The sequence below is a fragment of the Myotis brandtii genome, unplaced genomic scaffold, assembly GCF_000412655.1.
Source record: "Myotis brandtii unplaced genomic scaffold, ASM41265v1 scaffold187, whole genome shotgun sequence".
In the NCBI taxonomy this organism is placed as follows: Eukaryota; Metazoa; Chordata; class Mammalia; order Chiroptera; family Vespertilionidae; genus Myotis; species Myotis brandtii.
This window is the reverse complement of record NW_005356944.1, coordinates 1,903,728-1,970,839: the sequence shown is the minus strand read 5'-3', so window position 1 is coordinate 1,970,839 and position 67,112 is coordinate 1,903,728. Positions and strand designations below refer to the sequence as shown.

Here is a 67,112-nt window from a genome sequence, read left to right as displayed (position 1 = left end):
GCGGGAGCGCGGGGCTCGGGAGACGGTGAGCCTCGGCCACCCGGTACCGCGGCCCGAGGACGGCGAGAGGAACGGAGGCACAGGGGCCCGATCCACAGCGAGAACGGCATCTGTTGGCGTTTATCGAGGGCGCTGCCGCTTTCTAGTCGCGGCGTCAGACGCTTCGGTGCCTTAGAGGGTGAAGCCCCTCGGCGCTCGCGAGGACCCGACGGAGCGGGCACTGCTGTCCCCGCATCTCAGCGCTGACCCCCAACCCGACCCCTTCGGAGCTGTTCCTTTCCCTGCGGATTCACTGCACCTTAGGGCTGCTTCGTGGGCTTGGGGAGAAAAGGGTGGCCAAGGGCAGCCGGGCATCTGCCAAACCGAAGACTCGTGGCCTGTGTGTGGACACAGCAGATGCCGTTGACCGGATGAACAGGACCAGGCGATGACGTCATCCGGGGCTCAGCTGAAATATCGCCTCTTCGGAGAGCCCTTCCCTGACTCCCTGCCCGCTCCCCACACGTGGAGCAGCCCTGCAGTCCACCCCGTGCACCCATGTCCTTCTCTCTCCAGCATGTATCCCTCCCGACATTTTTCCTGTCGGTGTCCTGTCTCCTCCCCAGAATGCAGCCCTGCCGTCGTGTTCACTCCCAGAACAGCCCCCGGCCAGCCACACGGCAGCTCGGCAGCTCGTTAAGTGTCGGTGTTTAAAAAGGGCAGAAGGGCGCACCTGTTGGCCAGACCCAGGTTTTGGTCTGGTGCTCTGCAGCCCTGGATTGGTGGCCACCCTGGCCCTGCCCTCGGTCGATGTCATTCATGGGTGCCAGCAGCATAACCACCGGACAAAACCTGTGGAGCAAGGCCTGGTGTCAGTACCAGGGATCTGGGTGTTCCTCCGGTCAGGGGGGCTCAGACTCAGATTCCACGAGCTTCGTATGAGAATTTCCTTGGCATCATCTCTGACAGAGACCTGGCCCGGTGCCCCCAGCTTAAGTATGCTACGTCCTGTGGCAGGGAGCTCACCGCCTTCTGCTGTGAGGCTTCCCTAAAGGTTAAAAAGGTTTCCCTTAGACAGCCGTCACAGTGCCTTCCTGCAGCGCTCCCCCACCACACCGCAGCTTTCTTCTGGGAGAGCCACCTGCTCTCTTTTGCCAATGAAGATGTTTGGAGACAGCGATGTTCTCCTCACCCATTCCTGCCCCTTCTCATCCTGAATTCTCTTTTCAGAGTGTAGTTTAGCGTTTCTGTCCAGACACTGCTTACAATGTGGTGCTCTGTCCAGGGCCCAGGGATCCAGCAGGGAGTGAACTGCACAGATCACAGAAGGATGGTCCCCTCTTTTTCTTTTCTTTTATATATATGTATATATTGATTCCAGAGAGGGAGAGAGAGAAACATCAATGATGAGAGAGAATCATTGACCAGCTGCCTCCTGCAGGCCCCCTACTAAGGATCAAGCCCGCAAACCCGAGCATGTGCCTTGACTGGAACTGGACCCGGGACTCTTCAGTCCACAGGCCGACACTCTATCCACTGAGCCAAACCGGTTAGGGCAGGCTGGTCCCCTCTTAATGAACCTGTCCACTGTGAAGCTACGAGTCAGGCTGACCTTGACAACCACCACACCATGTCTGCAGAGGGTAAGCTTGTCAGCTAAAACCCTAGATTGTGTGTGTCCCAGCTCTATCCAGTTTCTTCTCCCCAGTCCTGTGCTTCTGCCAATGATTTTTCCCCCAGTGATTTTGTTGTTGTTAATCCTCACCCGAGGATGCTCTTTTCATTGATTTTTTTTTTAATAGAGTGGAAGGGACAGGAAGACAGAGAGAAACATCAGTGTGAGAGAGACACATCAATAGGTTGTCTCCCACATGTGTCCCGACCGGGGACCAGGGATTGAGCCTGCAACTAATGTAGGTGCCCTTGACCAGAATTGAACCCGAGATCCTTTTGTCTGAGGCAAACACTCTAACCACTAAACAACACAGGTCAGGGCCTCAGTTATTTTTAAAGCTAGTAATTAATATAGTCATATAATGAAAAACTCAAAAGGCAGACACAAGTTACGATGAAATTAAGTTCTCTTTTTTTAATCCTCACCTGAGGGTATTTTTTCCATTGATTTTCAGAGAGAGTGGAAGAGAGAGGGAAAGACAGAGAGAAACACATCAATTAGTTGCCTCTTGCACTCACCCTGACCAGGGCGCCGGGCCAGGGAGGAGCCTGCAACCTAGGTACGTGCTCTTCAAAAGGCAGACACAAGTTACGATGAAATTAAGTTCTCTTTTTTTAATCCTCACCTGAGGGTATTTTTTCCATTGATTTTCAGAGAGAGTGGAAGAGAGAGGGAAAGACAGAGAGAAACACATCAATTAGTTGCCTCTTGCACTCACCCTGACCAGGGCGCCGGGCCAGGGAGGAGCCTGCAACCTAGGTACGTGCCCTTGACCTTGACCGGAATCAAACCCAGGACCCTTCAGGCTGCAGGCCGACACTCTATCCACTGAGCCAAACCGGCTAGAGCTGAAGTTCTTTATTTTGACCACTGTCCTCAGCCATGCAGCTCGTCTGCCCAGAAGCACCTGCTGTTACCAGTTTGTGCATCCATCAATTGTGTGTGCAGAATTGTGTTTATCCTTGTCAGTTTCCTTTGGTCAGTTCCTTCAGCGCTCTGAAGACAGGAGTCTTTCGCATTTGGGGTCTGCGGTCTTTCAGCCCTCACACTGGCCCCTCTCCCAGAGGCGCTCTGGCCGCAGTGTGATAAGCCTGCCTCTGTTACGGAGGCCCCACAAGCCATGGCTGCACTCCCAGCTTGCCTACAAGTTCACAGGGAGGAAACGGAATCCGGAACCCAGGGCATCTTTGGTTCAGAATCTCGTGAAGAAACTGATAGAAGGCTCTCCTTCTAGAGATGGGGATTTGGTGGTGCCAGGCCCTATTTTAAAACCTCAGTGGTACACAGTGATGTGTACCCAAGGTCAAAAGCCTCTGCTTCATTTTATAAGGAAACAGGCCCAGAGAGGGGAAAGCAGCTGCATGAGGTGAGAGAGTGTGATGTTCCCGGGAAGCTCAGTGATCACTGTCCTTCCCTAATCTAGAGTCCAGGTCATTTTGTACCAGCGTGTGAGAGACAACACTGACCGCACGGAGTAGAGGTCCAGAGAACCGAGGTCAAGGTGCTTATTCACAGCTGCACACAGCCTCAGGCAGTTTCACCCAGAGGCACTGCGCCTGCGTGCCACACGCACACCTCCACGTTTGTGGGTTTCTAGGCACTCAAGGTGTCAACTACACATGGCCGAGTACAAACACATACCCACAACCCCTGCTTTTTTCCCTTGTGGGTTCTCTCTAATAAAGAAGCACTTTTTCTTTAATCATCTTTTCCAGGTGGATGGAAAGAGCATTTTCTTTTTTTAAATATATTTTTATTGATTTCAGAGAGGGAAGGAGAGGGACAGAGAGATAGAAACATCAATGATGAGAGAGAACCATTGATCGGAACCCGCAACCTGGGCATGTGCCCTTGACGAGGATCGAACCTGAGACTCTTCAGTCTGCAGGCCAACACTCTATCCACTGAGCCAAACCAGCTAGGGCTGGAAATGACGTTTGCTGGGCTCTTGTTCTGGCCTTTCCGCTAATTCCCTGCAGGCTTTGCGGTTTCTCTGAGATTCTCTCTGAGATTCTCTCTGGGCACCGGGCCCTGCTCCTCCCTGCCTGCTGGGTGGAGGGAAGGCTGGGCCAGCCCTGCCGCTTCTCAGCCTCTTATCTAGCTTTCAGTGCTTGACCTTGCATGTGTCCACGCCTTTTCAACCCTCTGAGGATTATACTGTGAATCTCGCACAGGAAGGGACTGTAACTTCATCTGCTCTGTTCTGCACACCCCTTCCTGCCTCTCCCCCCTCCCCGCCAGGCTGGTCCCCTGCCAGGCTGCTGATAGGTGCTCCGTTAGGGAGAGGAAAGGAAGGAGCCTATAGTCAGGGGTGATTCAGCTCCTTATGCCATTTTCCACAGAGCTCATCGGCTCACCCCACCAGTCCCAAGCCTGGGGAAGTCGTTCTTGCTACTTTTAATATTGTTTCCTCCCTGAAAATCCCTCCCTCTGCTTCCCCAGGGGAAGCCTTGGATTCTCAGAAGCACACACTTCACTGAAGTCTGCTTTCTTAAATGATCCTTTTCTTCATGCCTTTATTTTATTTTTTTTTAATCCTCACCCGAGGATATTTTTTGAAGAGAGGAGGAGGAGGAGAGAGAGAAACATTGACACATCAATTGGTTGCCTCCTGCACATGCCCTGACAGGGGCTGGGGATGAACCTGCAACTGAGGTATGTCCCCTTGGCAGGAATCGAACCCTAGCCCCTTCCGTCCATGAGCTGACGCTCTAACCGCTGAGCAAAACTGGCCAGGCCACTCCTTTTTTTGAAGTGGCTGGGGTCATCCCCACCCTGAAACATCCGGAAGGTCACTCATAAATGATCAAGACTGGAGTCTCCTTAAAGTTCATGTGTCCCCACGGATTGCACATCTCACTGCTTCCTGAGGGGGCAGTGCCATTGTGAACACCTCTGGTTGTCAGTTTTTCTGCTATTGAGTCTGCTCAGAGCTCCCCTGAGAGGCTCCTGGCTCCTGTCCTGGCAGCCACATGGCAAAGCTGCACCTCTCCTCCCAGCTGGACTAGAAGGGTCCCGCCTTCTCAGTGGGGTCAGATGAGCTAAGTTCAAAGCCATGTTTCTCCACTTGCCGGCTGTGCAGATTTACCCATATTATTACTTTATCTGTTTCCTCATCTGTAGAATGAGGTTCTTAATACCCTATCTACCTTGTTGGGTCCTCAAGAGAACAGTGGCTCAGTGGTTGAGCATCAACCTATGGACCAGGAAGTCACAGTTCAATTCCCAGTCGGGGCACATGCCCAAGTTGCAGGTCCGATCCCCAGTGTGGGGCATGCAGGAGGCAGCTGATCGATGATTCTGCCATCACTGATGTTTCTGTGTCTCTCCCTCTCCCTTCCTCTCTGAAGTCATAGAAATATATTTTAAAAAATAAAATTAAAAAAAGAATGGAATAAGTAGCAGAGTTCAGATACTAATTTTATGCTTTGTACCTATCAGACACTATTCCTCATAGTTATTATCACCATCTGTTCAAGCTCACTACTGAACAGATCCGGTGCTAGTGAGTGGACAGTGGGGGGAAAAAATATGAAATGGAAGGCAATCTCTGTGTACGGTGGTGTTGGAGAGAAAACACATTCAGAACGAAAGTGAGCAGCAGAGAGAAAACAAGTCTGAATATAACAAGTTTGGTGCTGGATGTAGGTGCCCTACATGGTCAAGATGGCGGGAGCTCAGCCTGGCGGGGGGCGATCTCACCTCTGCCCAAGGTCGGCTCTCCCACATGCCAAGGAAGCCCAGCTCTCCATCCAGCCCCGATCACTCCCCTGAGCTCCATCCAGACCTAGATATTCAACTCGTTGGATGCCCACCTGTGAATAGCACATCACCTCACCCCAAACCTCTCACCTCCCAGGATGTCCCACCATCTGCCCATTTGCCCGCGGCAGATGGTCAGTCCCCATCCTCGGCTCTTTCTCCTGTGATTCTATTTCTTAACCAGCCTGTTGATTCCACCTCTTAAATAAGGCTCAAGTCTCCATTTTCCCACCTCTTCTACCCTGCCTTATCCTATGTCTTGGCCACATCTTTTCTGAATTGCTGTCACTCCCTTCCAATGCTTCTGGTCTCCAGTCTCATTTCCTTCCACTGTTGTAGCAGGTGATCTTTCTAAAGTCCATCGCCTTACCTTTCTGCCTAAAACCCTTCTTGGCCCTGCACTGGTCTCAGGGTAAAGTGCACAGTCTATGCCATGCACAGAGCAGTAATGATCACAGCTACAAGGCTCCTCAGTGCCCTGGCTGCTTCCTGTCCCTCTGCCCTCTCACTATCCCCATTGCTTTTCAGCCACACTAACTACCTGTGGGTCTCAGAATGGGCCAGACTCTCTTATCTCTGGTTGTTGCAAATTTTATACCCAGAACATCCATCGTGTTGGGCATCTTTTTTTATTTTATTTTTTTTATATATATTTTTATTGCTTAAATTATTACAAAGAGTATTACTTGTTTCTCCTTTTTTCCCCCCACCCTTGACAATCCCCTGGCCTTCTAGCTTCAGATACCCCACCGCTAGTTGGCGCAGCGAACGTCACAGTGAACGCCACAACATCAGCCCAGCATCACGTGTCTCACTTATTCATTTTTTTTTTTTTATTGCTTAAAGTATTACAAAGAGTATTACATATGTCTCCTTTTTTTTTTCCCCGCCCTTGACAATCCCCTGGCCTCCCCTACCCCCCAGTGTCTTATGTCCATTGGTTATGCTTATATGCATGCATACAAGTCCTTCGGTTGATCTCTTACCCCCTTCCCTCCTGCCCCCCAACCCTCCCCGGCCTTCCCGCTGCAGTTTGACAATCTGTTTGAGGCAGCTCTGCCTCTGTATCTATTATTGTTCAAAAGTTTGTAATGGTCTCTATTATCCATGAATGTGTGAGATCATGTGGTATTTTTCCTTCATTGACTGGCTTATTTCACTTAGCATAATGCTCTCCAGTTCCATCCATGCTGTTGCAAATGGTAAGAGTTCCTTCTTTTTTACAGCAGCATAGTATTCCATCGTGTAGATGTTGTTGGGCATCTTTTGCTCAGTTGTCATTTCCTTTGAGACATCTTCCCGGACACCCCCTCCCAGGCTGCATTAGATGCCCCCCCCCCCCCCCGTGGGCTGCCGTGCAACCTGCTGGCTGTGTGGCAATTGTCTATTTGTCTGTCTCCCCTGCTAGCCTCGGAGTTCTCATAAAGGTAAGGACCCAACCCTGTGTCCATCCTGGTACCATCACACCTAGGACAGGAGTGGCCCACAGTAGGACTTCATACACATAGGACACAGGGATGGGTGGGAAGTTGGGATCTGAGTTGAGTCTTGAGAGGTGGTCTGGAATCTGATAAGCCGTGTTAGAAACCTGGCTCCCTCTCCCCCAGTCTGTGTGCCTTGGACAAGTGATAGAACCCCGACTCATTCTTTTAACTAGCCGAGTGTTTGCCAGATCCAGAGTGATGGGTGCTGGAGACGCAGCAGGAGTCAGCCCAGTCCCTCCCCGCCTGGAACCCTCGTTCTAATGTGCTACAAAGACATTATGGCAGGTGACAGCTTTGGGCTGGGTGGTCGGGAAAGCCTTTCTGAGGAGGTGATGAGTAGGTGAAGGGGGTAAGTGTGGGGCAGTGAGAGCACGTTAAGGCCCGTGTGCAGGGAGTGGGGATCTGATTATTGAAATGTCAGCGTTGGCTGAAGGATGAAACGTGCAACCCAGGGACATGCCCCTGGCCAGGAATTGAGCCCGTGCACGCTGCTGACACTCTACCACTGAGCCATACCACTGAGCCATACCAGCCAGGGCTGATTAACAAAAGGCTCTTGTGTGTAGAACAGACTCCTGGAAGAGCAGCTGGAAGCCAAGATAATGCGGAGCCTTTGCAGTTTCCGGACAAGAGGAAACAGCCACAGTGAAAGCAGTGAGGACCCGCTGGGTTCTGGATCTGCCTTAAGGGAAGGCCGATAGGATCTGCTTGGGGACTGGCTGTTGGGTTTGTGAACAAGAGGAGTCAAGGACAATTCCAAAGTTTCTGGCCTCAGCAACTGAAGAACGGAGGGAGAAGCCTGTGCAGAGGAAGCCTTTCACACCGCAGGGCTGGGAGGCCAGAGGTGGGAGCCCCGAGTTGTCCAGGGTTTCGAGGCCACTGGACAGAGCACCCTAAGGGAGGCCGAGAGAGCAGCTGGCAAGTGGGAGGAGAGCAGTGCTGGCCGTAGGTCAAGGAGAAAGTGATTCTAGCAGGGAGTGTGCACGTGGAATGCTACTGATGGGCCACACAAGAAAACAGACCCTTGGATTTGGCAGCCCAGGCCATCGGTGACCTTGGTAAGAGGACTTTTAGAAAACAGCCAGAAGGAGTGGGGGGTGGGGAGGTGGGGAGGGGAGTGTGGAGAAAGGGAGAGCGAACAAACTCTAGGGGAGCAGACATGGTGTGACAAACTGAAGGGTATCAAGAATCAGGGATGTAGTTCTGGCTAGTGTGGCTCAGTTGGAGCGTACACCAAAAAGGTTTTGGGTTTGGTTCCCGGTCAGGGTACATACCCAAGTTGTGGGTTCGATCCCTAGTCAGGGTGCATATGGGAGGCAACCAATCAATGTTTCTCTCACATCGATGTTTCTCTCTCTCTCCTTCTCCCTTCCTCTCTCTAAAATCAATGAAAACAAGCCCTAGCCAGGTAGCTCAGTTGGTTAGAACATCGTCCCAATATGCCCAGGTTGTGGGTTCAATCCCTGGCCAGGGCACATACAAGAAGCAACCTAATGGATGCATAAATAAGTGGAACAACAAAACCATGTTTCTCTCCAGGCAGAGTTTCCCTAGAATGAACAAATAAAAATAAAAAATCAAATCAAATCAGTAAAAACATATCCTCAGGTAAAGATTAAAAAAAAAAAAGAAGAATCAGGGAAGTGGTTGCTGCCGTGTAAAGACACAAAACATGGTCATCTGTGACCGGAGAGAGCTATCACCAGAACCCAACCTGCTGGCACCCTGATCTCAGACTTCCAGCCTTCTGAACTGTAAGAAATAAATACTTGTTTTTATAAGAAAAAAGAAAAAAAATCAGAGAAGTTGTTTGTAACACAGGAGCTATTACTGTGTGTTTGTGAAAGAGCCACAGAGAATGGGAAGGGCTGGTGCATGAGTGAAGCCCTGGAGGTGGGAGGGGCCATGGGTGGGAGCAGAGGAGGTTGATGGTCACAGGCAGAGGCGGAGGCCCTGGAGTAGATGTAGGTAGGCTGCAGAAGTTCATGCCTCCTCCTTCCTCTCATCTCCCCATCACCCTCTTCTCAGTTCTGTGCTGGAACCTGAGAGGGTGAGGAGCTGGGACCCCAGTCCGCCTGCCCCACACCCCGCCAGCGTGGGACTCCCACAGGGCTCCCAGGTGCCCACCACCTCCGCCATCCGCTGCCTGCTCCCAGGAAGGCCTCCGGTAGGCCTGTTCACGCTGCCTGAGGAACACTCATGTTCTCTCGTCACCTCAGACACATCTGGGGTGTTCCTCTCACCGACCAGGTTGTACACCTTGTTTGACAACTAATGTGCAGGTTGCATTCTGGGACACTTCATAGACCTCACTTGATTGTCCCCCTGGGGAGGCAGGACTAGTTCCATTTTCTTTCCTTCTCTTAAAATATATTTTTATTGATTTCAGAGAGGAAGGGAGAGGGAAAGAGAAACACTTATTGGCTGCCTCCTGCACACCTGCCACTGGGGATGGAGCCTACAACCTGGGCATGTGCCCTGACCGGGAATCGAACCGTGACATCCTGGTTCATAGGTCGATGCTGAACCACTGAGCCATGCCAGTCGGGCCTAGTTCCATTTTCTAGGCTGAGTTTGCATAGGGCCAAACCCCTATTATGTCATCTGGCCACAGGAGCTTGGGGAGCCAGTGACAGCCTGCCCCACTTGGCCGCCCACCCCTCTGTGGTTGTGCTGCAGGGTGTGGATGCCAAGCCCCCCATCTGGACACTTGTTCACAAGAGGAGGCTTGGTGTGCAGGCCTGTCCTGGGAGCAGGGGGTAGGGCTGTCTGCCATGCTAAGGTTAAGGGCGGCAGGAGGGCCTCAGTGATGGACCCCAGCCTCACCCCTCCACCTGCAGAGGCAGAGCCCTTTGGCCTCAGACTTCACCAATAGCCAGAAACTAGGAGTCAGCCTGGTAGGGGAAGAAGCCAAGTGCCAATCTTCAATTAGAAGAGAACCCGCAACATGTTGCTATCTTGGGAGGTGGGTTTGGGAATGCTGAATCCCAGGGAAAAAGGGGACTTCAGTGGGAATGGTGTTATTTCTGTTTCTGATTTCTGCTCGCCCCCTACTGACAAGACACCTTCCTGCCTGTTTTACAATGAAGAACATGGGATTTGCTTCTTTCCAAAGCCAGTTCCTGGTTGATTTTGAGCCAAGTTGGCTGAACTGTGCAGAGGGGTGGGGGTTGGACAGACTCTGTCTCACAGCGAGAGGCAAATAAGTCCAAGGCTTGCTAGTTGGTAAGAAATCAATTTATTGAATGAAAAAGGCAGCATCCACTCAGTCCCTCCCACTCCACCCTCTCGGGGCAGGACAGTGGCACAGCCCAGGAGATGCTCTGGGTAGCGGGGCTGAGCCGTGGGTCAGGGCTGGAGGAGTCTGAGGGTGGTATGGAGAATGAGAAAGACAGTTTTCAAAAGGAAGTTATGTGCAAACTTCTGGAAGGGGTGAGGGCAACAGTAAAGTCTGGAGGTGCTGGTGGGGGATGGAGGGACTCAGTGTGCCTCAGCCTCTTTGGAGAAGGCTGATGGTCGAGGCTGAGGGGCTCAGACCCTGAGTCCCCGGTGAGGGAAGGAATGGAGCCTGCTGGAGGGACCCCGGGCTGGGAGGCTGGGGTCTCAGCCCAAACCAGAGGCCCAGGAGCGAGGCAGGAAGTACAGGACCAGAGAAAGGGAGACAAATGGACATGAGTGGGAACAGGGGTGAAGGGGCTGGGGGCCACAGACAGTACACTGTGGGGGTCTGTCTCCCAGCTCTGCAGAGTCCAGCGTTTCAGGAAGAGGCAGAGCTGTGCTGGGTGAAGGGGCGGGAGCAGAGGGAGAGTCATCAACAAGGGAAGCCACGGGGCAGGGACCAGAGCCCAGGTGCGTCACATGCACTACCGAGACCGGCCGTGCAGAGGACCAAAGAAATGCTCAGGACACAGGCCACAGCTACAGGGGACTTGGGGGTGGTGAGGCAATGTGTGTGGGCAGACCAGGAAGGCCACTCCGTCGTAGAAATACACAGCATCGCCACAGAAATGCTGTCCGGGGGTGAGGGAAGGGTGGGAGCTGCCCGTGACTGGAGGGGAGGGATCCCGGCGGCTCAGGCTGACAGCTGGGCTGTAGAAAACAGGGGGACTGGACTCCCTGCTCAGGATTCCAGGTAGCCTATTTCCAGGAAGGGGACCAGTGCCACTGGGGAAAAGAGGTTAGAAGTCAGGCGAAGGCAGGCCAGGAGGACTCAATTCCAGGGACTGGCACCAGAAAGCAAAATCAACATGCCTCGGGCCAGCGGGAGGAAGGAAGAGGTGGAAAAAAGGAGGGAGGGCTCTGCCCAGGATGAGCCTGAGCAGTGGGATGGGGGCAGCATCCCCAGTGGTAGTGTCCTTCAGGACTAGGCAAGGGAGATGCAGGCCCCAGGGCCAGGAAAGGGGGTGCTGGACCTGGGCCTGCTGCCCCCCCTGCCCGCAGGCAGTGAGGCAGTGCCAGGAAACAGTGCCCTTAGGTGGTCTTGCTGCCACTGAACAGTCCCACTGGAAAGTGCTTGACATGGGTGGGCCACTGGGCCGCCAGCTGGAAGAACTTGATGTCACTCCACTCGACTCCGTCGATGGACACTGGGGTGACAGGAGAAGGGAGGTGTGACCAGGACCACTAAGCCATCTTCCTAGGGTCCCTGGGGGGGAGGGCAGCACCTCCCTGCCCCACAGTCCCTTGTCCCCCTGTCCCGGCTGCACCCACCTCTCAGCATGGTCTGCTGCTGCTTGGCAGAGCAAATGAGGCGACTGATGCCTTCGATGACCTGGCTCTTAGAATCTACCTCCTTTTCTCGAGGTTTCTTGCTCAGGAAGATGGTGGGAACTGGAAAGCAAGCAGGAACCCATCTGTCACAGCCCCTGGTAAAGCAGCCAATCCTCTCCTCCCCCACTACTTCCCTTTCTTCTGTGGGAAGGGGAAGTGATTTGCAAAAAGCCAATCCTTCGTCCCAGGTTCCCAGGATCTTGGAGTTCCTGCCCTGTCCCAGCACGGGCCTCTCCCACACCCCAGGCTACAACATCGTCATGTGTAATGAGGAACTGGGCCCAGATGGCCTCTGAAGTCCCTTCCAGCTCCACATCCTAGGCAGCCTGGGGGGAGCTCGCAGGCCGTGCAGGGCTGGGCTTTCTACCAGTTCTGCCTGTGTTTGTACCAGCTCTGCCTGGGCTGTGGGCCTTGTTCCATTCCTGCTTGAGGAGTGGCAAGAACCGGAGGGCACTGCTGGGCCAACAGGCCTCCCGCCTCAGGCCAGTCTCAGGGGCGCAGATGCAGGTTTTGGCACAGCCCCTACCTACCGCCCCCTCAGGGATCTCTGTGGAACAGAGGTATGAACAGGCCCAGCTGCTTTGGGGTGCTGGAGGGAGGGTCCAGCAGATGAAGGAAGCCTGTCCTGACAGCTGGGGAGGTGGGGTGCTAGGAGGGCCCTAGAGTCACCTGGGCCACTGCAGGTACACAGCCAGACCTGCAGGTTTACAACCAAAACTGACAGCAGTGAGTGCTGCCCAGCACTGGCCTGGTTGTGTGGATTCCTGCCTGAGTTTCCCAGAGTGCAGGACCCAGGGCCACTCCAACTCTTCCTCTGGTGCCTTAAGCCACCCCTCTTATCTGGAATGGGCTGTATTCTCCTTAAGTCTCCCCCCGGCCCAGGACATGTTTTTATTTATTTTAGAGAGGGAGGGGAAGGGAGAGAGAGAAAGAAACATCAATGTGAGAGAGAACCCAGGGATCGAACCCACAACCCTTTGGTGTATGGGATGATGTTCCAACCAACTGGGCCACTTGGCCAGGGCTCCCCTTTACTTTAAGGCTTGAGCGGCCTCCAGGGTGTGGTGTGAATGTGCTGCTCCAAGGGGTCACGTGATCTTGGGGCTGTGGCATGGAGGTGTCCTCCTCTGTCACCCCGTCTATCCCTGAGGGCAGTGGCCGAAAGGCTCCCTTCCTATGGCAGCACTAGCTGCCTTGGTCCCAGAGGCGTTGATGCTCAGTAGACAGGGACCAATGACTCACTGGGGACCATTCCTTCGTTACACAGGAATGGTCTTGTCCCACAAGGTGAGGCAGGACCCCTGGGGACCACATGATACTCGCACTGCTTCACCCTCATCCAAGGTCTCTCAGAAGCAGATTCCGGTCCAGACCCTGAGCGAGGAGACGAGTAGGTCTGGTGGCCCTGATCGTCCCTGGCCTCAGATGTCACTTGCCTTTCTTGTTCTTCTCTTTGGTGACCACGGTCATGGCCATGGTGCTGGAGAGCTGGGCCTCCCCACCATGGGGCAGGCGAGAAACCTGCACTGAGCGGAAGACACTCTTGAGGGTGTTCTTGGAGCTGGCATCTCTCTTGTCACCTTCCCTCCTCCGCTCGCCGGGGTGGCCGAGCCAGTAGTCCACCTGGAGGCCAATCACGTCCCCATATGGGCTGCTGGGGCTCCTGGAGAAGGGAGCAATAATGGAGAGTAGGTTCTGCCCTCAATTCCCAACTACATGGCCAGGTGGGGGTGGGGGGCTGAGTGGGGACCGCCAGGCTGTGGGAGGGGTGAGAGGTGGCTGACCAAGTGGCTCCAGGGTCCCTCTAGTCTCACAGAAGTGGCTCATGAGGGAGTGAGAGGCTGATCTGAGGAGAAAGCCAGGAGAGGGCGAAGACTGGGATCACTGTGAGGGAAGCAATGAGGGAGGAGGAAACAGAAGATGCTTTATGGAGGAAAAAGGTGTGTGCATACACACACATGTGTGCACACACACCAAGCAAAACCGGCCAGAGGTCAGAGGTTAGGTGGGGCAGAGGTGGCAGCACGGCTGTAGCAGCCCTGGGAAGCGGATGGAGGCTGACCTGCAGCTCTCTTGCTCCTGGCACTTCTAGCACAGGGATAATTTTAGCTCCAAGGAGAAAAAGAGCTGATGTTTTCTTGAAAGGAGGCGTCAGACACAATAGGAACATAGGCTACAAAGTCATCTGACATTTCTCTTTCTGCCTGGTTTCAGCAGTCCTCGGAAGTATAAGCTTAAACTGGCAGGGGCTGATCCCAGGCCCCCCAGGAAGCCTGGAACCCGGATCACTGGGACCACATGTGGGATTTCCCCCTTTTCCTGCTCTGGCCCTTCACGGAGGGAAATGAAAAGGGGGAGAGGGTGGAGAACGGGGTTAGGCAGGCTTCTCGCCATCTAAGAGCACTTCAGACTCCTCAGGGGCCACTGTCACTGGTGGTTCTGGAAAAGCCGCTGGCCAGGCCTACCCTCTCTGTTGCTACAAGGACCATCATCAGAGGGAAGAGAAAGAGGCGGAGGCTGCAGGAAGGGAAACGGAGGGAGGAGCAGCAGGAGCACCTTTCTGTTCCTGACCCAGGCCAGCTCCTCTCCCACCTCAGAGCCTGTCCCCTTGCTCCCCCGACAGAGCGCCTGCTCCTCTGCCCCGAGGCTCAGCGGGACAGCTGCCTGCAGAAGCCTCCCTGACCATGGGCTCTAAATTTTGGATCCTAAAGAAATTCCTTCTCCTTCCTAACCAACCCCCCTCACCCAACATACTTCCCACGGCACCCCCTGCAATCCATGCAGTTTGAATTTCTGTGTTGCTTTGACCTTGCCGGGGCCCAGGAGCCTGAGCTCCAGGACAGGGGACTGCCTGTCTCAGTCACAGCGACAGCTCCATTGCGCTGATGGACAGACTGTAAACATGAAAGACAGCAGCACCTCCCCTGTGCCAGGCACACACTGTGACCCGACTACTTCACTTCTCTCACAGGTCGGAAATGAAGCTTAGCAACTTGTCCAAGGCACAAAGATTCTTTGCTTGACCCAACTTCAGTCAGGCTCCCGAATCTTCTCTAGATCCACCTGTGCACTTCCTTATAAAATCCAGTTTTAGCAAAAACCTTGCTAAGTCACCTAGCAAGAACCTCCACCATCCATATCTGATCAGGTTCCACGCCCCCGCCCCCCACCCCAGGAGATGTCAGATGCCTTGACTTGTCTTCATCAAGAGTCCTATGAGGTCAGTTTAGCCAGAATCTCCCACCCCTGATGCTTCCTCTAGTAACTTTCCACTCACTGACCCCCACCGCTTCTTGGATACAAATCCGCACTTGTTTATGCTGTATTTGAGATGAGCCCCATCTCTCTCCCCATCATAGTGATTCCTATCCCTATCAAGACAGCCCCCTTTGAATAAAGTCATAAAGGCTCCCTTACGGTGCTGTAAGTGTCACTGACTATAACACGGAACCACAGCTCAAACCCAGGTGAGTCTGACTCTCAAGCTCACTCTTTCCACCACGCTGGGCAGAATCAAGACAAGACGTGCGCGCAGCGCTTTACAGGCTACAAAGGGCCCCTCAGTCAACCCTGCAACTGCGAGGCAGACGGAGCTGTGTGATGAGTTGCCCAGCCAGTGACCTAAGACTCTGAATTCTAATTAGTGTTCTCACCACCATACTACCCTCTAAACTCAGTGTGCTGCTGCTGTGCCACAATGCCGCAGGATAGGGAAGTCCTGGACCCTGAGGGAGGGACATGCAGGAAAGACAGGTACAGGTGAGAGCCTTACCCCACAACGGCGAGGGCACTGCTCATGGACGGGGAGGAAGGAGGGGTGGCCGTGGCATCTCGACTCAGGCCTGAGCTGGAGGGCGGGGATGTGGAGGGCACAGTAAGGCTGACCACAGGTGCGTCGTCCCCTTCGCCTGTTGGGTGACAAACACAGTTGGCCAGAGGAAGCCACTCCTGACCAGTTGGTGGCAGTGGTTGAGGTAGCCCTCTGTCTCAGTGGCAGCCTGCTCTCCTTTGGGCCTTAGATACCTGCCCTCCATCCCCTGCCACCGCTTCACTGGGGAGTGAGGGTACCAGCGCTCCTGCTCAAACTCTACACCCAAAGTCTTCACCTCTGGCCTGCTGGCCTCACTCCGTAGAAGCAGAGGGGTCCCAGCTCACCTGTAGCAGGAGAGTCTTCCACCAGCCCCACCTTCACCACCTGGGAGAAAAGGAGACACCAAAGCTGCACCCAACTAGAAGCAGATGGTTGAGAACAACAGCCATTACTATACACTATTTCCATGGCCGGCAAACCGCGGCTCGCGAGCCACATGCGGCTCTTTGGCCCCTTGAGTGTGGCTCTTCCACAAAATACGACGTGCGGGTGCGCACGTACAGTGCGATTGAAACTTCGTGGCCCATGTGCAGAAGTCAGTATTTTGTAGAAGAGCCACACTCAAGGGGCCAAAGAGCCGCATGTGGCTTGCGAGCCATGGTTTGCCGAGCCGCAGTTTGCCGACCACTGCACTATTTGATTGTGGGCTTTTAAAATCTTTGCAAATCCAGAGCAGCCCAGAACTGTGAGATGTGAAAATACCAGTTCCAAAAAACGAGGTGGGGCCCCAGGAGACCTCACGCTCTTCACTAGGGATAAGGGCCAGCAGGAACCATTTCCATGTCCTGATCTCCTTTTGTCTAAGAAAGATCACAAGGGTGGGAGGACATCTTCTCAAATCAGAGAGAGAAATGAAGAGCCACCCTGAGAAAGCGGGGAGACAGTGTGGCAGGGGAGGAGCTCTCTGCACCTGCCTGTTGCAGCAAGCCAAGGGAAGACGCAGCCATGTGACACCTGCTCCCTCCTTTTCAGACTTCCTGGAGTCTGGAGGAATACTAGTGTGTGTGTGTGTGTGTGGGGGGGCGCCCAGCTTCAACCCCCGGGAGGCAGTGGGGTCCACTCCAGCTTCCCAAATAATTTTAGATGGCGCATAGTGAATTCTGGGAAGGATAGAGGGCGCCCTCCAGTGGCCAGAAAAGAGCATAGCTAGAGACAGACCATTTGTCACAGCTGTGATATCAAGTCCTATGTACTGGCAGGCGGGGGGCCTACCACCTGGCAGAGGCTCAGCAGAACTGGGAGGCCACAGAAGGTGGACCCTGAGGACTGGCGTGAAGTGGAGATCATGCCCAGATGGTCCCCTTGAGGCTGGCTGCTTAGAACATAATGCTGCCATTCTTAGAATTTTCTATGCATTTAGACCCAGTAAGTAACACATCGATACTCAGAGCTTCCTGGATATGACTCCTTTTGCTTCCCTGGCATTGAAAGATGCTGTCACCAACTTTGTTTGTTTGAATTTTAGATTTTTTTATATCCCTCTCTTGGCTGTGAGGCCAGAGTGGGCAGCGATCCGCAGCTCCATGATGATGTGAGTCATACCGTCACCCAGGCTACAGGCCACGGTCTGGGGCCTCCAACACGATTATTGGAGCAGCTCCAGTGGCAAATGGGGACTGACTGGACCAGCCAAAAGGGAGGCTGTGTAAGGTATGAGAAAGGGCCAGTGAATATGCCTAGGGTCAGCCATCTCCCATGACCCCTCAAGACATCTAGAATCTGGGCCGAGCAGAGAAGAGGGACAGTGGGAGCTGGCCCTCACCTGCCCCTTCGCCCAGAAGCTAGGAGAGTCCTCAAGGAGACTATGCAAAAAGATACGAGCTGATCTGGAAGGGAAATGTGAACATCCCGTACATGGAAACCTGAGTTTCAGCCATGCTTCTGTGGTATGGCCTGGCCCCGGCAGATCAGCTCTATCCCCTCGGGGCTCCCTCTCTTGGTAAGTCTCTGTCTTGTGGCCCAGTCACACCAAATGAACCAAAGATCAGTACCACTGACACCAAAGAAGTCCATGACGTGTTCCGTGTGTTTTCAAAATCCACTGGTATAGAGATTCTCCCTGACTACACAGGAGGGGACAGAAGAGACCCTTATTCTCAGTGGTCTATCTGACCCTAAAGATGGAAACAAGCTACTTCTTAGACTTCTCTTCAGAATATCATTTCTCATTCCTTGTATGGGGCTGTCCTGTGCACTGTGGGATGTCAGCAGCATCCTGGTCTCTACCCACTAAATGCCAGTAGCACCCCCACTCCCAGCTGTGAGAACCTAAAATGTCTCAGACATTGCCAGATGTCTGGGGGAGAACCGCCCCCAGATGAGAACCACTGTCTAGATGAGTCTGCTGTGTGCGTGTGCGCACATGTGCATGCGTGTGGCGAGGACAGGCAGGTGGGGGGAATGGGTGGGGCAGAGAGGAGAGACAGTCAGTACTCACGCCAATGAAGGGGATAAACTTCTGATACGAGTCTTCATCAGGGCTGTTGGGAGAGACAAGAGAGCTCCACAGTTACTGCGTGGAGAGCTTTTCACGTCTTATGGCAGCGTTCAGGGATCCAGACACTACTACATGACATCTTCCCATCAGGTTCCAGGATGGCCCGAGGAGCCACAAAATGGAGGCAAAAGACCCGATTCTGCACACTAGACCCCCTGCTCCCACTTCTGAGTGTCAGTCCCTGGGATGGGCTTCTCTGTACTGAGGACGCCCAGATGGGTGTGGAGGCCCAGGGCAAGGGAGCACGGGCCTGAATGGGAGGCAGCAAAAACACTGACTCTCTCTATCTTTCACATTTTCCTGGGTTCCTACACCGGGAAATGGTAGGAAGGAAAATGTGAAAAAGCAAAGAAGATTCAAGATTGACCTAAGCCACCCCAGCTGTAAGAAATGCCCCAAAGAGAAACTTACAACTTATGCCTGCAGGTCAGCATGGCTTCAGCCACAGGAAGCTGGTGTGTCACACCCGCGCCATTGATGTACTGCATCACTCGCCCCACTACGTCCAGTTGCTCTGCAGAAAAGCCAGGAGATAACACCGATGGAGTTTAGTAGGCAGACCCGACAACCCGCTTAGAGAGACCCACGGGAAGACCTGGGAGTGGAGGTAGAAAAAGGGTTCCAAAGACCTGATGTTTTGTTTTGTTTTTAAATCTATATATATAAAAGGCTACAATGCAAAGTGTCCCCTTGGGAATTCAACCGGGAGACTGTGAATTAGATAGCTCGCTATGACGTGTGCTGACCACCAGGGGGCGGTGCAGAATGAAGGAAGGCCCCAATCGGCCCTGATCACCCACCAGGCCTAGGGACCCTACAGGTGCAAGATTTTGTGCACTGGGCCTCTAGTTAAATATATTTTAATTGATTTCAGAGAGGAAGAGAGAGGGAGAGGTAAAACATCAATGATGAAAGAGAATCATTGATCAGCTGCCTCCTGTACGCCCTCTACTGGGGATCGAGCCTGCAACCCAGGCATGTGCCCTTGACCAGAATCAAACCCAGGACACTTCAGTCCATAGGCTGACACTCTATCTGCTGAGCCAAACCGGCCAGGGCTGATGGTTCTGACTAAATGCACAATAGACCAAAGCACTGTCCTTTCTCTTCCAACCCGTCTTGCTCTTTCCTAGGCTAACCACGCTCCAGCCTCCATCTTTGCTCATACCAACCTCGTAACCCAAAGAATCCCCTCTTCTCTAGTAATCTGTGCCCATCACTTCCTTCAAGGTCTGAGGAAGCATTTGCCATCTCAGCCTCGCAGACCTCCATCTCGCTCCAATCCCTGCCACCTTACTCTGCATTTCAGGATAATATGGCTGGTGTGTTATTCATGTATCAACAGATAGCTCAGGAGCTATTTTCTGCTTATATCTCATCTGTACAATTAGCATGCTCCCCCTCCCCCCCAGTACCCCATGGCCCTCCTTATTTTTAGATGTACAGGAGCAGAACAAATGGCAGAGACTAAAATCATCCAGGGTGGAAGGGCTGCACTTAACAGGCCTCCTCTTAATATAACTAAAAAGACAAACCTGAAGCGAGTGAGTTAGAGCCACAGGGGTAGTAAAGCATACTCTCCAGCCTCCGTCAGCCAAGACCGGCCCTCTCTGAACCAGGCGGCATTCCGTCTCAATTCCTTACAGGGGGTTGTTACCTGACACTGGGGGCTCCGAGCGACTGAACAAGTCTCTCCAGCCAGAATCAAGAAAGGTGCTGCTATATCTACTGTCGACTGAGCCCAAGTATTTGGCCACAGGGTGAGAACCTGGTAGGTGGAGAGAAGGTGAGCTGATTAGCGGACAGGATGTCGGCATGGCCTTTGGTCCCCGATTGTCCCTCCCTTGACCCAACCCACCACCCTGCTTCATGAGTGGGATCTGGCCTCTTTACCGAGGGGAATGATGAGAAAGCGCATGTAGCCAAGCCAATCGGAGGTCTTGTTGGCCAATGACTTGACGAAGAACCGGAGGATGGAGCTCAGGTAGGTCTGGCTGCCCAGTGCTGCCACCTTCACCGGCCGCGGCATGGAGGAGTTGCAGTTGCAGCTGGGGAGCAAGGGGACAGTCACCACCACTTTCCGGAGGTTTGCAGCAGCCTGCTCAGAGGAAGGCTCCAAGCTCAGACTTGACTGATCTCAACAACCCACAGGGGAGAAACAAACCAACAAACAAAATAGTACAGAGAGAGGCAATAAACCAGTGCTTTTGAAATTAGGGAGACGTCCCGGATCAGAGAGGACGGGCCACAGTGGGCGTGACCCCAGATGTTGGATGCCCGAAGTCTCCTTCCCCCGGCAGGGACCCTGAGCTCCTGGGAGGTCCTAGGAGGGAAAGCTCTGACTCTGAATGCCAAGCAGCTCGGCACAGTTAGGGGTTGGAGTAAAGGCTCTCTGTAAAACCCTGGGTTCTCTCTTCCTGGCTTCTTCATCCTGGGCTTAAGAGGATGAGGCAGGTCAAGTGTGGCAGGCATCCAGGATGGGAGACAGGGAGGGCAGGAGAATGACATTTCCCTCTGGGGCCAGTAGGGACATCAGAGCACCACGCCTGCCACTGCCTGACCATGCACCAATGTGGACTCTCGGTCTGACAAGGCCAGGAGGTACTGTCACTACTTGGGAGTCGGGGTGGGAGGATGAGGTCAGAGGAACCCCAAAAGGCAGGAGAGGAGCCATGCCCTTACTAGCGCTGGATACGGGTGAGCAGGGCAGACAGTACAGCCTGGACCTCCACGGTGGAGCAGGTGCACACGACAGGCTTCCGCTGGTCCTGGAGCAGCTCCGCCACATACTGGGGTGGAGGAAAGGCGCAGAGACACTGGTAAGGCCACAGGGCAGAGACTCTGCTCCCCCACAGGCGCCAAGCTGCAGGGTCCTGTCCTCTGTCCTTCAGACCACTGAGGAAGAGGGATTTGGGCATTGGGGTCTAACTGGGTGGGCAGTGGTGAGTGGGAGCAGGCAGGGTTGGGGGGTGTCACTTTGCCCCTTCTGAACCACCTTCACGGACTATGGCCAACCACTGGATTTTACAACACTTTGCACTCCTCAAGGTACCTTCCTTCGCGATGCTCTCTGACACACACAACCCCCCTGGAAGAAGGTAGGACAGGTGATATTGTTGCCTTTTTTACAGATGAGGAAGCTGAGGTACCGAAAGTTAGTACTTAAGGTCCCATAGGCTGGAAAAGGACAGAAATAGGACTAGAACCCAGAGCCTGGGCTTGGTTCAAGGTAGGAGGGGCCTGAGGTATGGGGTTATTTTCCTATTCTTCCAAGCCCTGCCTCTCATACACGCCCCTGGGTGTCTCTTGCTCTCCAGAACCTTCCCTCCCGAGCCCTGTGGTCTTCAGTGCTGTACCTGGCCCTGCCAATCAGTGGTGTTCACAAGGATGACATTTTCTGGGAGGGCTGCGTCTGACACCAGGATCTGGTTCAGTTGGTCATATACCACCTTTCTTGGAATCTGCAGAGACAAAAGTGTCTGTGAGGCAGTCCCCAGGGAGCTTGAGAGTGGCGCTGGGTGGGCTAGTGAGAATTCGTGGAGCAGGGGTATTTGGAGACACTAGGACTTTATGGAGGAGACACAGTATCACACTGGCCAGACCAAAAAGGAGAGGAGGACAAAGAATAAGCAGAGTCCTCAGAGAACACTCGCATCCACAGGCACAGACCACAGCAGCCTCCTGTCAGGGAGGGCAGACCGCGAGATGCAGCAGGCATCCCACCACGGGAGCAGGACAGGCAGTGGAAGGACCAGGAGAGGAGGGGCGATGGGGAGCAGGTGCTCAACAGAAGCGAAATGAGGGCACTGGGGAGAGGATTAATGAGTGGCAGTGAGTGCTGTGCGGGGAGCCCTGCTGCCACAGGAACGAGGCATCTCAGGACCAGTGATTAACCAGAAAGACAACACGGCGCCCCAGGCGCTGGGCTATTCTGGTCTCTGGTTCATTTCCAGCTAGGTAAAACGCCAAATGCAGGAAGCCTCACTGACATAACTTTCAATATTTATCAGGTAAATAAGCAGGCTTGCTGCTAACTCCAGAACAGGAGCTGCGTGAGGGGTCAGTTTAGAGCAAGTCCTTCCCAACCCCTGGAACCACTGGCCTTCCAAAGGAAAACATGGTCCCCAAGGCCCAGTTCCTGTGTGCTTCCCAGTTTCGCTTAGGCCTTTCAATCAAAATGCTTTACTCCCGTTGATTTGGCAGCTTGAAATTAGAATAAAGGGCCCACAACAGGACTGAAGGTATCGGAGTTCAGGCTGGTGATGTCCAGTGAGATTCTGATGGCTGCCATCTTCTAGAATGAGTCACCGCACAAGCTAACGTCTGACAGAGGCAGAGGAGGCCAAACAAACCAGAGGGGTGGGACTGCCACCTGGGCCGAAGGCAGGCTGGGTCAATGCTGACTCTTCTTGCCCCATCCCCTGCTCCCTGAAAACAGCCTGGAAGCCAATTCCACACTAGCAGTAATACAAGTGTGCTGGACTTCTCTAGTTAGGTCTGTTTTCAAGACTTTTATTTAGAACATTTCTAAGTAGTCCTCCTTTCCTCTCAGCTAACTGCCCAGGAAGACGACAAAACAGAAACCATGGCCCAGCGGTGCTCGGGGGTACCTGCGTGCTGTGGCCCAGGTCAGGGGACCGCTCGCTGTCGGAGCTGTTGGTCCTCTCACTCAGGGGCTTGGAGAGCTGCCGCTCCTTCAGGGGTGTGCTCCTCTTCTGCCGGGGAGTGTGCCCCCCTTCCACTTTGCTGCCAGACATGTGACAAGGAGGAGGTGAGACAGCCCCTTTGACCCCAAGCCAATGCCAGCCCACTCTTCCCGGGCCCCGAGCCTCTGCTAAGTGTGGTCGCAGCCTTGTACCATCTGTTTGGCCTCCTTTATTCTGCACCCTCCGACCCCCCGTTTTCAGAGTTTCTTCCCCTCATGAGTACCTGGGCGAGGCAGAGCCTTGGAGATCCGTTTTGCTGGACTTCATGGGAGTTTTGACTTTCTCTGGCACAATCAGACTTGTACTCCCATCTCCAAACATGTCCTGGTCAGTGATCTCCTGCCATGAAGGAAAGGAAGCAGCGAGGGTTACTGCTCACTAGGAGCCTCTCGGGGTCCTGCCAGGGCCCATCACCACCATGAGGAGAGTTAGTCATTCCCTCTTTTTCTAAAGCCCCCACCTCAGCCGGTGAGAACACTGTGGCTGTATGACTGAGTGCACCCACTGTGCTGGACAGCCTTGCTATGCAGTCTGTCCCCTATAGTTATGAACTATTTGTCAACACGCAAACCTGAACTGAGGTTCTAGCTTCTCTAGGTGGGAAGGAGAGAGTTTTACTCAGGAAGTAACATTATTAAATTTCATTTTTAAATGACCACTGTGCAGTATGGGCCAAAGTGGACAAGAGTGAAAGCTGGGTTATTCAAATTACTGGTGAATACAAAGTGCATGTTGTATAGTAAGTTTTAAATTAATCCTGAATCAAGCCTAATGTTTCACACACCAGGATCCTGAATGCAGTTTTAGTTACAAAAGGAAGCGTAGCCTAAAACAATTCCTTCTTGGCCTCCACTAAACTACCAGGTCTAACTGTGAGGCTGATGCAAAGCACCCCCCAGATGGTATTTGGTAAAGTGCTCTGCTCCCTCCCACCAGGTCCAGCCTCCATCCCCCCCTGGATGAACTGCAGCTTATCCTGCGAGGCCCAGCTCAGATGTCCTCCCCTAGCCGGAGTCACTCTGTCCCTCAGCCTCTACATGGGGTATGCACGGGTTGGCTTTCCTCCTGCAGGGCTGCATCTCGAAGGCAGAGACGTATTCTCATATTTGCATCTTCAGTGCTAAGCACAGATGCCCAGTATATGTGTGTGGAATTCAATGTTTAATTGAATTGTGTACCCCAGCCAGTTCATTCCATTTCATTAGGGCTTGGTCTGCTCTCCTGGGCAGCTTTAGCATCTCTTAGAGCAAGGAGTTGACCAGAATTCCTTGGAGATTTAATGGCGTGGCTGCCTAGCCATACATAGTAAGAGCAACAGGGGAGGAAGATATTTTTTTTTTTTTAGGGGAAGATACTGGTCATCATCTCTCAGAAATAAATGAGGGCGACAGTGAGAAATTATCCAAATTAGCATTTGCTCAGCTATAATTAAAGGGCAAAATGGGGATATTTCTGGTTCACTAATTGGTGAAATAACCTGGTCTCCTGGTTACATTCCATGGGTAAGGATTTCAGGAGGAAGAAAACACAGGACATTCACAAGTCCACAGATTTAGGTAAAATTCCCATGGTGTTCCTAAGGGTCTTTTTGCCTTTGTTTCTAAAGATACAAAAACTATTTTAAACAGCTGAAATGGGAGGCTGAACCATACATACCAGGGTGTCTGTTTCAGTCAAGCTGTCATCTTGATTTTTAATCCAAGCAGATTTGACTTTTTCTAGAGCAGCCAATTCCATCTGTAAAAAAATATGATGATTAGTCATCACCAATCCAAATGATCACCACCAACTTGTTTCCTAGGTACCTTAGAAACGTAAACATTTCACTTAATCTAAAGATCTAATGCAACCTTTGGGATTTTCATCTTATAACCATCTTATGAAGAGGTTATTTTGGTGAGAACTAAGCCAGAGGTCATTTTTGTATCACTAAATCAACACAGTGAGACATGGAAGCCAGAGTTTCTGACTCTCACAAGATGTCACCAAGGAAGAGAAGCTCGAAGTTAGGGGGCTTTGCTGTGGGGCCCATAAAGTCTTTCCCTGGACTCAGTAAAGCCCCTCGCCCAGGAGGAACATATGGGGCCCCTTCTGCTTGTCCGAAATTGCGAGAAGAAAGGAGGATCTTATAGTTCAGGTCCTTGATTTTGAGAGTGAAGACATCCATAGTAGCCAAATGTTTTTGCTTGGTGTTAAACATCTAGAAAACCCTCAAACAGAACATACCAAACAAAGACAACCAATGGTAAGCCTTTTAGGTGTGAACTAATTATCCCTTTGTTCCCAACTCTTAGCATTTCTCATAAATACTAAAAATTTATTTTGCCAATACAGATACGCAGCAGGATTTTCATATTTGCTAGTATTGCTTCTGGTTATGCATGTACCAATGTCAACGTCATGAGCAGTTAAGAGTTATGGGACACAGAAAAGGTATTTAAAAAACAAAAAACAAAAACAACTGTTATAAGAGTTATTTGAGGCAAACTGACGACAATGCCGGGAGCAAGATCTCAAATGCTCCAGAAAAAAGGTATTGGCCTCAGTGAATCTCCAATTCTTGTGGGGAAGCAGGAAGTCAGAAAAGATCAAGGATATCCTACTTCCTCCTGATCACCTCAAGTCCTTCCTCTGAGTAAATTAGAATATTGATAAATATCAGATTAATAGGCTCAAGGGGTCATTTGCCAAACTAATGAACAAGGATCACAGAAGTAGGCCCCTGTGCCCTGGCTGGAAGGCTCGCTTGGTTGGAGCATCGTCCTGTACACCAAAAAGGTTGTGGGTTCGATTTCTAGTCAGGACACATACCTACATTGTGGGTTTGATCCCGTCGGGGTGGGTATGGGAGGAAACCTATTGATGTTTCTCTCTCACATCAATGTTTCTCTCTTTCCCTTTCTATCTAAAAGAAAAAAAAATCAATAAAAACATCCTCAGGTGAGAATTAAAAAATAAGAAGAAGGCACCTGAGTCATACTCTGAACCAGGGTTTCTCCATCTGGGTACTGCTGACATTGGGGCAGGTCTTCCCTGAGGTTGGGCTGTCCTGGGTGCTGCAGGCTGTTTAGCAGCACCTTTGGCCCCTGCCCACTAGACCCCAGTAGCAGCCCCTTATCCCCACCCTGCCTCCTGTTGTGACAACCAAAAATGTCTGCAGTCATTGCCAAATGTCCCTTGGGAGATAAAAGTCATCCCTGGTTGAGAACCACTGCACTAAGCCATCTGCAAGACTAACCCAACATACTTTAAACAGACCCTGTGACCCCAGATTTTGAGATGGTTTGGTTCAGAGCCATACACAATCAGCTGCCTCCAGATTGCACAGCTAGGTCATTTACACACTATGTAATAACCAATGTTAACAGAGTAGAATCATGGCAAAGTTCTGGTCAGACTTAAGAATGAAGAGGATTTCACTCAATTTTGGGTCTCAGTGTGACAAATGATGGGTGATAACACCATTCTGCTGGAAGGTTTTTTTTGTTTAATATATTTTTTAAAAATTGATTTCAGAGAGGAAGGGAGAGGGAGAGAGAGATGAAAACAACAATGATGAGAGAGAATCATTGATCAGTTGTCTCCTGTACGCCCCCACCAGGGATCGAGCACACAACCCGGGCATGTGCCCCTGACCAGAATCAAACCCAGGACCCTTCAGTCCGCAGGCTGATGCTCTATCCATTGAGCCAAACCAGACAGGGCTGCTGGAAGGTTTTAAAGTAGCATGTCCTGCAGCCACAGCATGTTTCCACAGCAAAGCTGGCATACCCGACAACATCTTTACCTTGGTTTTGGGTTGGAGGGCACCTGTCAGCTATTTACTGACTCTCCTGGATGTCCCTGGCAACCCACTAGGAGCAAACTCCAACTCTCTGAGTTTCTATTCCTGCTCCTATAAATACTAAGGGCTTTTCTCTCCGCAGGACCCTGGGACCCTGGCAGTGCAGGAGCCGTGTCTGTCTGATTGTGTGGCACTGGAGGCAGATGCTAGTAGTCTGAAGCACTGTGCCCGTGGGGCGATGCTGGCTGCTGCAGAGGTGCACAGGCTCCTGTGTGTGGGTGGGAGGTGTACGGGGGAGGTTTTGGCTATCACTGTGAGGAAGTACTAGTCTCCACCACCACCATGTACAGTGCATGGAAGCAGCAGTCTTTAGCAGCAGGCAGTCCTGGCTGGAGGGCTACATCTCCTGGCTGCCCCGGCGGCAGCACTGGCAGGGCCTATTGTCATCAGCTTGCACAGCAAATGTCGCTGCTGTGTGTGCAAGTCTTGGGAAAAATCAACAACTGTAATAATTTGTATTAGCAGAAATTCCTTCTGGTTCTAGTGATAAATGAAATCCCCTAAAATTTGGGGAACAAAAAGAAAGATTAAGAAAAATAAATAAATGGCAATGATAGGATATCAGGGAGCAAGGACAAAAGGGGCAGCATGTGCAGTCCTGCCTACGGACCACAAGCTCAGTATTTTTTCCTAATACACTTACAAGTTCTCCGTGTAAGAGCACAGCCTCGCTCTGTCCTTCCTTCCCAAAGCGCCTTTCATACAAAAGAATTCCAAAGTTCCACACCCACATCAAAACATATGGGGCTCTTCAGAATAGAAACATCACAGAGAATCATCAAAGGGAGTTTGAAATCTAGCCAAGAAAACCAGAATTTGAAGGACTCACTAAGAAGACATCTAGCTTCTATTAGTTGCAGTATATCAATCCGTCCATCAACCGGACACCACGCTAGAGGTTCTACCTGCATCCTCTCACTGTATCTTCACACTGCCTTGTAAGGCAGGCGCTTTATAGAGCTACACCACTGAGGAACGAAGGTGTGGCAACTGCCCGAGTAGTCAGGGGACTGGTGAAGTCAAGATTCAAACTCAGTCTGACTCCAGAGCACATGCTCTAAACCCAGCCCTATCCTGCCCCAAATAAACGTTTTGCCTAAACAGGGACCTTTAGGCCATTATATTGTAAACACTGCTACTCAATTGACTTTTGAGCAACCTAGACTCCTATGTCAGCACCTTTTCCTTAAGAATAAGGCACCCGTGGCTCAGAGCACTAAGGAGATTTTTCTAAATGTTGTAAGCCATATAACAAGACTAAAGGAAAGCCTATACACAAATCCCAACAACCCAGAAACACTGTCATTAGTGAAAAGAGTTCTCTTACTGACTTAATACCAACGGTCCTTAGCATTTACTGAGCGGTCACCCTTTAGGTGCTATGTAGTGCTCCAGGCACTGCCTCAGTTAATCATTTAATTGCATTTCGTTACAGCAGAGCCCCATTCTGCATTCCTAGGACACTGAAAGGTCTTCCCTCGGCAGGTCCCAGGTTTCTCTCTCGAAGAGTCATCCCTTATATTTATATTTAAGATGGAATCTGGCTCTAGTGGCCAAGATCTGTCCACGTGGACAGTGACGGTTCAGGAGAGCCATCCAGCAGCCCCGGGAGAAAGAGCAGCCACCTCCTGAACATAAACAGTAAAGTGAGACCGCCTCAGCTCCAGATCACATGAGCCTGGGCTGGAGAGTTGCTGAGGGCATAGCGTCTGCAAGTGGCAGGCCCGAAGTTTCTCTGTGGCGGGATTCTCAGTGATTCCCGGGGCTGGCTGCTTTTCCTTCCCGTTTCCTCACTAACGCCACCTGGTGTCACCATTCTAGGGCCAGACTGCCTGCTGTGCCTGTACCAGGAAGAGGGATTAGGTGGAAGACAGCCCCACCTGGAGGCAGCAGGCAGTAAGGCAGCACACCAGCTGCCCCACTAGCTAGCTTTTCAGGGGGTGGGGCACCGCACATGCTTCATATTATTTCCCCACAATTAATAACTATTTGCAGGATGAATTTTGTGTTCCTTCTCTTAAAGCAGCAAGAATAGGAAGACTTAGAAGATTCAGTTTCTTTGACCTAAGACAAGACATTGGGCTTTCTAAAATCATGCACAACGTCTTCTTGCCTTTAGTTGTAAACAAGGGGAGAAGAGCTTCCCAGGACCTGAGATAGATACAGCACCAACCTGGGTCCCTGCCTCTGATCCTCTACTGGGAGAACCTTCCCAAGCAGGAACAGAGCACAGTCCAGGGTGATGCTGGGCTCCTGGGGTGGGTGCTACAGCAGCCAGCACCTTTCTCCTCTTGTCATCAGGCAAAAAGGGAACCTGCCCACTAAATTTTAAATTATTTGAAAGCACTGCCCCCTTTATAAATAAACCTACATATGTTCCGTGTCTCCTGAATAGACCTGTGGGCTTCCGGCCCACTTTGCCTGTTCTTTCTCCAGCCTGGAATGCCGAATCAATTACCATTTGCCGGACGCCATGCTCCCAGCTACCATGCAACAGACAATGAGGGAGAGGTTTTGAGGCATTGTGTGCTCTGGGAGGGAAGGCTCCAACTGAGGGTGGGATCAGACCAAAAAGAACACCCAACCGGCTCCAGCAATGCCCTCAGACAGCTAAGCTCCCAGCGAGGACTGAGATGACAACCGAGGTTGAAACAAAGAGGAGATGCTCTTCTGAGGTCACAAAATGAGCCAAGAGCAGAGGGCCCAGAGTGTTAAGCCCAACACTCCCCAGGTCCCTCTCCCCTTCCCCATAGCCATTGGTCTTGCTCACAGGGCTGGTAGTGTCTTTGCTGAGGCTGCCCTTGCTGTTGAGGCTGCCAATCTCCGTCTGTGAGCTGGACTGCGACATCCCCTCAAAGAAGGGCCTGTGGTGAGGAAGCACAGCCAGGTCAGTGGCCAGCAGGGCCCAGAACAGCTGCTCCTGGGGAGCTGGGTGGAGTTGGTGCTCAAGAAAGATCAATGACCTGGCTTCAAGGACACCTGGTGAGGAAGGACACAGCAGAGGCTGGACAAGTAGGGACCTGGACTGAAGGACTTTTGTCCGTTAGAAGCAAACACAATGATCTTTATCCAGATAGCTGGAGGTTCAACAAGAATGAAGAACCGAGATTGCCTGGTAATGGGGGGAAGTGAGGGAGGATCTAGGAAGGAGAGGCATGGGGAGACAATTTGCTAGAGGAAGTGGGGCCTCACTTAAGCTTGGGCTTTGGAGTGCTAAGGATGCTCTCGGTCTCCTCCATTTCAGGGCCACTGTCGCTGGGGTTGTACATCTCCAGACTATCATACAGTTCATCCAAGTCCTCCTCCACCTCACGAATCTGCTCCCGGGATACGTGTTCCAGCCCAAAGCCCACCTGCAGGGAAAAAAGGTCTTTAGTTTAGGGTAACCCCTATATACAATTATGGTGGACGTGCAACTCCTTCCTCCTGGACAGGTACCGCTGGCCTCCCTAGCTGGTCCCTATTAAGGGACAGGCCATAGCTCCACCCTCATCGGGGTAGTCTTGATGTCCTTGCTGTGATCCAACCCTGACAGCAGGGTGTGGGGAGGCCACCTTCCCCCTTCAATGCCTCCAACACTCCGCACTGTGAACCTGGTGTCAGGAAAAGTGGCAGTGCTGGCATCTCTCTCCCAAGGAACGGGCACAAGAAAACCCAGAAGCCATCACCCAGTGACACCTGGTACCAGGCCGGCCAGAGCCCAGGGAGAGACTGTTCCCCTTTCAATGGCCAATTCTTGGTTACTCAAGGTTTGAGCATTGAGGACACCCCTGCCTCACAGCTATTGCTCACGATGTCCCCCTTGGAATGGGCGGGAAAGGGAACCTACAACAACAACTGGATTCATTGGCTGATCCCCTGTACCAGAGGCTGGGTATTAAGCAATGGCTGGGTGTAACCCTGCCGCCCCATCTCCAAATACCAAGAAGCCTTTGGCGCTACATGTGAAGTATTTCTTTTTCCAAGTAGCTTAAAGCCCTTCTTTAGCTACCTTCTGGCTTGGGGGTCCTGGAATCTTGACTCCCAGTGGCAATGAAGAGTGCACCCCAGGAATGACAGTGCAACTCAGGGAGATTTACTCACCATCAACCTTGAGAGTAAGGGGTCGTACCTCATCTGAAACTTTAAACCGCTTCAAGAGGGCCACAAACTTCTGTTTGATGTTAGGTTGCTGTAGGGACAAATGGCACAACAGTTCTTAAACAACACCCACTTGCAATCAAGTCAACAGAGGGATCAAGAGCCCATTTTGTGAGAAACTGTGGGAGGACACTAAGGTGGGAAGAGACAGCTTCTACCCTCTGGCACTTCAAACCTATGACTAATTCCAGGGCACAGCACTGGTCCCTAGTGCTGTGGGCACAGGTGCAAGGAGGTCTCAGGGTCCCCAGGGCCCTGCACCACACTTGCGCTGGTAACATCACATGTGCACCTGCACTCATTACTTTCTCTTGTCCTTCAGATCCATGGTGCCGACCACCTGCACGTACACAGGCATCTCAAATTCAGCATTTCCAAAACAGGAACTCACTGTCTTCTCCTTATATTCCCTACCCTGGTTACTGATGTCACCATTCATCCAACTGCCCGACTCTAAACCTGGAGTCTCTCCCCTCTCCTTTCTGCCCCCAGCCCTGTGTTCCTTAACTGCTACCCTCTCTCCATCTGCAACACACTGCTTTCCTCCAGGCCTTTCTCCTTGCCTCCCTGGGATCATTGCATCAGCCTTCAGCAGGCACCTGCCCGTGTCCAGCCACTTTCCAGTCTGTCCGCTCCAAAATCCAGTGACCATTCCAAATGCAGATCTAATCATGTTACTCTCCGACCTGGAGGTCTTAGTGGGCCCGTACTGCCTAGGGGACAGAGATTAAGTGTCAAACCAATGTCTGCCCTGAGGGCTAGTTCTGTCTGTCTCTAGCCTCATGTCACCCCTCAACCCCTCAACCCCATATTCAAGTGGAAACTAACTGCTTACAGTTCTGTGAAGAGCTGGGCCTCTCTACTGGTATCTTCTGCCTTGACTGAACACCCAAATCCACTTGGCAAAGTTCTATTTATCCTGAGAAACCCACATCTCAGCTTCTCCTCCCTGGAGCCCTCCTGCTCAGAGTTGGTCACATTTGCCTCTGGCCACCTCTATCCCTTACACAAAGCTCTATCCTCTGGCACCCATCCCACTGAGCAGGTTAGGTGTGTTTGTGTCACTAGACACTGTGAGCTCCTTGATGGCATGGACTGGCCCTCCTTATCTCTCTGTCCTCAACTCTGGGCACAATGCCTACCCTGTGGCCATAAGTACTTCCTGCCTGAATGACAGTCTCACTATTAGGGGATGGAAAAGACCAACTTGCAAATAAGACTGAGCTACGCCTTCAAGAAAGGGCAGGGCTTCCAAAGGAGGAAAGGTCATTCACAGCAGAGAGAAAACCTGAGTTCACAGTGACAGAGTATAAGACACCTCAAGAGAACAGCAGGTCGATTCGTGTCTAGAACAAAATGTTCTTGGAAGGGAGAGAATCAAGCATGTGCACAAAAGGAGACAGAAACTAAAGAACAATTACCACGCCTCTGGAAATCTGACTGAAGTGCCTGCAGCTAATAACAAAGGCCTGTGGGGGAGTGGATGGTGTTAAGAGGAGCACTGAACCCTGGCCCTGTAGCAGGGAAGCTATGGCGACCACAGGAAGAGGTGGTTTCTAAAGCTCCAGGGGGCACCCTGTGGGAAGAAAATAGGGCTTCTGTGGTTACAGAGCAGGAAAAGGGGAAGCCTAGCAGAAGGAACTACATCAGAGAGCCACCCTCTAGCCTCGCCCACTCTCAGAGGACAGTGGCTCTGGTGACGTGCCCCCCGCTACTTTGGAGAGTCAATCAAGGACCAGCCATGAGGACTATGAAACCGGTTCACTCTCTCTAGTCATTATTCCGCAGGGGAGCCAAGGCCACAGTCTTGAGGCCTCACATGGAAGTGGTACCTCAGGAGGATTGGAGATGACAGTGTCGTTCTGGGTGGAATGCCAGGCTCAGATACAACAACCCATCTGGAAGGTCTGGCCCACATTTATGTCACCCCTGAAGGTGATGGGAATCTCTGCTCCTGGGATCCCTAGACTAGGTCTGCACTAAAGAGAATCAGGAAGCCTCTGGGGAAAAATGAAACTGAAATTCTCTTCTAACAAGCTCCTAACACTTTTGCCGCTCCCACCTTTTCGCACAGAACTCCATCATCAAAGTTAATCTAGAAATTCAGATATTAAGTGTTTCAGGACTCTAATTTCACCAAAAATAGTGACTCCTGAGGAAATCTTATGCAGGAGAATATAATTTGTCTCTAAGGTTATGGACCCATTAAGGTAGGAACTGTATCTAATGCAATTAAACCTTTTCAAGTCCACAGTTCTAAGTACTAGCCAATTAGTTCTGGGTAAATCCAACAAATGACTAAAAACGGTGATACTCCTAGAGAGGACTGGCTTTCTCCATGAAGTGGACAGTACATAATGTGAACCAGCCATCCCCTGGGAGGGGAGGTGGGGTGTCTGCGATGTTCTGCTCCTGGAGGAAGCATTACCTGTTCCAAAATTTCAAACAACAGTTCTCAACCTTTTTTCTATCCTAAGACAACTGTTACAACCATGATTCTTACTTAGGTGGTGGAGGAGGCAGTGCACAGGGGTATATCAGAACCTTGAGGGGGTGGTCATGTTCAGGCTTTAAAACCTTGAGTAGACCCTCTCAGCCCCCCGCCATCAATTGAAAATCTCAGCTCAAACATTCCCCAGACCTTGGAGGCTCACCCTTGTGATGGCAGAGGTTGAGGTGAGTTTCCTCCGGGTCTTCTTTACTTTCCGTAGATCCTCATCTTCATAGAACAGGTCCTAGGTTGGGAGAGGATAAAATGAGGTTGGGAAACCCCAGGAAGTCTGGCCTTGCTTCTCAGACACTGCCTGTGAGGGGCTGTGGAAAGTTACCTGCCCGTGCAGTGGGTCATCACTGCCTTCCTGTTCTGAAGAGAAACTCTCTTCCTCTTCCTCAGAATAATTGTCAATATCAGGAGAACGATCTGGAAACAGACACCTCAGTAAGAAAACCTCGCAATGGGAAGGTCTGGCCCACGAGACTGGCGGAATCATGGCTCTCCGAGGATGGAAATATGGCAGGGGTGGAGGAGGGCCACAGCCATGGTAGGCCACATTATATTTTCAGGGATCTCTAAACTTCTCCTTCCTAGGGACATTTTAGGCGCTATCTCATTCAACTTCCCCACATGGAGATCAGGTGATGGGCTCCTTCTTGATCCACAGGGTCTCCAGACACTGCAAACATCTTACCAGACAGCTTGGATTTGATTCCTTCATGGTCAATGGGCTGGCTGGACAGGGAGTAGATCTTTATTTCTGCCACAGGCACCGAGACGTCCTTCACGTTGCTGTGCAGGCCCAGCACCAGTGCGCCTTCGTTAGGGTGCTGCATCACCTGAGGTCACAGCGGCAATGGAAACGCCTGACTGCGGAGGGGTCCGCAGAGGTGTCCATTTCCATAAACCCAAGTGGATATGCAAGCCAACGGGAATGGCATTCTGCTAATACATTTCCTTTCTCACTATCTTCCAATGCATGGCTACTTTCCTATTCCTGTCAAGGGCTTATTTTAAAACGGTCTCTGGAAGTGCCAACCACCAGTCAGACCATGTGCTTAAAGATAAAAATCAGGGCCTGAGATTGAAAATGGCTGCCAAAGTCTAGGACAACATTCTAGCTTAGGTTCTTCACAGAGAAACTAGTTCTCCAGGTTGGGTGGGGCCAGCCTGCAGGTGGTGGTCACCTCACAATGAGGAAAAGGACCTACAGTACAGGAGAAAACGAAAGGGCATGACACAGCTGGGAATGCGGCATCCAGATCCCTGCACTGCCCCCAGTCCCTCGTATTGATACCAAACCTGAAGAGGACAGAAAGATGGGCGGGACTATCCCACATGTTCTATTTATTATGGCCACATTTTCCCCTATTTAATGCACTAAAGTACAGAAATAAGTTTGAGAACTGATTTGTGGCCCCCTTCTGCTTCCCCTCCGCCAGAGCTGAGAGGATCTGCCTGGCATGGAGGGGAACTGCACAAGTGAGCAAGCACACCAAGGGTCATAGGAGCCTGTTTCTCACTGCTGGAGAGGTAATCAGAAATATGAAAAGGCTAGAATAAGGCCTATGGTGCTGGATTGGAATTGATTGGAATGTAGGCTTATGATCAGATAGGTAGATGTAGATGGGATACATATGTGCATATGCATATATGTACATACATTTCCTGCCTCTGTTTAGAAGCGGTGATACCCCAGCTGGGAAAATGAGCACTCCTAGTACCCACATCTTGGTTTCTAAATGCCATATTCCACTAAAAGGAACCAGGCTCTTCAGAGGATCAGTTCATTCCAAGGCTGCTTCAGGAAAAGTACAAGATGAGCTTAATACTTTATATCAGAAAGTAAAGAAGTATGTGAAGAATAAAAAAGGATAGCCTGGCCGGCGTGGCTCAGTGGTTGAGCATTGACCTATGAACCAGGAGGTCACAGTTTGATTCCCAGTTGAGGCACATGCCCGGGTTGCTGGCTTGATCCCCAGTGTGGAGTGTGTAGGAAGTAGCTGATCGATGATTCTCATCATTGATGCTTCTATCTCTCTCTCCCTTCCTCTCTGAAATCAATACAAATATATATTTAAAAAAAAAGGATATAGGAGCTAGCCAGAAGGGGCTCCCACTGGCCAAATTTGAAATAATTTGAGCATCAAAGTAAATAATGATAGTAGCAGATTAGACTTCACCATAAAGCAGGAACCCATGTCCATTACTGATTCAAATAAATGAATCAATCAATAAAATGGGGAAGGAAGGAAAGCTCCATCTTATAACAGAAAGCCAACTAATAATACAGAAGGAATGGTGGGGTTAGAAATTCACTCTCTGCAACTTTCAATGCAGTAACTGATTCAGGCAAGAATCACAGATGCTCAAACCAGTTGGTGAAAAAGATTGATCCATAGTCTCAAAATATTTCCCTATAAAATATTTTCTAAATTGGTAAATACGGAATACTTACTAGCTTTATATTGGAAATCTTGGCAGACACCATTTTAATCAAGCAATAAAAGTTAACATCACCAGTAATGGGACAAATCACTAGAAGAACACAGCATTAATTCTATGGTAATACTGACAAAAAATACATAATCTGAACCTAATCTTCAGAAAGCATCAGACAAATCCAAATGAGGAGCATGAAATGCCCTTAAAAAATGTTAAGGGCATGAAAGACATGGCCTGTTGTAGTTGAAGGAGACTAAAGAGACATGACAACCAAATGCAACACATAATCCTAGGTTTAATCCTGGGCCTAGAAAGGATGTTACTGAAGCATCGGAATGGGGACTGTGAGTTAGATGATAACCTTGTATCAGTGACATTGTCCTGATCTTCATGAAGGTGTGGTGTTCACATAACTTAGGACATTAACATAGAGCAATATTAATGTGCAATGGGGCATCATGTCTGCAACTTACTCGCAATGGTTCAGAAAAGAAAATATGCATAAATATATACATAGAGGAAAATAAGGCAAATGTGGTAATATGTTAACACTGGAGAATCTGGGTAAAGGGTATATGAGAATTCCTTTTATATTCTTACAACTTTTCTGTAAGTTTGAAATTTTTTTAAGTTAAAGAAAGAACTTGATGTGTAGGAGAAAGTACTTGAAAAAAGAGGTATAGCCTGCATTTCCAATATAAGAATTAACTTATCAAATGAAACACCCGCCAGCAGGCTGGGAAAATCACTTGCTGGGCTTTCATGGCTGGGCCTGGTGTGTCTCTCAGACAATGGTTTAAAGGCCGACCGTCTGGAGACTGTGTTCCTCTCACCTCTGCCATGTTGATGAGTCCCACGGCCAGGGTCTTATAGCCCAAGATAGTCCGGTTCTTGTAACGCTTTCTCCTTTGCAGCATGATCTGCAGTTTGTTGGCATCTCGCTTCAGGAAGTGAGGATACTGCCAAGTACAAAATAGAGTCAAGCATGATTAATGAGCAACTGGGTCCTTGGTGGGATCGGTCCTGCTAGAGGGCACACATCTTTCTGTGCTTCCCCATCTCCTGTCTGTTCACAGGGGAGTGATGGGGTGAAGGAAGTGTCATTGAATTGTTGCTGGGGGTCTGATTCTGCTTGGTGTCTGGCTTCCACTCTGCAGCTCTGCAGTCCAAAAGAACAAAAATAGACCAAAGAGAAGACCACTTGATGAAAAAGGGGTCAATTCATTAAGAAGACTTACTCCCACATGTTTATATACCTAATAACAGAGCTTCAAAATGCATGACCATGCAAAACCTGTGCCTCACTTAGGGCCTTCACAGTTTGTACTTACAGTTCCTTCTGCCCCCCGTCATCCTGTGACTGGCGGTTTCCTAATATCCAGCTCTCAGCTCAAATACTTCCTCCTCCTCCTCCTCCCACCACCCAATCCTTCTCTAGCCCATTACCCAGTTTCCTCTCCTTCACTGTCCTCTCCTCATTGGAAATTATCTTGTTCTCTGGTGACTATCTTGCCTGTCTTTTTCACTGCCGAGTCTCCACTGTCTACAGCAGTGCCTGGCAGAGAGCACATATTCAGTAAACTGCCTCTTTCCTTGCCATATGCTCAGGTGTTTTCTCCATGCATTCAATTTGGCCTACTGGGATTATGATGAAAGACAGACATAAGGAGGAGAAGGGAATGGATGGAGATTACAAGATGAGGGCAAAATGGTCGTGTGCTGTGGATCACTAAGAGGTGATGGGGCAGAGCGTGGTAGGACAGGTGAGCTCACAGCCTTATCTAAGCAAAGGAAAGAGAAGAATGAGACACGGTGTATTTTTCAGCAGCCCATCTGGGTTTTGGCATCTTTATTGTGCGTGGCTGGCTAAGTGACTGCTTTGGCCCTCCAGGCTAGCCATGGGAGCTCTGGGTGACTTTAATCCATTCCTGCTACGGCTAGTTCACTGGGTGACTTTCATTCATGAGGCTATGTCTGCTCTTGGATAAAACGGTTTCCTGATTAGAGGGCTGTCTAGGGACTAGGACTGGACATGGCATATTTAGTGAGCAGATTCTCACCTGAAGGGAGAAGGTTAACTGGAGTTCTGTTTCCACCAGTCCACTGGATGGAAGGATGATCTCATTGGAGCGAAGAATCCTTTTTGAACCCTGAAACCAAGAAAAAACTAAGTCAAAGCCATGTCACTAAAAATCGGACTAAAAGAAACACTATGTTTGCAAACAACTTTAAAAAACTCTACACTCTTATCAGTCTTTGTTGTATTAGAATTAAGGCACCACCACCATAAGGTATACTGTATGTTGTTACTGTACTGTATGTTTACAAAGGGTTTTCACATTAAAATGGTTTGTTATTGCATTTGAGTTTTCCCAATACTCTGGAGGAAGAGGCGAGCAGGTACCAGTCTCCCAGGGTGTGGAGTGACCTCTCCACGCTCACCTTAGCCTGCCTCTTCCTCTCTAATTGACACTTCAGCAGCACTGTCCTGTCTGTGTGGTTTTTTTCTCTTCTCAGATGCTCTTTCAGGCTTCTGTACACAGCAAATCAACTTGTCTTTCAGGTTTCAGCCCACCTATATTTTTTTTTCCAGGAAACTTTCCTTTTAGCCCTCCCTCCCCCTCCAACTTCAACTGTATTAGACACTGCAGTGTTTTTAGCTCTAAAAAAATAATATAGTTACGCAGGAGGATCTGAGGAATGCCAGTAAATTTCTATAAACGATTTTTTAAAGTTGAGGTCTGATCTGAACACAGTGAAGTGCCCAGACTGATGAGTGGACAGATGCACACACTGTGTAACCTACATCCGTATCAAGATGTAGAACACTTCTATTGCTCTGGAAAATCCCTCTGAACCTTCCCAATCTTGCACCCCTCCCAGAGGCAGGTACTGCTCTGATTTCCTTCACAAAAGATTAGCTTGGTCTGTTCTAAAATTTCACAGAAATGCAACCATCAGTATACACTATTCTGCAAGGGCTTCTTCTGCCCAACATAATGCATTTGAGGTCAATACAGGTTGTTGCGTGTACCATTCATTCCTTTTTATAACTAAGTAGAATTCTGTTCTAGGAACATGGGTACCACACTGTTTCCGATTCTCCTGCTGCCGAATATTCACATTTGGGTTGTTTCTAGTTTGGGGTATTACGGCTAAAGCTACTGTTCTTGTACAAGTCTGTGGGGACGTGTTTTGCTTTTTCTTGGGCAAACGTTTAAGAGAGGAATTGCTGGGTCTCAGGGAGATGCATGTTTAACTTTATGAGAAACCGCCAGACTGAGTTCCACTCCAGCAGCCCCACAGCTTCATTAGCACTCGGTAAAGTTGATTCATGGATTCTAATGGATGCGCTCAGTGGAATATCACGGGTTGGAATTTGCATTTCCCTGGCAAGTAACAATATTGAGAACGTTTTCATTAGTTTATTGCTCATTTGTAAATTTCCACTTATGAAGTACGTATTTCATCAAATGTCTTTGCCCAGGTTGCTTATCTTGTCATTAAGTTGTAAGTTTTTAAACTTATACATGACATTGTCAGATATACGTACTGTAAATATTTTGCCTATTCATTTTCTTAATAATAATTTGATGAATTATTTAATTCTGATCTAGTCAACTTTATTTATTTTTTTCTCTTATGCTCAATGCATTCTGGGTCCCAGCTGAGAAATCTTTGCCTACTCCAAGGTTGTGAAGTTATTCTGCTGTATCGGAGCAGATATTCTGCTATTTTTTCCTTTAGAAATTAAAATTTTTATTTTTTACTTTTAGGTTTCTTATCCATTGCTAATTTTTAAAAATAAAATGCATTTTACAATATTTTGTAATTAGAATAGCATTATACCAATTAAAATAATAAAGGAAACTGCTTTATCTGTTAAACAATGCTTTTTGTAGAAACCTCTATTACAAACAAGAATCTTGACAAAGTTTTCACCTGAGTTTATTTAGGCTTTTAAGAAATCTCTGTAAAATGAATCTCAGAAATGCTGAGATAAGCCAAAATGTGGTTTACATATATTTCTGCCAGGGGTAGAAGACATCTGGCATGATCTGGAGGTATTTCTAGTTGTTAGAACTGGTGTGTGTGCGCCTGAAGACCCTGCTTCCTGGTAGCCCTCTCAGATGGTGGCTGCTCTTCTCCCACAACCCACCTACCACTGGGCATGGAGGTGGCGCAGGTATCCTCTTGCTCATCACCAGCTACAGAACGTTCTCCCTTCCACCTCCCTAAAAACTCCCCCTTTGAACTGATGTCATAAGACTATATTATCCTCTATTCCTTGCTGTTGCTGTCACCTAGAACTGCCAGTCATTCCTGCTCATGTCGTGATTGTGGCTCCTCACTCACTGTTTCTCTCCCCAACACTACTCCAGTCATAACTCTATGATTTCAATATACATATGATCTTTCCAACAGCCTGACCTCTAAATCCCAAGTTCTTCTCTTCCAATGATCTTGTCCTCAAACTTGTCCTAGTCACTCACTATCTCACTCACTCACTCACTCACATGATCATATTATAAGCAATATTTAATCTCAGTTTTATGCATCCCACTCACTCTCTATTGGCACTTCCTATCTTTTCAGCTCATTCTCTCTAGTTTGTCAACAATGATAATCCTTCAAACTCACCAAAGCCTACAATCCATTGATCCTCCCATCCGTTCATTCCCCGTCATGTCCCTGTTGTTCCTGCTTTCCTCGTTACCCAGCTTCCATGCCATCATCAATCTTTATAGGCATGTCCTTGCCCATGCCCTTAACTCCTTTGCCTGCTATTGTTCTGAGTACTCATTTGGTAAATTACAACCCTGTTTAATTCCAACTGCACCAGCTGAACATGCCTGGAGAGAATCCTATAATCAGGCTAACTGTTCTGACTTTAAATTTATGACCCCGAATCTTCATGCTGCCCTGCAATCACACTGCATTCTCCCAAGTCCTTCCATTTTCTAAGCCAATAACCTTGATTCCTGAGAAAACTGAAAACCAGGAAAAGCGCTCCCACAGCTCCCGCCACACCCACCCACTTCCTGACCACCTTTGTACTCACACCCTCCTCCCTCCTGGGACACAGATGAACCCCTGCTCCTGTCCTGTCAATCGTCCTCCTTGGATCTCATCCCTTCTCACCTACTCAGACTGTTCTAGCCATTCTTTCCTCGCCTACATAATCAACTTTCTTCTCTATTCTGAATCATTTCCCTTAACAATAACATGCCACTATTTCTTTTTTTTTTAAGTCCTCTCTTGTCCCCACATGCCCTGCTGACTACCACCCCTACCTCACTTTCCTTTTATAGCAAACTCAAGAGTTGTCTATTTTTGCTGTCTTGAAGGCTTCTCCCATTTCCTCTTGAATGCATCCCAGTCAGCCTTCTTATACCACCATTCCACCGAAAACTGCCACTGACAAGGTCTCGGCTAACCTCCACTGGAGGAACTGACGCTCTGTTCTCACCTTCCTGAACCTATCTGCAGCTTTGACAGAGCCCATCACCCTCTGCGTCAGCAACACTTCCTTCACTTGGCTTCCAGAACGCCACTCGCCTGGATTTCCTCTTACCCTCTTGCTGCTCTTTCTTGGTTTCAGGTCCTTCTTCCCCATGACTTTTTAATATTGGGGTGCCTGGCACCTCAATCCTTAGACCTGTCCTCTCCTTTATATGCACTCCACTCCCGATGATCTAACTTATGGTCTCAAATACGTCGATGACTCTCCAAATGACTTCTCTCCCCCACATCTCTTTCCTGAACTCTAAACTCATACATTCGACTCTCTTTTCGATATCTCCTCCTGGATGTTTAATAGGCATCTCAAACATAATATGATAACCTGAAATTTGGACTTTCCCTCCAAACCGGTTGCACCACAGTCTTCCCCATCTTACCTAGTGGCATTTTCACCCTACCAGTTGCTTACTCAAAAATTCTGCCACCTCTTCAGAATCACTGTTGTAGCCTATTAACTGGTCCTCCTGGCTCCTCTTTCAGTCTACTCTCCACACAGCAGCCAGAGTGGTCTTATCACTTTTCTGTTCAAGCGAATCGGTTCAAGCAAAACCCTCCAATTCACACAGAATGAAAGCCAGAGTCCTTGCAATAATCTGCACACACCCTCTTCCCCTCCCTGTTCAACCTCATCTCCTACAGCTCTCACTTCTCCCCACCCTCACTGGCCTCCCCCTCCTTCTTCTTGATTCTGCCAGACATGCCAAACACAAGCAGCCCAGACACACTCCTGCCTTAGAGTCCTGTCATGGCGTTTGCCTCTGCTTGGAATGCTCTTCCTCCAGATATCTGCATGGCTCCCTTCCTCACGTCCTTCAAAGTCTTCTCAATGAGGCCTACCTTGACCAACACATATAAACTATAATTTGTAACCCCCCACTCTCACTCTGCATGCTCCATCCTCTTTCTCTTATATGATTTACTTATTTCCCCAACAGAACATATCACCTTCCAATAGCAGCAGTCCGCATTATCATCACTATCCAAATATGTGCTATAAACATTTCTATCCTAAATGCATTATCTGGATTGCAAACCTGTTAAAGTGAATTGCATATGCAGGTAACAGGACGTAGGGTACAGTGCAGTCATGGCTCTGGTACTTTTATTTTTTTTTATTTTTAAAATATATTTTATTGATTTTTTTACAGCAAGGAAGAGAGAGGGATAGAGAGTTAGAAACATCTATCAGCTGCCTCCTGCACACCCCACACTGGGGATATGCCCGCAACCAAGGTACATGCCCTTGACTGGAATCGAACCCGGGACCCTTCAGTCCACAGGCCGACGCTCTATCCACTGAGCCAAACTGGTCAGGTCGGCTCTGGCACTTTTAAAGCGTGATGCATTTTTGCTTCCATCTTTCCCACCCTCTCCAAAGACTAAGCCCTTCATGGGTCCCAATACTCGCTTCTTCCAGGTGCCTGGGATACCAAATTGGGTCCAATTTAAAAATTATCTTTAGTATCTTTATGTCTCATTTAAAATCTATATAATAGTATACCTTCATTTGCAGTATAGAAGCAAAACAATTTATATCTGATACTATAGGACCATTACTTACAGCACATAAAAATACCCATTAATGAGTATTAATATATTAAAAATTAAGTCACTGGTGTTTTATTTTTATTTAATTTTTTAAAAATTTTATTGATTTTGGAGAGACAGACAGAGAAACATTAATTTGTTGTTCCACGTATTTATGCATTCACTGGTTGATTCTTGTATGTGTCCTGCCTAGGGATTGAACCCACAATCTTGGCATAAGGGGATGACACTCTAACCAACTGAGTTACCCGACCAGGGCATCACTGGTGTTTTAAATTCTTCTTTTTTAAATAAAACTATTCTCAGTGGATTGTCATACAGATATTTAAGAGTGCTGTAGTGGGGAAAAAAAAAAGTGCTCTAGTGGTATTTCAGGAAATAGGCTGAGGTTTTATTTTGTTTTAAAATATTTTATTGATTTTCCACAGAGAGAAAGGGAGAGGGATAGAGAGTTTGAAACATCGACGAGAGAGAAACATCGATTAGCTGCCTTCTGCACACTCCCTACTGGGGATGTGCCCGCAACCAAGATACATGTCCTTGACCGGAATCGAACCTGGGACCCTTGAGTCCGCAGGCCGACACTCTATCCACTGAGCCAAACCGGTCAGGGCTAGGCTGAGGTTTTAGATGTCTGAAAATGCATTGCTATTTTTCCCATTTAAATAATGGAAGATAGACTTCTACCATCCAAATGTTTTTAAGAATGGATTAAAGTTCAAGGAAAGCCTGGATATAAGTTTTTTATTTATTATGTTTATTGTCTCTTTCTTTCTACTACAATAATTTTAAACTCTTCAGTCTCAGTATCTTTTTAAACTCTTAAAAATTAGAGGACCCATCAGCAGATGAATGGATTAGAAAACTGTGGTACATCTACACAATGGAATACTATGCTGCTGTAAAAAAGAAGGAATTCTTACCATTTGCAACAGCATGGATGGAACTGGAGAGCATTATGCTAAGTGAAATAAGCCAGTCAATGAAGGAAAAATACCACATGATCTCACTCATTCATGGATAATAAAGACCATTACAAACTTTTGAACAATAATAGATACAGAGGCAGAGCTGCCTCAAACTGATTGTCAAACTGCAGTGGGAAGGCCAGAGAGGGTTGGGGGGCAGAAGGGAGGGGAGTAAGAGATCAACCGATAACCAATGGACACAAGACACTGGGGGGTATGGGAGGCTGGGGGAATGTCAAGGGGGGGGAAAAGGAGACATATGTAATACTCTTTGTAATACTTTAAGCAATAAAACAAAATTAAAAAAAATTATTGAGGATCCAAAAAACTTTTGTTTATGCAGGTATTTCTATCCATATTTACCACATTAGGAATTAAAACTGAGATATTTAAAAATATATATCAATTCATTTAAAATAACTATAAAAAGCCTACTATATGTTTACATAAAAATATTTTTATGAAAAATATCTTTTCCAAAACAAAAATAATTTATAAGATGGCATACAACTATACTGGGATATAATCCAAATGACACCCAATTCACCAATTTAAAGTATACAATTCAATGGCTTTTAGTGTATTTAGAGTTGTGCATAACACAATCAATTTTAGAACATTTATCACCCCCAAAAGAAACCCTATATTCTTTAGCTGTTTCTCTACCAACTTAATCACCCCTGGTCCCTACCCCGAGGCAACCAGTCATTTACTTTCTGACACTGGATTTGCCTGTTCTGGACATTTCACATAAATGGAACCATATAATATGTGGTCTTTTGTGACTGGCTTCTTCCATTTAGCAGAATGTTTTCAAGGTTCATTAACACAGCCTGCTGTTCAGTCGTCTCTCACTAACCCCCATGCTGGCCTGGTCGCCCCATACAGCCTGCTTGTTCAGTCGTTTGGTCGTCTCTCACTAAGCTCCCTGCCGGCCTGGTCGTAGGCAGCCATCTTGTGAGGGTGTGAGGGTTAATTTGCATATTACCATTTTATTATATAGGAGGATTAGTAAAAAATATTCTGTTATTTCCTTTGAAGTGACAGTTCAAGAAAATATCTTCTGAATACCCAAGTCTGAATAACCAGTTTGTCTGTAAGCCCTTCTCTCAAAGTGAAAATGGTTCCATGAAAAAGCAGTGACTTTAACTCATTGCACAAGCACTTGTCCCCGAGATGACAGCATTCTTCGCTATGAAGCAGAAGTGCTTCATGCATATTACCCATTTTATCACACAGAATATTAGAAAGGCACAGAGTGCAGGGTTGAGATATAGTAAATTAGCCATTTTTACTATTTCTTCAAGGACATTCTTAAGCAAAACTGGCCCTTTCTCGCTTCCTTTGAGTGTGATGGTAAACAATGCAATAACTACTGGTACAACCTGGGGCAACTGCCTTGCTGTGCACTGAGGACCTGCTGCTTTACCCACCATTGCCCACTTCAATGCAAATGTCACCACAAGTGGAAAGAGCAAATAAGGCCACAGTATTATCATGAAGATCACTTCAACCTTGTGTCTCTCCTGAAAGGGGTTTAGGGAGCCCAGAGTCTGCAGACCTCATTTTGAAAACTGCTACTCTACCAGACGCAAAGGTCCTTCAGGCAGGGATTTTGGTCTGTTTTGTTCACTGCTGTATCTAGCCCCTGTGCCTCGAACAATGCTTGGCATATAATAGATGCTTAATAAATATGTATTAAATTATAACATCTGTAATTACTTTCGACTGCTTAGAAATAAAGCAATAAAATTCAGAATATTTGCAGTTTTTTGGTATAATTTAAAATTTTATAGAATGTTAAATATTTAACCAGGAAATAAATTATTTCTTTTGGCAAAGGCATTTAACTGCAGGACAGTAAGAGCAGCAGGGAACTTTCAAAACCATACCAACAGTGTCTGCGCTAGAAAGCAACAGCTTTTAGCAAAGGAAACAAGCCCTGCCCATTCCCCCCAAAGTGGGACACTGCCTGTGACCTAGAAACGGGTGCAAAACCAGGAAAGGAGGGAAAGATACTGAAAGTTCCCACCTGCACGGACTTGCCCCACACTTTCTTTTCCGCCCCTCGTGTCTGTGTATGTTTCACAGAATTTGGAAGAATTATGCACAAAAATGAACAGGGAGTAAGAGTATAAGGTGGGACACAAAGGAATTCATAACAAGTAATTTAAATGTTTTAACTTTTGAGATCTAAATGAAGAGACTTTTATCTCAGAAACAAAGCAAAGGTTCACATACTGTGAGTGCTATAGATGTGGATGTTAATGAAGCCAATGGTAGTACAAAAATTGCTGCGTGATAGTTGGTCTGGCTAATAAAATATTCCGGTTAGTAGGGAGTTACTATATAGTTCACCATTTTTTAATGACTAAGAATTAAATAAATTAATTAAATAAAGACACCACTCTTAAGCTGAAGAATTCAATAACTATTTAATGACTCCAGAGGCATTTGAGAATCTCGGTAAACTCTAGGGAGTCGTCATTAGAGAAGACTTATCAGTTAAGAAGGTCTGGTAATGGTGTTTAGTGACCACGTAAATTACCAGCTCTTTAGTTTCTAGTCCCACTTCTGCCACTCAGTAATTAGCTGGCAACAGATAAATTCCTTAACTTCTTTGTAGTTCACTTTTCCCTTTTTCCCGGAAATTCAGAAATGCTTAGAATATGAAGGTATGTGAAATATTTTGGGTCCTTTGAAGATACTGAGTCAAGAATAGGGAGTTAAATATGAAGATTATCCAGAATATAAAATATCCCAGTAAAATTTTAATCTCTAATTCTGAAATAATAACCTATAAATTTCTCCTACCCTATAGAAAACCTCCAAAGAAAACTCTAACCCTCGTATCTGCTTGGCCTATAAATCCTGGGATAAAGGCCGAAACTGATACAAGCCACCCTAGCAGTTTCTGAATGGTTTACCAAGTATGTACTTTAGCATCTGCATCACTTGGCCTTCACAGTAACTTTGTTAGATAGGCAGGGCAGAAAGAGCCGCTTTTATTCTCCAGATGAAGAAATTAAGGTTTAGAAAAATTTAGTGCTTTAACTAAGAGTCAGCACTGGGATTCGGGGAGGTCTCACAAGCTCAATTGTCTTTCCACGTTGCACTTACTTTTCTGAGCGAAGGGAGAGAGGTGGTCCCCATCAGCATTTCTGAAGCCCTAACAGTGGGCAAAAGTTATCCAGCTTCTTCAAACCCTGAACAAACAATCCTGGCTCAACTCACCTGTAGCTTCACAGCAATGACCACTGAGTTAAGATCTTTGTCCATTTCTTTGAGCATGACCAGCTTCTTCAGGGTCAAGCTGAATAGCCTAGACAAGTTTAGAGAAAGAAGATCCAGTCAGATGTAAGGAACTTATGAGAAAAGAGTTATTGGCATTCTGTCGGGGAAACACTGCTTTATCTCAAGTAAAAATGTCAGAATGCCATTCTCAGTCCAAACTGTGTCTTCCTTTAGTAAATGAGCACCCACCCCTTTTATCTAACTGTTGTACTTGAGAAATGTCAAACAGGTACATTATCCCATCAACCTCCGGGGTGCCCATACACATCAAGCCAAAACCAACATGTATGGTATTGAAAGAACAGAAAACAAGATCAATGGAACAGACCAGAGCATCCAGAAACAATCCCACAATTATACAAAAACTTGATATAAGGGCAGTATTAAAATAACTGGGAAAAGAATAAACTCTGAAATAAGAAAATTTGGATCCTATCTCACACAATATATAAAAATAATCTCTAGGTGGATATTAAATACTTAATTGTAAAAGGCAAGATTTTAGGAAAAATATGGGCAATATCTTTCTGACTCTGAGGTAAGAATGGATTTCTTAAATAAGACACTGAAAACACTGAGAAATTTAATTATATTAAAGCTAGTGGCCCAGTGTACGAATTCATGCATACTGAAAGGAAATTAATTAGAAGAAATATTTTAATATCGCTATTTGCCCTTTCTCTATAATAGGTCAACCAAATTCACGATCAATAATGACAGACCGAAACAGAATGGTTTACCAAGTATGTACTTTAGCATCTGCATCACTTGGCCTTCACAGTAACTTTGTTAGATAGGCAGGGCAGAAAGAGCCGCTTTTATTCTCCAGATGAAGAAATTAAGGTTTAGAAAAATTTAGTGCTTTAACTAAGAGTCAGCACTGGGATTCGGGGAGGTCTCACAAGCTCAATTGTCTTTCCACGTTGCACTTACTTTTCTGAGCGAAGGGAGAGAGGTGGTCCCCATCAGCATTTCTGAAGCCCTAACAGTGGGCAAAAGTTATCCAGCTTCTTCAAACCCTGAACAAACAATCCTGGCTCAACTCACCTGTAGCTTCACAGCAATGACCACTGAGTTAAGATCTTTGTCCATTTCTTTGAGCATGACCAGCTTCTTCAGGGTCAAGCTGAATAGCCTAGACAAGTTTAGAGAAAGAAGATCCAGTCAGATGTAAGGAACTTATGAGAAAAGAGTTATTGGCATTCTGTCGGGGAAACACTGCTTTATCTCAAGTAAAAATGTCAGAATGCCATTCTCAGTCCAAACTGTGTCTTCCTTTAGTAAATGAGCACCCACCCCTTTTATCTAACTGTTGTACTTGAGAAATGTCAAACAGGTACATTATCCCATCAACCTCCGGGGTGCCCATACACATCAAGCCAAAACCAACATGTATGGTATTGAAAGAACAGAAAACAAGATCAATGGAACAGACCAGAGCATCCAGAAACAATCCCACAATTATACAAAAACTTGATATAAGGGCAGTATTAAAATAACTGGGAAAAGAATAAACTCTGAAATAAGAAAATTTGGATCCTATCTCACACAATATATAAAAATAATCTCTAGGTGGATATTAAATACTTAATTGTAAAAGGCAAGATTTTAGGAAAAATATGGGCAATATCTTTCTGACTCTGAGGTAAGAATGGATTTCTTAAATAAGACACTGAAAACACTGAGAAATTCAATTATATTAAAGCTAGTGGCCCAGTGTACGAATTCATGCATACTGAAAGGAAATTAATTAGAAGAAATATTTTAATATCGCTATTTGCCCTTTCTCTATAATAGGTCAACCAAATTCACGATCAATAATGACAGACCGAAACACACGCGTGTGATTGGCACCAGCGAGAGCTTTATATGTATTGTGCATGTGCGAGTCAACTTAGCTTTATGTATATATAGAATAAACTTGCTTAATTAGACCTGCTTTCTGATGCAGCTAAACTTTTTCCAGCTCAGTGAAGCACCCCAACTTCTCTTTCAGGTAATTGTCAGCAACACAGCAGTAAATATCAACACGAAGCAGATTATTATTATAGATCACGCAGGGAGAACAAAGGGTAAAATATTTAACTGCAGCAGTTTTTGACTATGTTCTGCACAGTGAGAAAACCTGAAATCATTTTCAAGGTCCACCATTTCTTACTTCTTTTCAGTCGGGTCAAGTTTCTAAACTTTGTAAATCTCCGTTTTCCGGCTAATGAAAAGAAAATAGGATTCTACCGAGTCTCCTATCTACCTACTCCAGGACTTCTGTGAGGATCAAATGAGATGAGGCACAGGAAAACACTTCACATTCGGTTAAAGTGTGAAATGTTTGCACCTGGCTATAAAACAAGCTGTGTTCCTGGGCTGGAGAAACTGCAAGGAGGCTAGTCATGGCTAGGGAGAGGAAGTCGGCATTGCTACGTGACATCATTACCCAGCGCCCACAGCGACTGTTTCCAGGCTAGGCTGGGCTGTGGGCTGCATTTTGCGCCTTGGGGTCTCGGCAGTGTCAGCTGCGATTTGGTGGGCTGTTGCTCTGGGGTGGTGGTGGGGCCTATGTCCCACTTGGGGGAAGCTGAGTGTTGCTTTGTGGGCGACAGGTCCGCGGTGCCATTTCTCTGTGCGTATAACAGCAGCTCCTGCATTGAGCGTCTGCCCCCTGGTGGTCAGTGTGCATCACAGCAACTGGTCAGATGGTCGGACACTTAGCCAGATGGTCGGACACTTTTATATATATAGACTGGGAATTTCTGTTCATCAGGAGACACCACAGGATTAAAACACAAATCATGAACTTGGAAAAGATATTTGAAACTCATAATACTGATAAAGGATCTAGTATATAAAGAATTCCTATAATTCAATAAGAAAAAGACTGGCAAACCAATAGAAAAGTGGGTAAAAAGATATAAACAGATGTTTCATGTTTCCAGAAACGTCTAGCCACTAATGGCTAATAAATACTAGTATACAAAAATATGCTCAACCTCATTAGGAATCAGGGAAATGCAAATTGAAATCAAAATATCATTTTACACCCACAAAATTGGCAAAACTAAGTGTGGGTGAAGATGTGGCGTAATGGGAACTCATATGCTGCTAGTGGGAGTATCAGCTGGACATTTAGCCACTTAGGAAAATGTCAGGCATCATCTTGTGAGGCCATGTGTGAAATCCAGGATTCAGCGATTTCGCTTTTGGAGAATGCTTGCCCTGTGAACCAGGAGACATATACAAAAGTGCCCATAGTCTTCATGAGCTATATGACTGCGGGTAAGTTACATCATCTTCCCATGCCACTATTTCCTCATCTGTAAAATGAGGATTGTCATATCAACCCAGAGGGTTGTTGTGAGGATTCATATGTATAAAAGCACTGAGAATAGTACCTGTCCCACAGTAAGCTCTCAGTAAACTAGGTATTACTTACGTTATGCTCATCAGAACCCAAATGTGCACTGTTAGAAGAGTGGGCGATAAACTGGGGTATATTCATACACTCAAGTGCTATCATCCTGCAGTGAAAATGACTTCAACAAGCATTAATCTCAAAACACAATACTTAGCGAAAACAAAGTTGCAGAAGACTACAAAGAGTACGATACTGTATCAAATTCAAAACCAAGCAAAAATAAACTACAAATTGTCTTGGGAAGTACATAGAGGGGAACCTGTAAAGAGCATGAGGATGAAACGTAAGACGAGGTTGGCACGTGTGAAGGAAACAAAGAAGGCGAGTGTGTCTGCGGCCCAGTGAATGGGAGAGCAGTAAGATGTGAGGTTTGAAAGGCAAATGGAGGCTGGTTTTGACAGGAGGCCAATGGAGAATCATAAACAAGTGAATGATATAAAATGATTTGCGCAAGCTCACTCTACTGCTGTGTGAATAATGGACCATGGAAAGGAGAGGGTGGAAACAGGAGGACCTGTCGGAGGCTGTTGCTGGGGTCAGGTGAGAAGAAAGGAGGTTTGATCTGGGGCAGTAGCAGTGGAGATGAACAGAAGGGTGGAATTCAGGAACATCCTGGTAGAACTGATAGAACTTGCTGATAAACTGAATGAGGGTATAGGGAAAAAGCTCAGAGGTTTCTGAGTTTTTGGCTTGAGCAACTGAGTGGATGGATGGTGGTATTCATTGTTTACTGGAAAGAGGGAAACGGGGAAGTTTTTTGGTGATTAGGGCAGAAAGTCAGGTCATTATTAAGTTTGAGACAGCTTAAATATCCAACTGGGAAAATTAAAGTAGGCAGCTAGCTATGAGTCCTAAGATCTAGGGAAAGATTAGGCCAGAGACACAGCATAAAGATGTTTAAAGCAATGGAGATCGCTGAGGTCTTCAGAGGAAAGTTCCAATTTTAAAAAAAAGCTAAGACCGGAACTCCAGGCGTGTCAATGCTTACAAGTCTGGCAGCAGAGAAAGGTCCAGCAAGACAGACTGAGAAGCTTCCAGTGAAGTAGGGAAAGAATGTGCCCCCAAGAACCTAGAGAAGAAAATGCTAAGATGTGTCAAATGCTTCTGAGAAGTAGCCAAGGTCAGAAAACTGATCATTGATTTGGCAAAACGGAGAATACTGGGGACCACAATAGGAGATGCTTCAGTGGAGTAGTAATAAACCAAAGCTTTGAAGTATCCCTTCCCCTCGGAAATGTGAGCAGCTGCAGATGAAGGTGAGGACAGAGAACAAGATTTCAAGCTGGCAAAAAAGAGCAATGTGGTACAGAGAGGGAGCTCTGTGGCCATGCTGACCAGCGTGAGTCTAACAACTCATGTTTTCTAGCATTTGGCTGCTTATTAAGATGTCAGGACCAAATGGTCTTATCAAAGACCACTGTGGTTCTCAGCATTCCCCAGGGAAGAGAGAAATTTTTATCTGAGAATGTAGGGAAGAGAGGTGACTGGGGACCTGGATGGGTTAAGTCAACAAATATGTATATATTTTAATTTAAGTACCTCTGGTGTCACTAGAAAGATATACAAGGAAAATGAAACATAGCGTACAATTACCCAGAGTTTCAATTATGCCCTACCATATCATTATCCCCGGGTCATTGTAGTACTGTTTTTCTTAATCCTTACCCGAAGATATGTTTTTATTGATTTTAGAGAGAGGAGGAGGGGGAGAGAAACATCTATCAGCTGCCTCCCCAATGCGCCCCGACTGGGCATTGAACCCAAAACCTTTTTAGTGTAGGGGATGAAGCTCCAATCAACTGGCCAACCCAGCTAGGGCTCCTTGTACGATTTTTATAATCACATAGATGAGGAGTTGATCCATTATCTCCTCCATAATGAGACTAGAATGATAAACTGAATAACACAAGGAAGAAATCTTTACTCTGCAAAGTTCAAAAAACGCACAGTCACAGCAAGAGGCTAGAACCAAAGATCTCTGATTTCATGTCCAATTGTGGAGGCATCACAGCCGTCCAGTTCTTGGCGCTTCACAAAAACTGGAGGTTCAGGATGGAAACACCGAACTGCTGTCTGGCTCCCTTCCTTTTCTTATTTGCCTTCACTTTCCTTTATTCCCACCTCGCAACATCCAGCCTCTGGCAGATTTTAGAATGTTTAAACAAACAAGAAAATTGGGTAATTTGGATTCAAGATGTCTTTCTTTAGACAACATTTTAAAAAGTGGGACATGTTGGGGGCTGAAACAGCTTGCCATTTTACCTTTAAATTATACATTTTTAAGTATGGTATAACCACTGGCTTCTTTTTTTCCAGAGATAATTCCATCTTTCTCTGATCACCCTATCCATCCCACTCCTCCAGACTTTTGCTTCCAGAAAAAAAAACACACAGCTGCTATTAGGGTCAGGGAATAGTACAGGATAATCCCTGGGCATTCTTGATAAGGAACTTCAGAGAGAGGAACAAACGTCATCTTATTGTTTGAAACCACAAGGCTTCAAATAAGAATATGCTCCATACAGCTAGCTATTCAAAGATCTTCCACCTTAAAAAGGAGACCAGAATAAGAACGAACATTTTTTCAAGTTCATTTCCTGGGATTGCAACATATGAAGTACAAAATTTAGAACTATGATCTGAAAAGTAATTTAGCTTTAGATTAGAAATGTTAGAGACAATAGACTAAAAAATAAAATAAAATGAGCCTTATCTCAAAGTAATTATAAATGTTATATGGGCTTGAAATACTGGGGTAAGAAGAACATCAGGTCAGACTTTACCAATAACTATTTTCAAAGGAAGAACCACCATCACTTTTTGTATTAATTTGAAAGAAAACTAACTTGTATCATTTTTAGTATGGTTTTTAAGTTATTCTCTAATGGCAAATTTAATGGATATGCTTATACATTTGCCTAATACAGACACACACACTCTGTATTTCTGTGTCTCCCTCTTCAACTTTTCTAAGGGCTCCAAATAAAAAGGGTCATTTTATTTTGCTTTTTGGGATTATCCTATATAATAAAAGAGCTAATATGCTAATTAGACTGGATGGCGGAACAACCTTCTGGAATGACCTTCCGGAACGACCAGTGGGCAGGGCCGTGAGGCAGCCAGGGCTTCGAGGGCCAAGTCCCTGGCACAAATTTCATGCATTGGGCCTCTAGTATCTATATAAATCAATTGCCCTCCCCCCAATTGATTACCTATAAAATTTTAAGATTCCTTACATGGCTTCACACAATAGATGCACAAGTCTTACAAAATATATTTTTGTGAGTCTACATAACAACTTTCCCTCCAACAACTTCGAATATGCCTTATTTTCATCTTTGACTGTATTAATTTCCGAGGGCTGTCATTTGTTAATTACCACCAACTTGGTGACTTACAACAACAGGAGTTTTATTCTCTCATAGTTCTATTGACTGGCAGTCTAAAATGAAGGTGTCAGCAGGGCTGCATTCTACCTGAAGCCTCTAGAGGAGAATCCTTCCTTGCCTCTTACACTCGGTGGCTGGTAGTCCCTGGCATTCCTTGGCCTATAGACATATCACTCACTCCAATCTCTGCCTGTCTTCCCATAACCTTTCCTCTTGTGTCTCTGTGTGTCTCAAAACTCCCTCTCCTTTCTCTTATAAGGACATCAGTCGTTGGATTTAGGGTCTACCCTAAATTCAGGATGACCTCATCTTGAGATCCTTAAGATCCTTAATTATATATCTGCAAAGACCCTATTTCCAAATAAGGTCACATTCACAGGTATGAGGGTTAGAACTTAGACACATCTTTTCAGGGGGCCACTATTCAACCCACTATATGGATTAATGTTCATCTGACGGGGGTCCTAAAATAAAGTGTTTGCCTCTCATAGACACTCACCATATTCTTCCTAGAATCCAACTTGACTTGGGGAAAGCTATCATTTATAGGAAGTCAACAGTGAATTGATGCTCTGAATGCTCACTTTCTAACTTATTTATTTTTTATGTCCAAATAAGGATTTTTTTCTTTGGGAAGAAAACAAAGCAAATTGGATCTCTTCTTTCTTATCTAGCTGAGATTTCAAGTGGGAATTCATCCATTGTCCAATGGAATTAAAGGATCATTTTATTACTATTACCCACACTATACCATTCCTATTTCTACTTGAGTTTAAAACCTGCCACCTTTTGGAAGGGAGAGGAAAAGAGGGATAGAAACATCAATGATGAGAGAGAATCACTGATTGGCTGCCTCCTGCACACCCCTTACTGAGGATCGAGCCTACAACCTGGGCATGTGCCCTGACCAGGAATTGAACTGTGACCTCCTGGTTCATAGGTCGATGCTCAATCACTGAGCCACACTGGCTGGACTTGGGCAGAGTTTTTACTCAGATGCTGGCCTCACCATTTCTGCAGTATTTTCTTGCTTCCAGGATTTCCATCTTAAATTTCCAGCTGTTCTTCTATCCCTGACCTCTCTTCTTTATCACCTCTTACCTGTAAGGCTGCAGTTTTTCATTGTCATTTCATTCCACTAAAGCCACCATGGAGTCTGGAGGAAACTCTTTGACAAAAAAAGCCATAATCTTTCAAGTTTCGCTCCTTCCAATTACAATTTTTAGGAGTCAACTCTCCTCTAGCATCTATCTGTTTTTGAATGCTTTTAGTAGTTTGTTATATTTTTCCAGATTTTCTAATTTTTATCTGTGGGAGGATTTAAGCAACCACTTTAATCTACCTACTTTACTGGAAACTTCCTCTAATTCAACTGGGAATAATTTACAATTAAATGTACTTTTAAGGTTTTTAAAAAATAATATCTTATCATTAAAGCATAGTGCTATAAACAAAAGATTTATAAGTGAATGTTTTAAAGTAATGGATATTAACATTTCAATGGTAAAGTCTTCATTGTCCTTAGAAATTTATTAAGTCAAGCAGTCCATGTGCCACATGTAATAAAGTCAAAGGCAGAAAAGGCTTTGATCTGTTTTTCTATTTTAATGAAAAGGAAACAACATAAAACAAAATAGCCCAGGTCCCAAATTAAAGAAGCTAGAAACTGGAATTCTGATCCTAGAAAAATGAATCTTTTTCTCGCCTAGGAGTCACCACAACTCAGTCTGTTCTATATTTAGTAACTGGAGGACATGAGAAATAGAGCTCTTATTTGTTTTGGGTTTTGATAGCCACAATGGTTATTTTCGGGGGAGGAGAAAGAAAGAATGTGGATTGAGTAAACTGTACCATAGATTACAGTATTAAATTCCAACCTTCGTATGAAATAATTACTATTTATATGACTCTAATAAAGTGTAAATATTTACAAATGTGCAATGCATAATAGGAACAGAGAAATAGGATGGGGAGAAGTGAATAAATATGAATAAGATAAGTTTTGCTCCCAAATCCTATATAATAAAAACCTAATATGCAAATTGTCCTCTCAACTGGGAGTTCAACCTGGAGATCGACTGCTCGCTATGACATGCACTGACCACCTGGGGGTGATGCAAAACATGGTGGGCTTCAGTGACATGGTGTTGGCAGTGAGCGGCAGTGGAGGCATGGGCCCTGATGAGAGTGGGACCACGGCAGGATGGTGGAGCAGGTGAGCGGGTGGTGCCAGGCCAAGGCGGGTGCGAGGGGGGCCTAATTGCACCACTGATCACCCCGCAGATGGCGACCAGCAGCAGTGGCAGGGGGCAGGGCTGCCACCGGCTCCTAGGCACTGAGGGAACTGGGCGGGGGCCTGATTGTCCCGCAGACAGCGACCTATGGTGGCGGTGGGGGGTGGGGCCGCAACCTGGTTCCCAGGTGCTGAGGGAGCAGGGCGAGGGCCCAATGACTCAGGCAGAGGGGGACACATGGGAGCCCGAGGGCCCAGGTGTCGCCCAGGGCCCCGAGGTCAGCTGAGACCTGCCCTTCCACACCAGAGGCTCGCACTTAGATCTCCGCCAGGCCTAGGGACTGCACCCGTGCACAAATTTCGTGCACCAGGCCTCTAGTATTTTTATAAGGAACTAAATAGACATGTTTTTAAAAAAAACAATAGAAGAGGAACACAGGAGGTGGAATGGAGGTAAAAGTGCTGCTTATAGACTGAGTACCTGATTCAGTAAACTTCACAATTCCAAATCACAGTGTTATGCTATGAGTAACTTCTTTTTTTTTTAACCCTCACCTGAGGATGTGTTTTTTACTGATTTTGTAAGAGAGAAACATCGATGTGAGAGAGAAACATCGATTGGTTGCCTCCTGTACTTGCCCTGACCAGAGATTGAACCTCCAACCTAGGTATGTGCCCTGACCAGGAATTAAACTCCCAACTTTTTGGTGTATGGGACAACACTACAACTGAGCTACCCAGCCAGAGCTGCTATGAAATGTGCTATGAGTAACTTTTTAAAAAGTGTCTCTGTGTGTGTGTGTTTACAAAGTATTACTGGTACACTGCAGAAAAAATACCTAATTTATTTTGAAAATATAAAGTGAAAAGAAACCTCTGGAGAGAATTATTGCTAAAAAGTCTGGGGGGAAAATGTGTGTATGTGGGTCCACCAACCTTTGAGCATATACTAGTTCTTTTGTGCTTCTTTTTAACCAAATGGATATTTTACAATTTACATTGATTAAGTGGACATCTTTCCATGTCAGTAATGTTCCTGGACTAAATCTGAAGAATCTGTCTCCTCCATGATATACAGCCATGATGTCTCTACTCAGTTGCTCTTTTAAAAAAAAAAAAATTCTTGTTATTTTTAAAACTGACTTCTAAGGACTGCCCCTGCATCTACACAGTTTAGTGACCAGCCAATAATTGGTTAAAGATTCAACTCACACATCGTGAGGCAGTTAGACTTCCAACCTCTGCCCGTGGAACTGTGTAGGGGTTATGGAATACAAAGTTCAGGTCTGACCCAACTCTTACTTTCTGCTGGGCCCTCCTGCATCTCTGTACATTTATTCAACTTCCCAGCCAAGCAGGGATATGTGGATAACTTGAGACCTCTCCAGTCTTACCTGCATGTGTGCATAGGCTTCTAGTCGGTTGGGAATGTGTAGAGAGCTTTTCAAGCCTTTCTATGTCTGTGTCATTTCCAGGATCTCTGTTAAGTTTTAGCTTATGCACCAGTCTGTTACTTAACCTAATTGGGACAGCTATTTAGGCTACCAGAACTGCCTTGTTCAGTTGCCACTGCGATCATTACTCTTACTGACAATACCAATGGGCATGGGCTTTTCACTTTCTACTCCAAATCAAGTGGGCTTCCTCTAGCAGCCAAATTGCTAATTTTCATGGTCTGCCCCACCCTGAGAGAACTACTACACTAATGGGGCGGTGAGTAATCCCAGGCCAGAACATAAAAAATTCCCACTGTTCTTCCTTGAAGTTCAGCAGTTTCTTATGGATAAATGCTTCTTGATTTGTTGTTTGCATTTGTTCTATATCCAGAGGGCTGAAATTATTGTTTTTGACAACTCTGTCCAGCTTATTGTTTTTGGAGAAGTGATTTGCTGACTCCCTCACTCCACCCACCAAAGTCCTACCTCTGTCCTCAGCTACTTTTAAATCTTTCTTCAAGTGTGCCACTCAGTCACATGACATAAAATACATTATAAGTCCTGTGAGATCATAAAGAAAAATGACCATTCCTCATATCCAGTTGTCTTCCTACACTATTACATCACATACTTCTAGGCCTTGAGAAAGCAAAACATAACTTGCTATAAGATGGTTTTAAAGAACTCTATCTGGTTTAAAAGTAGACCAAATGACAGTTTCTTTCAAGTCTTATCTAGGTATCAGGAGCAGGTTTCACCATGATTCATTTAGGAAAGCAAGCTGCTTGGCTATTTCTGTTTTCCTTTCCTGTAAGTCATGCGTTTTCTCTATTGGTTCATATCTGAAGTCAACCATAAGCCACTGAAAGCTGGTTACCTGATTTCTATATTTATCTGCACAAAATCAAACACAAGAATTATTTCCCTTGCCCTAATATATCTGTTCTCTTCCTCACGCGATACAGTTTCTCTTTGTAATAGAAATGGCTCCCACTGCTGTAACTTACCCTATTCAAACTGCAAAATATCACATGGCTGCTCTGGTCATTCAGCAAACTGGTATTATATTGTTAGTCTTCCCATTCTTTGATAAGAACTCAAGAAAAAACTAAATATAGTCAGTTATCAGAAAGAGGCAAACAGGAATCAAAGTTCAAGAATTTCTGACTCCTAGTTCTATGATTATAAACCTCCCCAAATTAAAAACATTTTTGAATATTGCTGCTATGTTGATACTGTAAGTTTTTTTAATTGCACACGTATATTTAACAATAGTTTTACATAGAATGCTAATAGCACTTTATATTATATAGGATTTGAAATATTAATTTCATACCATAGTACCTCTAAAATTAACTCCTAAATAAATGCATTACAATTTGTTTAGTTTAAAGTTTTAATGGCAATAATGGGAGGAAAAGAGTAAATCTGTTTTACATAACTGTATGAAAAATAAACTCAAAAACTAGTCAATAAAGTTTAAAATGGCCTCCTACTCCTGGAAGAGGTGCTGCCCAATTCAGAGGGGTGATGTGACTATATCCAGTTAATCTCTGAACTGAAACTTTTGTGATGCAGGGTCATGGAATCATGGTCAGTCAGTCCCCTTTCTCCTGGACAGGGTACTGCCAATCTCCTTTACTCAGTAGCCAGGTCTTTTAATATCTGTAAAACAATTGCAAAATTCAAGTGTGTATTCTTCTTTCCAGCTTCCTGGTAGACTTCTTTTATTGAACTAATCAGTTATTTCAAGGCTGCATCCATCCAGGTATGTATAGATCTGCAGCTCCCTGGATGGCAAGTTCCCAGGGGAGAACTCATCCATGCAGTGGTGGCGCCCATTGTTGGTGAAGACACAGCAGCAGTAGGGACATCTCCCAGTAGATTGGCTTCGCCAGTTCCTTCCTAATTTCCTCCTGGGTGACATGTGACTTCACTTCCATCTTCCTCCTGCGGCCCAGGAGATGCTCACTCTGACCTCTGACCCCCGCAGCAAGCACAAGAATGAACTTGATACTGAAGTTTTTGACAAAGTATTTCTCTTACACAACTTATTCTAAATAAATTGCACACAGCTTTCAACCTTCTTAAAATGTTTTTCACCCTAAAAAAGTCTTCAACAGCTAATGGCTTCCCAACCTGAGTATTACACATTAAATCAGGGCAAATCTCATAGCAAATTAAATTTCTTCTTCATTTCTTCCCTTGGGTTAGTGGTACCACCTGAGAGGCACACACGAAGGAGAAGAGCAAAACTGCACTAGCAAGGACTCTGAGGCTACCAGATCCAGTCCAGCTGAGTGCACACAGGGAAGGGTCAGCTGTAAGATGACCCCTTACAGGGCACTGCTCTTTGTGCCCAGCAGCTGCTCCAGGACGCTCTTCAGCACCAGCCAGCCTCACGAGTGTTCTACTAAGGAACGTGCCACCTGGGGAAGGTGGACATGCCACAGATAATGTCTCTTCTAGACAGCAAGGAGTTTTAAATAATCCACACCAAGTCTCTGGAAGCCAGCAGTCCATTACATGTAGCATTAACTGATAAGGCGGGATTGATTACAGGAAGGTAATTCAATTGCAAGGCTCTAGACAACACCGTAATCTAATTCTGCTTGGGAGGGAAATCACTTTTTCTTTGACATTTTCATTAACAGAACAACCTGAATGCAGTGTAAAAAGATGCATCAGAAAAAATAGCCTCTTTACTAGACAGATGGATCTGATCTACCTGTAAATAATAGAATTTCTAGTCAAGCCACACAGCCAGGGTCAATGCAGACTAAATTTCAGTTTGTAATTCATTTTGTTTTCTCAGTGATGGCATGTCAGATACAAATACCGCTCATGGCTTTGGGATTTTCCAGTGAAGGTGGCTAACATGTAAGGGGGCAGAATGTGAAAACCCCAGACACCACTGGCATCAACACACATCTCAGGGTTGCTCTACTGGGGAAAGCAATGTTGGATGGCAGTTTGCGTGAACCTTCTCCTTTTTTTCAGGAGTTCCATTTTAAAAAAATACATTTTTATTGATTTAAGGTAGAAAGAAAGAGGGAGAGAGATAGAGACATCAATAATGAGAATCATTGATTGGCTACCTCCTGCACACCCCCCACTAGGGATCGAGCCCACAATCTGGGCATGTGCCCTGACCAGGAATCAAACCATGACCTCCTGGTTCATAGGTCGACGCTCAACCACTGAGCCATGCCAGCCGGGCTCAGGAGTTCCATTTGATTTGGTTAAACTAACAGCTCTGAATTATAGAAAGATCAGGTTTATATCTGACAGAAATTATTTCCTTCAATGAGAAAACACTTTCCAAATCCACTAAGAACCTAAAGATATAAAAATAATAACATTGCATTAAATATATTAAAAGTTTAAGATAAATTGTAAGACTATAAAATGGAATCATACTGCTGTATAACAGATAACAAGACATATATTATACATAAAGTACATGAATATGACCAATTTATTCTTTGCAGCATTGTCCGTAATAGCAAGACATTGGAAACAAGCCTCTTTCCTTGTTTACTTAAAGTAAAATTTATGAAGAACTTCTCCAAATGATTGGGAATGTATGGAAAGGCAACTGTTTGATGCTTCTTTCTTACATCAATGTTTCTCTCTCTCTCTCTCAAATCAATAAGCATGTCCTTGGGTAAGGATTTTTTAAAATGAAGATAGAAAGGTCGTACCTCTCAGAAGTTCTATTTAATAGGTTTATCAATGGTGATTCTATCAATTGAAAAAAAGATACATGAGCCCTAGCTGGTTTTGCTCAGTGGATAGAGTGTCCGCCTGCAGACTGAAAGGTCCCAGGTTCAATTTTGGCCAAGGGCACATGCCCAGGTTGTGGTCTTGATCCCCAGTAGGAGGCATGCAGGAGGCAGCCGATCAATGATTCTCTCTCATCATTGATATTTCTATCTCCCTCTCCCTTCCTCTCTAAAATCAATAAAATAAAATAAAAAAGACACATGATATCAAGGCTGGGATTGGGAGGCACTTGAGGGAAGCACTCACTCTCAGGTTTGTGCAAGTGCAAGGTTGACACTTGTGCAAATCTGAGAATAAGTGCCTCCTTAAATACTGCATCCAGAGTCTCTTGCTTAACTCACCCTATCCTTGGTCCTGCCTAATATATGTGGTCTATGGACCAGCAGCACCAGCATGTTCTGGGGCCTTATCAGAAATACAGACTCTCAGCCCAACCCCAGACCTACTGAATTAGAACCTGCATTTTAACAGGATTCTCAGATTATCCCTATGCATATTAAAGTTCGAGAAAGAAGGAACAGAAGGGATAAAGCCTTGCAACTGATATAATTCTAAGCTCTTCCTACCATATTGCATCTCTGACATAGAAAAAAGTGAGTAGTGGCTCTCTACTGATGTCCAAAGGACAGCTCTACACTGGCCAACATTTTAAAAAATATATATTTTATTGATTTTTTACAGAGAGGAAAGGAGAGGGATAGGGAGTTAGAAACATCGATGAGAAACATCGATCAGCTGCCTCCTGCACACCCACTAATGGGGATGTGCCCGCAACCAAGGTACATGCCCTTGACCGGAATCAAACTCGGGAACCTTCAGTAGCAGGCCGACGCTCTATCCACTGAGCCAAACCAGTTAGGGCTGTCCAATATTTTTTAAAGATATTTTTAAATTGATTTCAGAGAGGAAGGAAGAGGGAGAGAAAGATAGAAATATCAATGATGAGAGAGAATCATTGATTGGCTGCCTCCTGCACAGCCCCTACTGAGGATCAAGCCTGCAACCTGGGCATGTGCCCCTGACTGGAATTGAACACAGGACCCTTCAGTCCACAGGCTGATGCTCTATCCACTGAGCCAAATCAGGTAGGGCACTGGCCAACAATTATGTCACTTTTAATCAGGGGCCTGGATAATGGCATAAAAGAGATGCTTACTAACCTGCAGGTGGCACACAGCAAGAGGCTACTAATGCAAGAAGTAACAGAGTCAAACCGTTTTGACAGGCTGAAGATTTTACTATAAGCATATGTACAGTTTTATATTTAGGCTAAAAATTTCAATAAAAGAGTATAAGATATGTGAGGGTTTGCTTGGCATCAAAATATATGAAAAATCCTGGGAATAAATCCAAAACGATGTCATGAACTTAATATAATGGCATTTCAAATCAACGGGAGAAAATGAATAATTTAATAAGTGGTGTTGGAGTAACTGGATGCTAGCTGGAAAGAAAATAAATCTGAACTCTTACCTCACATCTTATACCAAAATAAATTCCAGAAGGATCAAAGATTTAAACATAAATCCATTAAAGTACTGAAGTAAATATGAAGAAAATATTTTTTAAATAACCTCAAAGTGGGTAAAGCCTTAGGATACAAAAATCCTTATTTTTTTAATATCTAAGAATATAAAATTCAGAGGCTATTTTTAAAAACTGATAAATTTCACTACATTAAGAAAAAAATCTGTATGGTAAAACACCACTGTAAACAAAGCCTGAAGACAAATGACAAAAGGGAGGGAAATTTTACAACTTATATAAAAGACATAGGGTTATTTTCTTTATTGTACAAAACTCCCCAAAATTATTAAGAAAAATAGACCAACAAGCTAAGAGAAAGCTTGCCTGGAGAGACTAAGGAGGCTGAGAGCTGTCCAAGCTGAAGAGCATTCTTGTGTTGGAGTGAAAAAAATTGAGCCATTTGTTGCTATAAATGGTTGAATCAGGCTTGATGGTGGAAATTCCCATGAGTTAAATGTCAACTGAACATACAGAAGAACTTCCTAAGAATTAGGAGTCCATAAATGGATTCAGGCCAAGGTTAAACAGCCAACTTCCAAAGAAGTTTTGGGAAGAGAGGATCACATTAGATGGGAAATAAGCTACATAAATCACAAAGGTTCTGTCAAACTCTAAAATTATGCAATTCTATCCTAAAGAGTGGATCAGCTCTGGAAAAGTTAAGAGCATGAAATCAAATAATGAATGATAGGCTCTCACAACACAAAAAGAATGAAAACACTCTGCCCCTCCCCGAGAAATCTCTGTGGAGATGCCCTGGAAGATACTTTCTCAGGGCCAACACAAGCCCTCCCACCACCAGGAGATAGCCCCCACCCTGGGAAGAAATGGCTCCAGAGGCCGGGTCCCTCAGGAGAGGCACTCCAGAGCCCCTAGAACAGCGGTTCTCAACCTGTGGGTCGCGACCATCGGAAAACACATATAGCATATCAGATATTTACATTACGATTCATAACAGTAGCAAAATTACAGTTATGAAGTAGCAACGAAAATAATTTTGTGGTTGGGGGTCACCACAACATGAGGAACTGTATTAAAGGGTCGCGGCATTAGGAAGGTTGAGAACCACTGCCCTAGAAGAAAAAACAACTCAGAGCTGTCCGGTCTCTTCCCAAAGTGCTGCTGGTCAGAGACCCCCAGAGCAGAGATGCAGGGAGGGCCAGGAACATCCCTTCCTGGACAGGCTTCAGGGATCGCCCCCTTCCCTGAGGAGAGAAATGGCCCAAGAATGGCATACCTTAAGTACTCCCAGGAACCCTGGGGGGAAAACAGGCTCCCCAGAGACTCCTAAAAGGAGAGATTGGGGCTGGGAGCCCCCAGAGGTGAGGGATGCTCTCGAGACCTGAAATATGTCCCCACACACCTTCCCCTACCAAGATACATGCTCTGATGTAGGAAGACAGACTGGGTTAGGCTGGGTTTGAGGGGGTCTCCTCTGGCCAAATGTTTATTTGCACATAAAACTGTATGCAACACAAGGCACTGGGGAAGGGCTTCACAAAGCTAGGACCAATAGGAGTGGTCCTCAGTGCTATCACCCTTGACCACTTTTCATTTCACCTCTTAGTTACCAGGTGGTGACAGACTCAGTGCTAGATCCCAACCATGGAGCTAGGGGCTCTGCCTTTACCTGTGAAAGGTCTTCTCCTCTGTGCTTCTCAGCCCTCCCAGCCATCTGAGCCACCCCTTCCTCCGGCTCCTCCATTGTGCAAAATGCTTCTCTGCCCTCCCACTCAGTGCTCAGGGGTCTCCAAGACCAGAGCATGATGCCTAGGCCACCAGGGGTTTCTGGGGGGAATCCACTGACCCCAGGAATGCCTCCTGTCTGGACCACCCACTCCACGAAGCAAAAGGGCCTCATACAATCTTCTTGCCAGAATCCTGACCTCCAGATCCAGGACAGCCCTCGAGACCACTGCCCCACCAGGCACCACCTCATGTTACCAATTCCACCACTACTGTATCTGCCCCATTTGTGCAGGGGGACGGGGCTGTCTCTTTAACAAGCCCCAGTCACTACCTGAGCTTCCTCCAGGGAAAGGAGCCTTTAGCCAACCCCTAGACCTGGCTGCTGCCACTCCAGCCCACTCTAACCCCTACCCTCCATAGAACGGCTGTGTATGCTGGGATGACATGAGAATGAGTTTTTATACAGGCCATCAGGGGGCACCATCAGTCAAGGACTACTTGGCTGTTGCCAGGGTATAGGGCAGTGGTTCTCAACCTTGGCTGCACATTAGAATCACCTGGGAATCTTTTTAAAATCCTGATTTCTGAGCCTCATCCTCCGGAAATTCTGTTTCTTTGTTACTAATGTTGTGGCCCCATCCCATAACAAAGAAACAGAATTTCCGGAGGATGAAGCCCAGAAATCAGGATTTTAAAAAGATTCCCAAGTGATTCTAATGTGCAGCCAAGGTTGAGAACCACTGGTATAGGGAGAAGTAACTAATTGGACTGCCCTACTTATAGGCTATTCCCAAGTTGGGAACACTATACATAACTATAAACAATTAGAAAGGCTTTCTCAGCCAGGTTAACAAGGGGGGAGGGGGGAAGTGGGGGAAAAAGAGCATTAAAAACAAATAAACAAAACCCGTTATCTGCCATCTATTTCTATATTTGCTTATCCAAATCAGAAAGGGCAATGATAAATAGTGTAATTTGGTATCCACAAGTAAAGCAGGCCAGGGAAAGCTGAAGAAACTCCTTCATGGAGTCCTTGCTGCTCTAAACTCAGCAGAAAGTCAGGATGGTTAGCTCCAGGTGTGCGGAGGGCTCTCAGCCCAGGCTGTGGTATAGGGCAGTGGTTGGCAAACTGCGGCTCGCGAGCCACATGCGGCTCTTTGGCCCCTTGAGTGTGGCCACGAAGTTTCAATCGCACTGTATGTGCGCACCCGCACGTGGTATTTTGTGGAAGAGCCACACTCAAGGGGCCACAGTTTGCCGACCACTGGTATAGAGGAATTAAGTAAGGATTTCAGACCTGGGACAATTTATATACACTTCAGGAATAAGTATGTTTTATGGATATGTTGCAGGTGGTATCGTGCATATCTATCAGGAGATATCCTATATAATAAAGAGGTAATATGCAAATTGACCCTCACACCCTCACAAGATGGCTGCCTATGACCAGGCCGGCAGGGGGGTTAGTTAGGGACGACCAAACGACTGAACCAGGGGGGGCAGTTGGGGGCGACCAGGCTGGCAGGGGAGGCAGTTGGGGGCAACCAGGCCAGCAGGGGGGGCAGTTGGGGGTGATTAGGCTGGCAGGGGGGCAGGTGAGCAATTAGGAGCCAGTGGTCCAAGATTGTGAGAGGGATGTCCAACTGCCGGTTTAGGCCGGATCCCCAGGATTGGGCCTAAACTGGCAGTTGGACACCCCCCAAGGGGTCCCAGATTGGAGAGGGTGCAGGCTGGACTGAGGGGGAATGCACAAATTTGTCAAGCAGGGGCTTGCACGAATTTCATGCACTGGGCCTCTAGTATATACATAATGTGATACATCCTCTCTTTGTCTCACATTTTGAAATATACAGTCTCTTCTTCAATTAAGAAAAACATTTATTATAATGTACCAGACTCATTTAACCTAGAAAAGTGTAAGAGTATAGGCCATCGATCCCCATTTACCAGAGTGAGTCTGGACTATGGTATCCCTACCAAAAAAAAAAAAAAAAGTACTTCTTGAGTGACTGTCTGAAATACTTAGATGGCTCTATCCATCACACCTGCATATCATTTGTTTTAAGTTATACACTGCAGTACTCATCTTTTTGTGCTGTCATATCTCCTCAAGTATATTTTTAGCTCATGAGAGAAGACAGGCAGTCTCACACCTCTACTCAATTCCTACCATAGACAGCTCTGCACAGCCAGCACTCATGAGTGATGAGGACCGTGCCTCTCTCTGCTGAGGAAGGTCCTCCTCTCGCCTGATGCAGTCCAGCCTCTTTTAATAGTTCTTCACAACCTTCCTCCAGAGTCAGTATACCCACAGTTTACCAACCAGAAAGAGGAGGTACACAGAGGAAACATGAACAGTGACTCAGTGGAAGGTTACAATGAGAACTCAAAATTCACTGGTCGTTCAGGAAAACCTGCTGAGTTAAGTGTGGTTCTACTTGGATGCTCCTCCTTCCCTTCAGGGAGACCTGTGAGTCTAAGCAATGAGTGTCTGGGAGAAAGGGCTGTGGACATTGCCTAGACCAGGGGTGGGCAAATTTTTTGACTCGAGGGCCACAATGGGTTCTTAAACTGGACCGGAGGGCCGGAACAAAAGCATGGATGGAGTGTTTGTGTGAACTAATATAAATTCAAAGTAAA

The 67,112-nt window shown here is 46.8% G+C and overlaps 1 protein-coding gene across 1 annotated transcript; it reads right to left on the bottom strand.

Annotated features, from left to right (window-relative positions):
- Positions 1 to 10,119: 10,119 nt before the first annotated feature.
- PACS1 (phosphofurin acidic cluster sorting protein 1) lies at positions 10,120 to 64,488 on the bottom strand. Its single transcript, XM_014538216.1, has 26 exons — positions 64,414 to 64,488; positions 64,021 to 64,040; positions 48,048 to 48,135; positions 46,941 to 47,030; positions 37,728 to 37,817; positions 36,501 to 36,626; positions 33,917 to 34,061; positions 33,557 to 33,648; positions 33,383 to 33,463; positions 30,700 to 30,759; positions 29,781 to 29,941; positions 29,359 to 29,452; positions 24,401 to 24,481; positions 22,968 to 23,083; positions 22,649 to 22,784; positions 21,395 to 21,499; positions 20,721 to 20,827; positions 19,932 to 20,086; positions 19,696 to 19,806; positions 18,450 to 18,552; positions 17,979 to 18,021; positions 15,826 to 15,865; positions 15,443 to 15,578; positions 13,107 to 13,333; positions 11,611 to 11,730; positions 10,120 to 11,486 (listed from the first exon to the last, which is right to left on the bottom strand). The coding sequence occupies exons 1-26, from the start codon at positions 64,486 to 64,488 to the stop codon at positions 11,371 to 11,373; spliced, it is 2,718 nt and encodes a 905-aa protein (XP_014393702.1). The 3' UTR covers positions 10,120 to 11,370.
- Positions 64,489 to 67,112: the final 2,624 nt, after the last annotated feature.

What these genes read in the sequence shown, in the direction of transcription:
- PACS1 (XM_014538216.1), bottom strand. Translation starts at nt 64,488, where the DNA reads ATGGAGGAGCCGGAGGAAGGGGTGGCTCAGATGGCTGGGAGGGCTGAG. An exon ending in GAGGAGAAGACCTTTCACAG is followed by an intron (nt 64,041 to 64,413) that starts GTAAAGGCAGAG and finishes TTTTCCCCCCAG; the next exon opens with GGTTCCTGGGAGTACTTAAG. An exon ending in TCATTGCTGTGAAGCTACAG is followed by an intron (nt 37,818 to 46,940) that starts GTGAGTTGAGCC and finishes TCTTGGTTTCAG; the next exon opens with GGTTCAAAAAGGATTCTTCG.